At 46.8% G+C, this 72,089-nt stretch overlaps 1 protein-coding gene and 1 long non-coding RNA gene across 2 annotated transcripts; one reads left to right on the top strand and one right to left on the bottom strand.

Moving 5' to 3' along the window:
* Positions 1 to 9,238: 9,238 nt before the first annotated feature.
* LOC138663525 (oocyte zinc finger protein XlCOF22-like) lies at positions 9,239 to 53,789 on the bottom strand. The gene is made up of 7 exons (XM_069749765.1): positions 53,734 to 53,789; positions 48,992 to 49,141; positions 48,683 to 48,862; positions 48,479 to 48,602; positions 48,302 to 48,399; positions 26,867 to 26,957; positions 9,239 to 12,625 (listed from the first exon to the last, which is right to left on the bottom strand). The coding sequence occupies exons 1-7, from the start codon at positions 53,758 to 53,760 to the stop codon at positions 11,268 to 11,270; spliced, it is 2,028 nt and encodes a 675-aa protein (XP_069605866.1). The 5' UTR covers positions 53,761 to 53,789; the 3' UTR covers positions 9,239 to 11,267.
* A 3,204-nt stretch (positions 53,790 to 56,993) lies between these two features.
* LOC138663526 (uncharacterized) lies at positions 56,994 to 60,494 on the top strand. The gene is made up of 2 exons (XR_011318207.1): positions 56,994 to 57,071; positions 59,310 to 60,494. It is a non-coding gene; the product is annotated as an uncharacterized lncRNA (long non-coding RNA).
* The last annotated feature ends 11,595 nt before the right edge of the window (positions 60,495 to 72,089 follow it).

Below are 72,089 nucleotides of genomic sequence, written 5' to 3' on the forward strand. Positions count from 1 at the left end.
CACCCCATACCCAATTTGTAGGTCTAATGCAGCGTAGTTTCCAACAACTACTAAACGAGAGCATGATGATCGAAGCATTGGCGAGGAAACCTGGGGAACACCTTGGAGTGGAACACACCATCTCTCTACAGTGGAACACACCATCTCTCTACACCCCATACCCAATTTGTAGGCCTAATGCAGCGTAGTTTCCAACAACTACTAAACGAGAGCCGGAAGATCGAAGCTCAGGAAAGGCAACCTGGAGAACACCTTGGAGTGGAACACACCATCTCTCTACACCCCATACCCAATTTGTAGGCCCAATGCAGCGTAGTTTCCAACAACTACTAAACGAGAGCATGATGATCGAAGCATTGGAGAGGAAACCTGGGGAACACCTTGGAGTGGAACACACCATCTCTCTACACCCCATACCCAATTTGTAGGCCTAATGCAGCGTAGTTTCCAACAACTACTAAACGAGAGCATGATGATCGAAGCATTGGCGAGGAAACCTGGGGAACACCTTGGAGTGGAACACACCATCTCTCTACAGTGGAACACACCATCTCTCTACACATCATACCCAATTTGTAGGCCTAATGCAGCATAGTTTCCAACAACTACTAAACGAGAGCCGGAAGATCGAAGCTCAGGAAAGGCAACCTGGAGAACACCTTGGAGTGGAACACACCATCTCTCTACACCCCATACCCAATTTGTAGGCCTAATGCAGCGTAGTTTCCAACAACTACTAAACGAGAGCCGGAAGATCGAAGCTCAGGAAAGGCAACCTGGGGAACACCTTGGAGTGGAACACACCATCTCTCTACACCCCATACCCAATTTGTAGGCCCAATGCAGCGTAGTTTCCAACAACTACTAAACGAGAGCATGATGATCGAAGCATTGGCGAGGAAACCTGGGGAACACCTTGGAGTAGAACACACCATCTCTCTACACCCCATACCCAATTTGTAGGCCCAATGCAGCGTAGTTTCCAACAACTACTAAACGAGAGCATGATGATCGAAGCATTGGCGAGGAAACCTGGGGAACACCTTGGAGTGGAACACACCATCTCTCTACACCCCATACCCAATTTGTAGGTCTAATGCAGCGTAGTTTCCAACAACTACTAAACGAGAGCCGGAAGATCGAAGCTCAGGAAAGGCAACCTGGAGAACACCTTGGAGTGGATCACACCATCTCTCTACACCCCATACCCAATTTGTAGGCCTAATGCAGCGTAGTTTCCAACAACTACTAAACGAGAGCCGGAAGATCGAAGCTCAGGAAAGGCAACCTGGGGAACACCTTGGAGTGGAACACACCATCTCTCTACACCCCATACCCAATTTGTAGGCCCAATGCAGCGTAGTTTCCAACAACTACTAAACGAGAGCATGATGATCGAAGCATTGGCGAGGAAACCTGGGGAACACCTTGGAGTGGAACACACCATCTCTCTATACCCCATACCCAATTTGTAGGCCTAATGCAGCGTAGTTTCCAACAACTACTAAACGAGAGCATGATGATCGAAGCATTGGCGAGGAAACCTGGGGAACACCTTGGAGTGGAACACACCATCTCTCTACACCCCATACCCAATTTGTAGGCCTAATGCAGCGTAGTTTCCAACAACTACTAAACGAGAGCATGATGATCGAAGCATTGGCGAGGAAACCTGGGGAACACCTTGGAGTGGAACACACCATCTCTCTACAGTGGAACACACCATCTCTCTACACCCCATACCCAGTTTGTAGGCCCAATGCAGCGTAGTTTCCAACAACTACTAAACGAGAGCATGATGATCGAAGCATTGGCGAGGAAACCTGGGGAACACCTTGGAGTGGAACACACCATCTCTCTACACCCCATACCCAATTTGTAGGCCTAATGCAGCGTAGTTTCCAACAACTACTAAACGAGAGCATGATGATCGAAGCATTGGCGAGGAAACCTGGGGAACACCTTGGAGTGGAACACACCATCTCTCTACAGTGGAACACACCATCTCTCTACACCCCATACCCAATTTGTAGGCCCAATGCAGCGTAGTTTCCAACAACTACTAAACGAGAGCATGATGATCGAAGCATTGGCGAGGAAACCTGGGGAACACCTTGGAGTGGAACACACCATCTCTCTACACCCCATACCCAATTTGTAGGTCTAATGCAGCGTAGTTTCCAACAACTACTAAACGAGAGCCGGAAGATCGAAGCTCAGGAAAGGCAACCTGGAGAACACCTTGGAGTGGAACACACCATCTCTCTACACCCCATACCCAATTTGTAGGCCTAATGCAGCGTAGTTTCCAACAACTACTAAACGAGAGCCGGAAGATCGAAGCTCAGGAAAGGCAACCTGGGGAACACCTTGGAGTGTAACAAACCCTCTCTCTACACCACGGAAGGGCTGATTCTTAGGAAGGAAGGCTGTCGGAAAGAAGCAGGGCGCGTCCGAGGGTGATTATATTCTTATTAGGTATATACTCACCCTCGGACGCGCCCTGCTTCTTTATTTGTAATGAATGTTTATTTGCAATGTGGTTTTGACTTACTCTATTTTTTTGGTAAATAATGATTTTATTATTTTCATTGTTTTGCATCTTCTTGGCAATAATATAAAGAAGACGCGACAGGACAACACTCGGTGGATGCCATATCTGTGTTTAAAATTGAAAAAACCTTTCAGTTAACTACTTGCAGGAGAAAGTTATTGTAGCTGGTGGCCATTTTTAGTACTGTACCAGATTTTTGTTGTATGTGTGTTTTTAATGTTAAAATGTCTGCATTTGATATCTCTCCAGTATTTTCTTTTTTATAAGCAAAATACTTATTTTTATATTTTCTGATGTTGGTTCCAGGGGTACACGGGCAGCAGTGGTGTGGTCAGTGGAGGACTAGTGGAAGGAGTGACCGCAGACAGGCATCGAAGGCCTAAAATAATAACACATGGCTGTAGGCAATTTTAAATTGGTTCCAGGGGTACACGGGCAGCAGTGGTGTGGTCAGTGGAGGCCTAGTGGAAGGAGTGACCACAGACAGGCATCGAAGGCCTAAAATAATAACACATGGCTGTAGGCAATTTTAAATTGGTTCCAGGGGTACACGGGCAGCAGTGGTGTGGTCAGTGGAGGCCTAGTGGAAGGAGTGACCGCAGACAGGCATCGAAGGCCTAAAATAATAACACATGGCTGTAGGCAATTTTAAATTGGTTCCAGGGGTACACGGGCAGCAGTGGTGTGGTCAGTGGAGGCCTAGTGGAAGGAGTGACCGCAGACAGGCATCGAAGGCCTAAAATAATAACACATGGCTGTAGGCAATTTTAAATTGGTTCCAGGGGTACACGGGCAGCAGTGGTGTGGTCAGTGGAGGCCTAGTGGAAGGAGTGACCGCAGACAGGCATCGAAGGCCTAACATAACAAAAATGTCAATACAATGGTATTGTCAGTGGCAGGCATTGAAGGATGTCAGCGCATAGACTAAACATTGGTGGAGCTGTGAGATAATTTTACAACTGGTAGAGCACTGTTTGAGCTGGGGTGGGGGGAAACTGTCTTGTGGCCGGCGGTACAGGCCCAGGGCCCCTCATATTACAACGGTGTGTCTGATGTTGGGTGCGCACCACCACCGCCAGAGACACTTTATTGTACTAGGAGGGACCCAGTGGCAGTGCCGTCGACCAAAAGCGGGCTCACCCACCTCTTCAGACAAACTGCACTCTCACGGGTGCTGTCGCCAAGTGTCGATACCACGGCCCCGTGTGGGGAGTTTGGCCATTTAGTGAGGTGTAAACATGTCGTATGCTGGACAATCAGGTGCAGAAAATTACGAGATTGGAAAAGGCATTCAGAATAGTCCACAGGCAAGACCTTTTCATAGGAAAGCTAGGTGTCAGCCGGGCAAGGTGGGGCAAAAGATTTCGAAATCCAGTTGTGGTTCATTTTAATGAAGGTTAGATCATCTACATTTTGGGTAGCCAGACGAGTCCTTTTTTCTGTTAGTATTGAACCTGCAGCACTGAATACTCTTTCTGATAGGACACTAGCTGCCGGGCAAGCAAGCTCCTGCAATGCATATTCTGCCAATTCTGGCCAGGTGTCTAATTTTGATGCCCAGTAATCAAATGGGAATGACGGTTGAGGGAGAACATCGATAAGGGATGAAAAATAGTTTGTAACCATACTGGACAAATGTTGTCTCCTGTCACTTTGAATTGATGCTGCAGTACCTGTCCTGTCTGCGGTCATAGCAAAATCACTCCACAACCTGGTCAGAAAACCCCTCTGGCCAACGCCACTTCTGATTTCTGCCCCTCTAACTCCTCTGGTCTGCTGGCCCCTGCAGCTCGTGTGAGAACGATCACGGGCGCTGTGTGCAGGGAATGCCAGAAGCAAACGGTCAACAAGAGTTGATTGTTTGGTTGCTAATATTAGTTCCAAGTTCTCATGTGGCATTATATTTTGCAATTTGCCTTTATAGCGAGGATCAAGGAGGCAGGCCAACCAGTAATCGTCATCATTCATCATTTTAGTTATGCGTGTGTCCCTTTTGAGGATACGTAAGGCATAATCCGCCATGTGGGCCAAAGTTCCAGTTCTCAAATCTGCGGTTGTGCTTGGTTGAAGGGCAGTTTCAGGCAAATCCACGTCACTTGTGTCCCTCAAAAAACCAGAACCCGGCCTTGCTGCACCACCAATTTCCAGTGGCCCCGGAAAAGCTTCCTCATTAAAAATATAATCATCCCCATCATCCTCCTCGTCCTCCTCCTCCTCTTCGCCCGCTACCTCGTCCTGTACACTGCCCTGGCCAGACAATGGCTGACTGTCATCAAGGCTTTCCTCTTCCTCAGCTGCAGACGCCTGATCCTTTATGTGCGTCAAACTTTGCATCAGCAGACGCATTAGGGGGATGCTCATGCTTATTATGGCGTTGTCTGCACTAACCAGCCGTGTGCATTCCTCAAAACACTGAAGGACTTGACACATGTCTTGAATCTTCGACCACTGCACACCTGACAACTCCATGTCTGCCATCCTACTGCCTGCCCGTGTATGTGTATCCTCCCACAAAAACATAACAGCCCGCCTCTGTTCACACAGTCTCTGAAGCATGTGCAGTGTTGAGTTCCACCTTGTTGCAACGTCTATGATTAGGCGATGCTGGGGAAGGTTCAAAGAACGCTGATAGGTCTGCATACGGCTGGAGTGTACGGGCGAACGGCGGATATGTGAGCAAAGTCCACGCACTTTGAGGAGCAGGTCGGATAACCCCGGATAACTTTTCAGGAAGCACTGCACCACCAGGTTTAAGGTGTGAGCCAGGCAGGGAATGTGTTTCAGTTGGGAAAGGGAGATGGCAGCCATGAAATTCCTTCCGTTATCACTCACTACCTTGCCTGCCTCAAGATCTACAGTGCCCAGCCACGACTGCGTTTCTTTCTGCAAGAACTCGGACAGAACTTCCGCGGTGTGTCTGTTGTCGCCCAAACACTTCATAGCCAATACAGCCTGCTGACGTTTGCCAGTAGCTGCCCCATAATGGGAGACCTGGTGTGCAACAGTTGCAGCTGCGGATGGAGTGGTTGTGCGACTGCGGTCTGTGGACGAGCTCTCGCTTCTGCAGGAGGACGAAGAGGAGGAGGGGGTGCGAACGGCTACAGCCAATTGTTTCGTAGACCGTGGGCTAGGCAGAACTGTCCCAAACTTGCGGTCCCCTGTGGACCCTGCATCCACCACATTTACCCAGTGTGCCGTGATGGACACGTAACGTCCCTGGCCATGCCTACTGGTCCATGCATCTGTTGTCAGGTGCACCTTTGTGCTCACAGATTGCCTGAGTGCATGGACGATGCGCTCTTTAACATGCTGGTGGAGGGCTGGGATGACTTTTCTGGAAAAAAAGTGTCGACTGGGTAGCTCGTAGCGTGGTACAGCGTAGTCCATCAGGGCTTTGAAAGCTTCGCTTTCAACTAACCGGTAGGGCATCATCTCTAACGAGATTAGTCTAGCTATGTGTGCGTTCAAACCCTGTGTACGCGGATGCGAGGCTAAGTACTTCCTTTTTCTAACCATAGTCTCATGTAGGGTGAGCTGGACTGGAGAGCTGGAGATCGTGGAACTAGCGGGGGTGCCGGTGGACATGGCAGACTGAGAGACGGTGGGAAATGGTATTGTTGCCGCCGGTGCCCTAGATGCAGTGTTTCCTACTACGAAACTGGTGATTCCCTGACCCTGACTGCTTTGGCCTGGCAAAGAAACCTGCACAGATACTGCAGGTGGTGCGGAAAATGGTGGCCCTACACTGCCGGAACGGATGTTGCGTTGCTGACTAGCTTCATTGGCCGAGGGTGCTACAACCTTAAGGGACGTTTGGTAGTTAGTCCAGGCTTGCAAATGCATGGTGGTTAAATGTCTATGCATGCAACTTGTATTGAGACTTTTCAGATTCTGTCCTCTGCTTAAGGTAGTTGAACATTTTTGACAGATGACTTCGCGCTGATCAATTGGATGTTGTTTAAAAAAAATGCCAGACTGCACTCTTTCTAGCATCGGATACCTTTTCAGGCATTGCAGACTGAGCTTTAACCGGATGGCCACGCTGTCCTCCAACAGATTTTGGCTTTGCCACGCGTTTTGGGCAAGATACGGGCCCGGCAGATGGAACCTGTTGCGATGTTGATGCCTGCTGCGGCCCCTCCTCCTCCGCTTCAGAACTGCTGCCGCCTGCACCCTGTTCCCCCAATGGCTGCCAATCGGGGTCAAGAACTGGGTCATCTATTACCTCTTCTTGTAGCTCGTGTGCAACTTCGTCTGTGTCACCGTGTCGGTCGGTGGTATAGCGTTCGTGATGGGGCAACATAGTCTCATCAGGGTCTGATTCTTGATCAGCACCCTGCGAGGGCAATGTTGTGGTCTGAGTCAAAGGACCAGCATAGTAGTCTGGCCGTGGCTGTGCATCAGTGCACTCCATGTCAGATTCAACTTGTAATGGGCATGGACTGTTAACTGCTTCACTTTCTAAGCCAGGGACGGTATGTGTAAAGAGCTCCATGGAGTAACCCGTTGTGTCGCCTGCTGCATTCTTCTCTGTTGTTGTTTTTGCTGAAGAGGACAAGGAAGCGACTTGTCCCTGACCGTGAACATCCACTAACGACGCGCTGCTTTGACATTTACCAGTTTCACGAGAGGAGGCAAAAGAGCTAGAGGCTGAGTCAGCAAGATAAGCCAAAACTTGCTCTTGCTGCTCCGGCTTTAAGCGGTTTTCCTACTCCCAGAAAAGGGAGCGTTCGAGGCCTTGTGTAGCCAGACGACGAACCTGGCTCCACAGCTCCAGACTTAGGTGCAATATTTTTTTTCCCACGACCAGCTGATGCTCCACCACTACCATTACCCTCATTACCAGCTGACAATGAACGCCCCCGGCCACGACCTCTTCCACCATACTTCCTCATTGTTTTAAAAACGTAAACAAACTAACGGTATTTGTTGCTGTCACACAAATTACACGGTGAGCTATAACTTCAGTATGATTTAGCTACCCCTTTACAGGTGAGTGAGACCACAACGAAAATCAGGCACAATGTTACACACTCTGTTGTTGGTGGCAACAAATGAGAGAGATGCCACACACGCAGGACTGTCACTGAAGCACAAATGTAAATATTTATCTCCCACTGATTGATGTAGTGATTTTTTCAGGTAGATTTTGGAACCCAAATCAAGCTAAAAAAATAATAGGCTTTCTATGGCCCACAATTGGAGAGAGAGAGAGATGGCACACCCAGGAGTCAAGACTGGCACACAATCAGAAAGGGCAATATTAATCTCCCACTGATTTTTTTTTTTTTTTTTCAGGGAGACTTTAGGAAAAAAAAAATAATAGAATAAAATGATTTTTTCAGGAAGAATTTAGAAACCAAATAAAATAAAATGATTTTTTCAGGGAGAATTTAGAAAACAAATAAAACAAAAAATAGGCTTTCTAGGGCCCACTGAGTGAGAGAGGACGCACACAGGAGTCAGGAGTGGCACACAAGCCCAGAGGTCAATATTTATCTCCCACTGATTGATGTAGTGATTTTTTCAGGTAGATTTTGGAACCCAAATCAAGCTAAAAAAATAATAGGCTTTCTATGGCCCACAATTGGAGAGAGAGAGAGAGATGGCACACCCAGGAGTCAAGACTGGCACACAAGCAGAAAGGGCAATATTAATCTCCCACTGATTTTTTTTTTTTTCAGGGAGACTTTAGGAAAAAAAAAATAGAATAAAATGATTTTTTCAGGAAGAATTTAGGAACCAAATAAAATAAAATGATTTTTTCAGGGAGAATTTAGAAAACAAATAAAACAAAAAATAGGCTTTCTAGGGCCCACTGAGTGAGAGAGGACGCACACAGGAGTCAGGAGTGGCACACAAGCCCAGAGGCCAATATTAATCTCCCACTTTTTTTTTTTCCAGGGAAAATTTATAAACCCAATAAAAAAAATAATAAATAGGCTTTCTATGGCCCACTATCTGAGAGAGAGAGATGGCACGCTTAGGACTGGCACACAAGCCCAAAGGCCAATATTAATCTCCCACTGATTGATTTATTGATTTTTTTCAGGTAGAATTTAGAACCCAAATCAACCAAAAAAATAAATAGGCTTTCTATGGCCCACTATTTGTGAGAGAGATGGCACGCTCAGGACTGGCACACAAGCCCAGAGGCCAATATTAATCTCCCACTTTTTTTTTTTTTTTCCAGGGAAAATTTATAAACCCAATAAAAAAAATAATAAATAGGCTTTCTATGGCCCACTATCTGAGAGAGAGAGATGGCACGCTTAGGACTGGCACACAAGCCCAAAGGCCAATATTAATCTCCCACTGATTGATTTATTGATTTTTTCAGGTAGATTTTGGAACCCAAATCAAGCAAAAAAATAAATAGGCTTTCTATGGCCCACTGAGAGATGGCACACACAGGAGTAAGGAGTGGCACACAAGCCCTGAGGCCAATATTTTTCTCCCACTGATTGATGTAGTGATTTTTTCAGGTAGATTTTAGAACCCAAATCAAGCAAAAAAATAAATAGGCTTTCTATGGCCCACTGAGTGAGAGATGACACAGACAGGGTGGACAACAAAGTGTAGGCAGGCACCGCCGCTTGGGATCACCTAACGCATGCTACAGATACATAGAACAAACAACAAGAAAAAAGGATAGCATGCACAAAAAAGGGATCACCATGCCAATAATAACAAAATATCACAGTTTTATTGATACACCACACAAGAACACTACAAAAAAGAGATATAAAAACAATTAAAATTGCACTACACAGTACAAAACAAATAGAACAAAGACCTAAAATAAGGTCTAACCACAGTGTCCCCCAATATGTGTAAGCTGCCTAGTCCATGTATACAAAAGGTATATTAAAGGGGCAACAATACCCTAATACCAAAAGACCCCTATAGAACCCTACAGGGGATAACTTCGGACAAAGTAGAGAATCCTATACTACCTGAAAAAGTGAATCAGGTTTCCAGAAGCAGCGTTTTCTGGCAAAAAATGGCAGGATAAAATAACAGATGGCAATGGTAGGGGGTAGACACCGGGCACTAACGCCCAACGCGTGTCGCCAGTAAACTGGCTTCTTCAGGGGCAGTCACAGACAGGGATGGCACTCTAGCAGAAATGCCAATCTTAATCTCCCACAAAAAAAAAAAAAGGAACTGTCCTTCAATTACTATCTCCCTGCAGTAATCTCAGCCAGGTATGGCAGGCAGCAATAAGGAGTGGACTGATGCACAAATTAAATAAAAAGTGTGGACAAACAAACAAGATAGCTGTGCAGAAAGGAAGGAACAAGAGGATTTGTGCTTTGAAAAAAGCAGTTGGTTTGCACAGCGGCGTACACACAGCAATGCAGCTATCAGGGAGCCTTCTAGGGCAGCCCAATGAGCTACAGCGCTGAGGGAAAAAAAAAAAAAATGTAGCTTCCACTGTCCCTGCACACCGAAGGTGGTGTTGGGCAGTGGAAATCGCTACAGCACAAGCGGTTTGGTGGTTAATGGACCCTGCCTAACGCTATCCCTGCTTCTGACGAAGCGGCAGCAACCTCTCCCTAGTCTCAGATCAGCAGCAGTAACATGGCGGTCGGCGGGAACGCCCCTTTATAGCCCCTGTGACGCCGCGGACAGCAAGCCAATCACTGCAATGCCCTTCTCTAAGATGGTGGGGACCAGGACCTATGTCATCACGCTGCCCACACTCTGCGTTTACCTTCATTGGCTGAGAAATGGCGCTTTTCGCGTCATTGAAACGCGACTTTGGCGCGAAAGTCGCGTACCGCATGGCTGACCCCGCACAGGGGTCGGATCGGGTTTCATGAAACCCGACTTTGTCAAAAGTCGGCGACTTTTGAAAATGTTCGACCCGTTTCGCTCAACCCTAGTGTGGATAAAACAAATCTCGTGTAATGTTTATTCAAAAAGTGATTACAAAAATGAAGAAAAGTAAGTTCATAGCATCCAAAAATAAGTATTAGATTATAAAAGAAAAAACAAGCATTCAGTGGTTCTTGCATATGGTCTTGAAGTTGATGTGGTCCGGGTTGGAGTTTCTTAAAGTATGAGAGATCTCCTGAACAAGAGTTAGGTCGGCTTATATACTATTTTGACCCATAGACTTACATTGGTTTCTATTTTTCCTGTCTCATAACAACATAAGATGATCTGCCGCTATGTTCATAGCCTCTACCATATTAGAAGAACACTAGTAACTTGCGGACTATGCATATTAGTTATTTGTACATTACCTCATTTTGAAATGCTTAAGCATATAGCTTGTGACCTTTATGAACCATTTACTATCACCAAATAGCCACATATTGACAGTTCTGAAAAAAGCCCTATAGTTCTGACAAACAGAGAACAGACGTATCGGCCAAAATCCTCAGAATAACTCAGTCCCTCAATATACAGAGTATCTATTTGCTAGTTAGAACCTGCATATGTTAAGTAATCTATATTTTTTATTATTGAATTACTAATATTTTACAGTGTCTTCTCCTCCTTCTGGAGTGTGTCAATGACTGCCTTCTGGGTTTTCATTGGCTATAGGATATAGTCATCAACAGAAATAAACGCTTGAGATAGATCACTCTGTAATGACTAATATAAGAGTTTAATTTTTTGCATTGAAGAACTGAAATAAATTAACTTTTTGATAATATTCCAATTTAGTTAGAAGCACTTGTATGTGACTATGTAAAAACAATTAAGAACGTAAATAAAGCTTCTCCCCTGTGTGAATTCTTTGGTGGATAGAAAGAGATAGTTTCTTCACAAAACATTTCCCACATTCTGAACAGGAAAAAGGCTTCTCCCCTGTGTGGGTTTTCTGATGTCTAACAAGATTCGATTTCTGGTTAAAACATTTCCCACATTCTGAACAGGAAAAAGGCTTCTCCCCTGTGTGGGTTTTCAGATGGCTAACAAGATGCGATTTCTGGTTAAAACATTTCCCACATTCTGAACATGAAAAAGGCTTCTCCCCTGTGTGGGTTTTCTGGTGGCTAACAAGATTCGCTTTCTTGTTAAAACATTTCCCACATTCTGAACATGAAAAAGGCTTCTCCCCTGTGTGGGTTTTCTGGTGGATAGAAAGAGATGGTTTCTTCACAAAACATTTCCCACATTCTGAACAGGAAATAGGCTTCTCCCCTGTGTGGGTTTTCTGATGTCTAACAAGAATAGATTTCTGGTTAAAACATTTCCCACATTCTGAACAGGAAAAAGGCTTCTCCCCTGTGTGGGTTTTCTGGTGGCTAACAAGATTCGTTTTGTGGTTAAAACATTTCCCACATTCGGGACAGGAAAAAGGCTTCTCCCCTGTGTGGGTTTTCTGGTGGCTAACAAGATGCGATTTCTGGTTAAAACATTTCCCACATTCTGAACATGAAAAAGGCTTCTCCCCTGTGTGGGTTTTCTGGTGGCTAACAAGATTCGCTTTCTTGTTAAAACATTTCCCACATTCTGAACATGAAAAAGGCTTCTCCCCTGTGTGGGTTTTCTGGTGGATAACAAGATTCGATTTCCTGGTAAAACATTTCCCACATTCTGAACAGGAAAACGGCTTCTCCCCTGTGTGAGATCTATGATGTCTGACAAGAAGTGATTTAGCTAGAAAATATTTCCCACATTCTGAACAGGAAAAAGGCTTTTTCCCTGTGTGAATTCTCTGGTGACTGACAAAATCTGATTTCTGGTTAAAACATCTCCAACACTTGGAACAAGAAAATCTATTGTCTGCTTTGTGAAGTTTTTGTTGCTTGAGAAATGACTTTTCTAGGGGAAAACTATTTCCATATTCTGAAAATGAAAATGTCTTCATTGCTTTAGGAGTAGTTCGTTTTTTAATGCTTATTTTGTGACTTTGATTTTCCTTAGTAGTCGGTAATGAATCAGAAGACAGGATCTGTTCCTCAGGATCAGATGACGGATCTTTGCTGTGAAGGGATGATGGTATATTTGGAGTAATGGCATTCACTTCAATTGTATCCTGTGCGATCTCAAGATTATCTGATTTAAACATTGAAGATGTCAGCTGTCCTGCTGATTTCCTGCTATGGTCATCTGCCAAGAATAAAACCAATTATTATTTTATAATAAAACATCCTTGAATTCTATATTCTTGAACATTTCTACTTAAACGGTCTGTAAAAATGGCAAGTTATGCAAAATTATTGAATTATTCACAAAGACAATGACAGTTTACTAGACTGTGCTCAAAACCACATTAAGCATCCATGCTTTTGGCATTACTATAGTGAGAAGAAACCACTTATTTTACGGCATGTGTATCTCCTGAAGCACAATCTGGGCATTATGTGTTGGGTAATAACTTGGGATATTTGCAATTTTCACTTTCCAACATCTGGAAACTGCAGTGCAGTCAAAATAGTCACTATTTCTATAGATTAATTTATTGAGGGTTATAATTTACAAAATGGAGTCACTTTATAGGGATTTCATCAGATCTGGTTTTCTGCAATTTAGTCATGTTAGAGATTCTGCAAATGGTGTGCCCCATCTCCTCTGCGATCTGCTCCTGCAATGTCTGCTTCGGACACCAGACGCGGCTTACTAATTCTGCAGGCGATGCTAGTAACAGAGGTGGGGTTGGAACCAGAAGCTCTTAGCGGTGCAGGCTCTTCCCAGCCACTAAGATTAGGGTGCCTGGTATCTGTAGTACCATCCAGTCTGGCAGTATAGGTGTGTGTGTATTCAGCTGCAGTAATCTCTTCCCTGTTTTAGCCAATTGGAAAGCACCAAACATTTTTTAATCAGATAAATTTGTATTAACGATAACAAGAAAATATGCGGCACTCACCCCAAATTCTGCAGTGGAAAGCGTGAATTTTAATGGAAAACTTCAACAGATAGATATCCGTTACAACATAAGGTAAGCAGGAGGGTGCGGTGTTGGAGCTTGGACATATACTACTATACTATATACTGGTATAACATTAATCCTATCCAACCACGGCTGCCATAATTTATGGAAGAAATTCAGCTTGTCCCTCCTGGTGTAAATGCTTTTCTCAAGCTCAGTTATGTGGTTCGTTTGAGCAATGAATTCGCGTCTGGACGGAGGCTCCTCTCTAACCCAATATTTTGCAATCAGTTTACTTGCAGCAAACGATAATCTTGCAATTACAATTTTAGTCGTATTGTCAGTTAATATTTACCCTAATATACATATCAATGGATCCCTAGGGATAACGCACCCATACACCACTCCAATGCAGTTCAACACTACAATCCAATAGGACAATCTGGGACAATGCCAAAGCATAAGCAATATGTCCGTCTGAAATTGCCAACACCTTGGACAATCAGAGTTGGATTTCAAAAGCACCACACCTTACTACAGCTTGAAGCATATTGCCGGTATCTGCCAGATACAGCCTTGATCTCCTCTAGTTCAGTCCTCTGTGCTCAGCTCCTGGCTTGTGTATTTGTTTCCTGTTGTGACCCCGGCCCGTTTACGGACTACTCCTATGTCTCCTGAGTTAGTATTTTCTCTGGCCTCTTGGTTCTGGCACGGTTATCTGTCTATTCTTCTTCCCATCTTACTCCACAGAACAGCAGGTAACACTGGGCTTCAAGCCTAGGGGTCTCTGTGCAAGTCCAAATCTGTCATGAACCCCACAGAGATTCCTGACCACTGCCACCAATATGTCATGGATTCACACCCTGACCGTCACCCCTACGTCACGGATCGGGGTGACTTTAGGCCAACAGACAGCTATCACATGTGCAGGGGGCTTACCTTAGCTATCCCTCCACTGCTACAATGCGATGAAAAAAAAACACACACACAAGGCTATTGACCTCTTAGTTTACAGCAGGGGCTTATTTTAGGTATCCCACTGCTCTTCAATATACCACGAACTGCAGGGATTTATGTGTATCCCGCTTACAGTTCCACTTACACCTTGCAGCTCTCTGGCGCCCCCCCTTTCTGTCAGGTCAGATTAGGTACTGCATCTAGGGTGATTAGTCGCCAGAAAGGCTGCCTGCTATGTACTGGCTATTGGGCACGCTGCAGCGATGCGATAAACTACTCCCGCTCAGGCAGGAACAATAATTATCAATGCCGCAGTCGCTACATTGACACCCAAAGGCCTGCACACGGTATTGCTGCCACCAGCTTCGATTAAACGGGTCCGAAGCTAACCCAAAACAGTAGCGTAATTCCCTTCAGGAGACAGGGGTACGTTTTAGAACAGGAAGAACGAACTAGTATTAAATATACTCCGTAAAATTTAGGCAGTGTTTATAGAAAAATATTACAAGGATCTTACAAAAGGAGACAATTGCAAATATGTACAAGGTAATTATAAAAAAACAGGGAATAACATGAGAAATCAACACTTACATGTGTTCAGAGCATTGCAGGCAACCAGGCTAGTGGAGTTCCCATACGTCCCAGTGCATTAGGACATGCAGTCAGGGCTCTTCAGGTAAAAAACTGACTGCTGGAAGCCTGCCAGAAACTTATAACCTGCAGCCTGTGACATCACAGAAAGGGCTGAGTTAAGATCGCCCTCCTCTTTCTTCAGTCTTGGTAACTCTAACACAAGTTACTCTAATGGCTGTATCTCCGCTACAGAACATGTCATAATCATAACAAACCCAGCATTCATCTCGTATTAACGTGGGCATTCTAATGAGATCAAATATGTCCTATTTGTGATGCATAATTACAGAGAAATCCAAACTTTTTTACCTGATGGAGTTAGAAGCTCATGTTTACAGCGGTTGACAGATCCACCGAGGGAGATTCCAAATATGTATTTATTATTCTCCTATCTTAAATCGTTTGCCTAATATCTTACAATAACAGAACAAAGGACCCTCATGGATTCTAGAGCCTTCTAATCCAGTTCTAGCTGGCAAAGCTTTCCAATGCAGCTTTGCCGGTCGTAAATTCCTCTCTTCAATAAAACTCCCCCACATACATTGGCAAGGCAAGGTCTTGCCTGAGTGAAAGGGAAGGGGTTTTTTTTAGCCCACATCCTGGGATGACAAGAGAAACTAAACTTATATGATATTTCACACAATATTGTGACACCTCCCCCTTTTGGTGTGCGCTACGGAGGCAGAAGCCTACGGTATGCCTCCATGCGCACCTCAGTAGGTTCACCCTGGGGGGACAGTCCATCTGCATTTTCATGTTCCCTGCCCGTTTTGTGTTCAATGGTGAAGTCAAGTTGCTGAAGGGCAAGGCTCCAGCATAGCAACCTGCCATTGTTTCCTCACATGGCGTTTAGCCAGCGCAGAGGGTTGTGGTCGGTCACCACGGTGAAGGTGCGACTGTACAAGTAGGGCTGCAAGCGCTGCAGGGCCCAGACTATGGCCAGGCACTCCTTCTCGATGGTGGAGTTGGCCACTTCCCTCGGCAAAAGTTTCCGGCTCAGGTACAACACGGGGTGCTCTTGGTCCTACGAGTCAAACTGGCTGAGCACAGCACCGAGACCAAACTCGCTGGCGTCAGTCTGTACCAAGAACTGTCGACTGCTTTCAACACAGGGGCATTGCACAGTGCGGTTTTCAATGCCTGGAAGGCCCCCTCACAGCCATCTGTCCAGTTGACGATGTGGGGTAGCTTCTTCCTGGTGAGGTCCGTCAAAGGTTTTGCCAGGCTACTATAGTGCTGTACGAAGCGCCTATAGTACCCTGCAGTGACCAGGAAAGACATCACCTGTTTCTTGGTCCCAGGAGTGGGCCAGTTCACGATAGCGCCCACTTTCTCAGGCTCTGTCTTTAGGGTGCCTCCGCCTACCCGGTGACCCAGGTAGTGGACCTCCCTCATGCCCATCTGGCACTTTCCGGGCTTGATAGTCAGTTTTGCTTGGTGAATTCGCCTGAGCACCTCCTCGAGATGCTGCAGGTGTTCCTTCCAGGAGGGACTGAAAATGGCAATGTCATCCAAGTACGCCACTGCATACTTCTCCAGTCCCTGAAGCAGGAGGTTGACCATCCGCTGGAAAGTGGCAGGGGCATTCTTCATGCCGAAGGGCATGACCGTGGACTCGTACAGTCCAAAGGGTGTGATAAAGGCGGACTTCTCCTGCGCCTCGGTGCTCAGGGGAATATGCCAGTATCCTCGACTCAGATCCATTATTGTCAGGTATTTTGCACCAGCTAACTTCTCAAGCAGCTCCTCGATGCGCGGCATTGGGTGCGCATCAGAGGCTGTAATGGCGTTGAGCCCCCTGTAGTCCACGCAGAACCGGGTGGTCCGGTCCTTCTTTGGCACGAGAACTACAGGTGAGGCCCACGCGCTCTTTGACCGTCGAAGCACTCCCAGCTGTAACATCTCATCGATCTCCTGGCGCATAATCTGCTGCACCTGGTCAGAGATTCGATAGGGTGTTCGCCGTAGTGGGGTGTGATTCCCGGTGTCCACCTCGTGGACTGCTAACTCAGTCCTCCCAGGTCGGTTGGACAACACGACCTGGAAGGGTTCCAGTGTTGTATTGCAACTGCAACCGCTGTGGTTCAGTTAGCGAGGCGCTTACCTCCACGTCCTCAATGGACCCACGGGCCTTGGCTTGGGCCAGCATGTCCAGGAGGGTGTCTTCCTCCCCGTGTTTGGGTAAGCTGCAGACCGGTAGGACGAAAGGTTCACATTCGTGATGAGCCTTCATCATGTTGACGTGAAAGGCCTTTCGCCTACCCTGAGCATGGTCAAACGTGACCACGTAGGTGACCGGGTTGAGCTGTTGGTGTACGACGTACGGGCCCTCCCAGGCTGCCTGAAGCTTATCCATTGGTACGGGGACCAGCACCCACACCTTTTGACCCACGTGGTAGGTTCGCTCCCGGGCGTTCTGGTCGTACCAGTGCTTCTGATCAGCCTGAGCCTGTTGTCATGCACCAACTGCGTCAAAGTCTGCATCTTGTCACGGAAGTGCATGACATACTCCACTATGGACACTTCAGAAGGGTTCGGCTCCTCTTCCCAGGATTCTCTTACCAACCCAAGGGGTCCCCGGACTCGCCTGCCGTACAGGAGCTCGAAGGGGGAGAACCCCGTCGAGGCCTGCGGAATCTCTCGGTAAGCGAATAGCAGGTGTGGGAGGTACCGCTCCCAGTTGCGCCCTTGTGTCTCAACCAGCATTCGTAGCATCTGTTTGAGGGTACCATTGAAGCGTTCACATGAGCCATTGGTATGTGGGTGATACGCACTCGATACCAGGTGCTTCACCTGCATTCTCTTACAGAGAGCCTCCATTAGGCGAGACATGAATTGGGTCCCTTGATCAGTGAGCATCTCCCTGGGAAATCCTACACGTGCAAAGATAGCCAACAGGGCATCCGCCACCTTATCTGCCCTAGTTGACGACAGAGCTACTGCCTCTGGGTACCGGGTAGCGTAGTCTACCACAGTAAGGATGTATCGCTTTCCAGAGCTGCTGGGGACGGCCAGCAGGCCCTCAATGTCCACCGCGATCCTCTGGAAAGGCTCCTCTATCACTGGCAAAGGGATCAGGGGAGCCTTAAGAGCAGGCCCTGCCTTCCCCACTCTTTGACAGGTGACACAGGAGCGGCAGTAGTTTGACACATCTGTCCCCATCTTAGGCCAATAGAAGTGTTGAGACAGCCCGGCCTTTGTTTTGCTGATCCCCAAGTGTCCAGCTAGCGGGATCTCATGGGCAATCCGTTAAAACTCACCCCGGAATTGCTGTGGGAAGACCAGCTGTCTTTCCCTCAACCACTCCTCTTGCGATTTTCCGGGTACTGTCTCCCGGTACAACCTTCCTTGTTCCCAGAACACCTTCTCCTTATCAGTCTCGGAGGTGCGCGTCTCGGCGAGTTGTCTCAAACTCTCTAGGCTCGCATCTGTATGCAGAGCGGCCTGAAACTCCTGGCTAGGGGAAGCCAGAAGCGATGTCAGGGTCCCTTCCCCACGGGAACCCTCTTGGACCTGTTCTGGGTCCACCTCTGGTTCAGTCACACTGATGACTGAGGAGGGTCCGGAAGGCAGACAGTTCTCTGCGTTCCGGGCACTCTGAAGGCGGGTGACAGCAGCTACGTAGGCTGTCTCCCCGGGGATTTCTACAGACCCATCAGCCGACGCTGCTATGGGCTCTACCTCCTCATCCACCCCCATTATCTCAGGAGCATTGCTACTTATGGGCCAGTTACCTTCCTCGGTGGCACTGGTCACTTCCATGGCATCACCTTTCTCACGGTTCCTATGCTGCTCCCCATTTCCTGTAGCACCGACACTTGCCCCTGCTAGGGGTTCCTCAGCCGTCTCACTCCGCAGAGCGACATGGCTGAGCACTCCTGTACCTATGGACACATCAACTTTCACAGAAAAATCATTATCAGGTTCAGTCGGCGCAGGTACAACATTTTCACCATCAATCCTAGGGAAAAAATGGTTATCAGATGCATCATTACAAGGTAAAGCATGGTCAGGTAACACATGCGATTTCCCATCATCATCATCATCATGGTTAACGTTACCCTTATTAGCAGATCGGGGAGGGGTGTCAGGGACGTAGTATGCAACCATCCTCCCCAAATCAGTCCCCAACAAAACATCAGTGGGCAAATTATCAGACAGCCCAACTTCCTTCACCCCGCTCCCAGCACCCCAATCAATATAAACCCGGGCCATTGGTAAGGGACAGCTGATGTCCCCAATCCCAGTGACAGTTAGGGTTTTCCCCGGAATGATTTCTTCAGGGGCCGCCAGTTCGGGTCAGATGAGGGTTCGTTCAGCCTCGGTGTCCTTGAGGCCTGTAGCAATATGGCCTCCCACGGTGACGTGCTGTACGTTGTCACACCCCCTCCCAGCCACACCCCCCACCAATAGAACTGCTGCATTAGGCCCTGGGGCCTTGGATGAGGGGTTCTTCTGCTTGTCTGGACAGTAGGGACTGATATGACCAGGCCGCTTGCAGAGGTAACACTGGTTCGGTTCGGTGGTAGGTCTGATGCTGTTGGCTACGGGGACAGGACCTCTGGTGTGTTGGCTGGCAGGGGTACTGGCGTTGGATGCAGGCTTACCCCCTCTCCAGCTGGTGGTGACTGGCTTCCGCACTTCTGATCTACGGTTGGCCTCATAGGCATTGGCAATCTGCGCTGCTTTCGTCACGTCTTTGGGCTCTCTGTCCATCACGAACTGTCGCACCTCAGCTGGGCAAAGATGGAAGAACTGGTCTTTGATCATCAGGTCTCGCAGCTGTGCAAAGGTGGTCACTGACAGTTCTTGGGTCCACTGGTCAAAGTGGGTCCCCAGTCCATGCACCACATCACTGTAACTGTCGTGTGGGCCACGTTGGAGGGTCCGGAACATTCTACGGTACACCTCGGGTGTAAGCTGGTACTTGGCTATCAGAGCCTGCTTGATGGCCTCATAGTCACCATCTTGTTCTTGAGGGAGGGCAGCAAACACCTCCAGAGCTTTGCCTCTCAGCCCTGGTGTCAGGTATCGTGCCCATTCTTGTGTAGGCAGCTGGTACTGTCTGCAGGCTTTCTCAAAGGCCTGCAGAAAAGTGTCCAAGTCCCCATCCTTTTCCATAACAGGGAAGTGATCGGGCCGGGGCTTCGGTGTCTGAGCGCTGCTGGGCTCACGGCTGGACTGGGACAACCCCTGCATTTGCAGTCGGGCCATCTGCAGCTGGTACTCCCGCTCCGCTTGGGCCTTTCGCTCGGCTTTCTGGGCCTGGGCCTCTCCCTCGGCTCGCTGGGCCTGGGCCTCTCGCTCGGCTCGCTCCTGGTATTGCTGGATCAGCTGCCGACGTCCCTCATGGTCGTCAGTGGGGAATTCTTTCAAGGCCACCTGCAGGTGGGGGTCCAACTCACCCGGATTGCTAACAGAGCCAGCATTCAGTGGTTGGACCTCTGCTGCAGCACCATGTTCGCTTGTGCTGGCTTCTGCGGCCACTGGGCTCTGAGAGTGGTCTAGAGCAGCTTCCCATTGCACCAGAACTGCGACCAGTTGGCTTTTGTTTTTGCCTGCATAGTCAATGTGCTGTGACTTGCATAGGGCAATAAGGGTGTCTCTGGTCTGCTGCTCATAAAAGGTTTCTCCCAGCACAACCATGGTTGCCAAATAAAAGATAGGACAGAAAAACGAAGAGAAAGGGAAGGGATAATTACCAGTACACACAATTGTCTCAAGACTGAGTTCGTTTTCCAAACTTATTTGCGCAGAGTCCTCGCAAGAACTTTCTGCAAGTTTTTAGTGAGAGGAATGATTGCTCAAACCAAATCACTAATGCTCTAATATCCCACCGCCTTGCCACCAATTTGTCATGAACCCCACAGAGATTCCTGATCGCTGCCACCAATATGTCACGGATTCACACCGTGACCGTCACCCCTACGTCACGGATTGGGGTGGCTTATCTTAGCTATCCCTCCACTGCTACAATGCGATGAAAAAAAAACCCACACACAAGGCTATTGACCTCTTAGTTTACAGCAGGGGCTTATTTTAGGTATCCCACTGCTCTTCAATATACCACGAACTGCAGGGATTTATGTGTATCCCGCTTACAGTTCCACTTACACCTTGCAGCTCTCTGGCGCCCCCCTTTCTGTCAGGTCAGATTAGGTACTGCACCTAGGGTGATTAGTCGCCAGAAAGGCTGCCTGCTATGTACTGGCTATTGGGCACGCTGCAGCGACGCGATAACTACTCCCACTCAGGCAGGAACAATAATTATCAACGCCGCAGTCGCTACATTAACACAAAAAGGCCTGCACACGGTATTGCTGCCACCAGCTTCGATTAAACGGGTCCGAAGCTAACCCAAAACAGTAGCGTAATTCCCTTCAGGAGACAGGGGTACGTTTTAGAACAGGAAGAACGAACTAGTATTAAATATTATACTCCGTAAAGTTTAGGCAGTGTTTATAGAAAAATATTACAAGGATCTTACAAAAGGAGACAATTGCAAATATGTACAAGGTAATTATAAAAAAACAGGGAATAATATGAGAAATCAACACTTACATGTGTTCAGAGCATTGCAGGCAACCAGGCTAGTGGAGTTCCCATACGTCCCAGTGCATTAGGACTTGCAGTCAGGGCTCTTCAGGTAAAAAACTGACTGCTGGAAGCCTGCCAGAAACTTATAACCTGCAGCCTGTGACATCACAGAAAGGGCTGAGTTAAGATCGCCCTCCTCTTTCTTCAGTCTTGGTAACTCTAACACAAGTTACTCTAATGGCTGTATCTCCGCTACAGAACATGTCATAATCATAACAAACCCAGCATTCATCTCGTATTAACGTGGGCATTCTAATGAGATCAAATATGTCCTATTTGTGATGCATAATTACAGAGAAATCCAAACTTTTTTACCTGATGGAGTTAGAAGCTCATGTTTACAGCGTTTGACAGATCAACCGAGGGAGATTCCAAATATGTATTTATTATTCTCCTATCTTAAATCGTTTGCCTAATATCTTACAATAACAGAACAAAGGACCCTCATGGATTCTAGAGTCTTCTAATCCAGTTCTAGCTGGCAAAGCTTTCCAATGCAGCTATGCCGGTCGTAAATTCCTCTCTTCAATAAAACTCCCCCACATACATTGGCAAGGCAAGGTCTTGCCTGAGTGAAAGGGAAGGGGGGTTTTTTAGCCCACATCCTGGGCTGACTAGAGAAACTAAACTTATATGATATTTCATACAATATCGAGACAAAATCCATGTAGAGGGGTTAAAGAAGTTAAAGGGACACTGTCACCTGAATTTGGAGGGAACAATCTTCAGCCATGGAGGCGGGGTTTTTGATTCACCCTTTCCTTACCCGCTTGCTGCATGCATTGCCTTGTGCAGGCATGTACTACGGAGGACAGAGAATGAACTTCAATCCAATATTGCAGCCAGCATGCAGCCAGCGGGTAAGGAAAGGGTGAATCAAAAACCCAAAAACCCCGCCTCCATGGCTGAAGATTGTTCCCTCCAAATTCAGGTGACAGTGTCCCTTTAAAGGGTAATGGGCAAAACTGTGACTATAGACAATTACACATCTACTGAAATGATCAAGCTGAACAATCATCCTCAGGAAAAAAAAATGAGTAGTATAATGCTCCATACAGTTCATGATGGGCCCCATAAGATGCTCCATACAAAATACACCCCATAAAATGCTCCATACAGTTTATGATGGGCCCCATAAGATGCTCCATACAAAATACACCCCATATAATACTGCACAAATGCTGATTATGGCCCCATAAGATGCTCCATATAGACATTTGCCCCATATAATGCTCCACAAATGCTGATTATGGCCCCATAAGATGCTCCATAAAGTCATTTGCCCCATGTAATGCTCCATAAATGCTGATTATGGCCCCATAAGATGCTCCATAAAGTCATTTGCCCCATGTAATGCTCCATAAATGCTGACTATGGCCCCATAAGATGCTCCATAAAGTCATTTGCCCCATATGCTGTTACTGCGATAAAAAAATTAAAAAAATCACATACTCACCTCTCGTCGCTCAGGCCCCCGGCACTTACTATATTCACCTGCTCCGCGTTCCACCGCTGCCAGCCGCCGCTACGTTCCACTTCCACTGCACTGACTGCTCAGGCAGAGGGCGGCGCGCACTAATAGCGTCACCGCGCCCTCTGACCTGAGCATCAGTGCAGTGGACGGGGAACGTAGCGGCGGCTGGCGACGGTGGAACGGGGAGCAGGAGAATATCGCGCACTGCTTATACTCACCTGCTCCTGGCGCGGTACCTGCACGTCTGTTTCCCTGCGCCGGCAGCTTCTTCCTGTAGTGAGCGGTCACATGGTACTGCCACTCCACCTCCCCTACCGACCCCTGGGTATGACTCGAGTATAAGCTGAGAGGAGCAATTTCAGCCTAAAAAAATGGGCTGAAATTGTCGGCTTATACTCGAGTATATACGGTATTTAGGATTGAAAACAAAATGTAATTTATGACGTGGAGTGAATCCATGAAACCAGGGCTCGAGCCAACACATTTCCTGCAGGCGTGAATAAATGTACAGTGGGTACAGAAAGTATTCAGACCCCTTTAAATTTTTCACTCTTTGTTTCATTGCAGCTATCCCATTGCATTACACCCCATCTTGACTGAAAACAAAACAGAAATGTAGAAATTTTTGCAAATTTAATATAAAAGAAAAACTGAAATATCACATGGTCATAAGTATGCAGACCCTTTGCTCAGACACTCATATTTAAGTCACATGCTGTCCATTTCCTTGTGATCCTCCTTGAGATGATTCTATTCCTTCATTGGAGGCCAGCTGTGTTTAATTAACCCCTGAAGCCTTTTTCAGTTTAGCGTTTTCGTTTTTCACTCCCCTTCTCAGAGAGATAACTTTTTTATTTTTCCATCAATATGGCCATGTGAGGACTTGTTTTTGCGGGACGAGTTGTACTTTTGAATGCCACCATTGATTTTACCATGTTGTGTACTAGAAAACGGGAAAAAATTCCAAGTGCGGTGAAATTTTAAAAATAAAAGTGCAATCTCACACTTGTCATTTGTTTGGATTTTTTGCTACGTTCACTAAACTGACCTGCCATTATGATTCTCCAGGTCATTACGAGTTCATACACAACAAACATGTCTAGGTTCTTTTTTATGTGGTGAAAAAAACCAAACAAAAAGACTTTGCTAAAAAATAAAATTTGCGCCATTTTCTGATACCCGTAGTGTCTCATTTTTCGTGATCTCGGGTTGGGTGAGGGCTTATTTTTTTGCGCGCTGAGCTGACGTTTTTAATGACACCATGTTGGTGCAGATACGATCTTTTGATCGCCCATTGTTGCATTTTAATGCAATGTCGCGGCGACCAAAAAAAACACAATTCTGGCGTTTTGACTTTTTTTCTCGCTATGTCATTTAGCAATCAGATTAATCCTTTTTTTATAGATCAGGCGATTCTGAACGCAGCAGCGCCAAATATGTGTATGTTTGATTTTATTTTTATTGTTTTATTTTGAATGGGCGAAAGGGGCCGATTTGAATTTTTATATTTTTAAAACCTTTTTTTTGTTTTACTTTTGGCATGCTTCAATAGTCTCCATAGAAGACTATTGCTAAAAAACACATGAAGGACTCCCAGACTATGAGAAATAAGAGTCTGATGAGACAAAGATGGACCTTTTTAGTGATAATTCTAAGCGGTATGTGTGGAGAAAACCAGTCACTGCTCATCACCTGCCCAATACAATCCCAACAGTGAAGCATGGTGGTGGCAGCATCATGTTATGGGGGTGTATTTCAGCTGCAGGGACAGGACGACTGGATGTCATTGAAGGAAACATGAATGCGGCCAAGTACAGATATCCTGGATGAAAACCTCTTCCAGAGTGCTCTGGACCTCAGACTTGGTCGAAGATTCACCTTCCAACACAATGACAATGACCCTAAGCACACAGCTAAAATAACAAAGGAGCGGCTTCAGAACAACTCTGTGACCATTCTTGACCGGCCCAGCTAGAGCCCTGACCTAATCCAAATTGAGCATCTCTGGAAAGACCTGAAAATGGCGTCCACCAACGTTCACCATCCCACCTGACCATACTGGAGAGGATCTGCAAGGAAGAATGGCCGAGGATCCCCAAATCCAGGGGTGAAAAACTTGTTGCATCATTCCCAAGAAGACTCATGGCTGTACTAGCTCAAAAGGGGCTTCTCCTCAATACCGAGCAAAGGGGCTGAAGACTTATGACCATGTGATAGTTCAGTTTTTCTTTTTTAATAAATTTGCAAAAATTACTACATTCCTGTTTTTTTCAGTCAAGATGGGGTGCAGGGTGCACATTAATGAGAAAAAAATGAACTTTTTTGAATTTACCAAATGGCTGCAATGAAACAGAGTGAAAAATGTAAGGGGTCTGAATACTTTCTGTACCCACTGTACATTTATTCCCGCCTGCAGGAGATGTGTTGGCTCCAGCCCTGGTTTCATGGATTCACTCCACCTCATAAATTACATTGTTTTCAATCCTAAGGTATTCAGATTGTGCAGTAATCTCTCCTGAAATGGGGGCGCTAATACTTTCTCTACGCTACGTTCCGTGCCCACTGTATATTACAGCCATCAGCCACGCACAACTTAGAGATATATCATGGCGCAGATGTACTAATTATTATGTAGTTTATCACAATCCTGTCTGAAGTTAGTCGGTTTTATAAGAAATTGTAAAATCAGGATAAAAGGAAACTCTGCAGTTATTGTCCAGAAATTCACACTTGGTCTCACTGCACATTTAATGTTGTCGCTCATAAAAGTGAAGTTTGGCCAGAAAGATGGGACCTGGTCTTGTAGGGACCATATGATCACATTCAGCAGCACAGAAGGGAGATTCATCCGATATCCGGGATCTAAAAACGACCCAAGCGATCCATAATAGGATGACCAGCCACAGACATAATATTAGGAAAGGTGTAATCTGTCAGTCTGTTTAGACATTTTGTTTTAGAATATGAACGAGATCCCACCAGTTTAAGACTCAATATATCAGAACAAATATCAGAACATGTGTCTAATCGGTCCCAAAGACTTGTGAATAGAGAATCCTATTGGATTTTTACACTATCCACACTTAAACCGGAGGATTTTCCATGTACGTATATTGTTCGTTATATGGATTTTATTGTGCATCCAATATGCATTTTACATCTATTTGTATAGTTTTGTATACAAAGAAAGGATTCTATACAAAAAACTGCACCATAGGCGCGGATTAATTAATGAATTAAGGAACTGGATCAGTGACGCCGTTTTGGAGGATATAAAACATCCACAATGTATCATTTTTATATGCCTGAGGAAGGAGCTAGTTCACATCGGAAATGGGTAGAATGTTAAAATGAAAAGTTTTGGGTTTTTTTTTAACGTTCATTTGTTTTGATACCCAACTTTCTGGCTCAGCACTTGGCAGCGCTTTTCAAAGCCCTGATTTTTTCCTTCTTCCCACATCAGGGATTTTGGAAGCCAACAGCATCATTACCCTCCGTTTTCTCATCATAATATTTTTCTCACTTGTCAGCACATTCTACGTACGCTGTCATCTGGCTTTGTAGTTCACAGATCTGGGCAGGTAACGGTCAGTGTCTTCTAATCTCAGGGGGTAGGTGTATCCTCCAGGTTGTAAGTTCTATAGAAAAGGGCTTTCAATGCCCAAACTCAATTGGACAGTTTTGGGTGGAGGAGAATGTTGTGGTCTAGAGGTAAAATGGTGACCATGGTAATACGGCCGGACTACACCACCGATAAAGCAGCCACAGCCGGTGATGAGAAGAATCTGTGACTTCTCTGCATTTAATGGTCACTACTCACCTGGGTAGTCATATGTAGGAATCTCCTCTTTACACCACTCATCCCCCCTCACATATGTCTCTGTAGTATTAATATGGGTCAGATCTTCACCCTGAAACAAATATTATAAAAGTCACCGACAGATGGAGAAGTCCCATCTATGATCAGCTCTAATCCTTCCATCTCCACCGTTCTCATTACACAACTATAAAACATATAATACTGGTGGATAAAACAAGACTGAACACAAGACCTTCACCGGCGTCTACACAATGTGACAGGGTAACTGGTAAGGTGATAGAGGGGAGATATGTGTCACTGTGCTTAACGGCGTCAGTGATGTGAAACCAGAGCATTTTTCTCCAGCACACTACGTGCTGTGAGGGTTAAGTTGCATAAACAGGGCTGGTTTTATGTGGACCTTCACAGAGCGGGTGGGAGAAAGTCCACTTTATCTCCCCTGGCAGACCTGCCAGGACCTGCATGAGGACATGATCATGTGATCAATCACATGATGGGGAAGTTACAGGCTTGGGTTGACATAACCAAGCTCTACGGGCAGTCTGGGTTCAGCTAGCCTGGAGAGAGGAGTCCAGAGGCTTTGTGGCTCATCAAGTACAGACTGAACCTGTCCTGCTCCAGAGCGGGGTGCCACCAGCAACATATGGACTGTGCTGCTCCAGAGCGGGGTGCCACCCACAACATATGGACTGTGCTGCTCCAGAGCGGGGTGCCACCCACATCATATGGACTGTGCTGCTCCAGAGCGGGGTGCCACCCACATCATATGGACTGTCCTGCAGAATTTTGTTTTCTTTTATCGTTTTGTTTTAGCCAAGAAGGCTGAGTTTGTTTTCCCCACAAGTTGGTTTATGCTGCCTTACAATACATCAACGATGATTTAAATAGACGGTGTTCCCATTTTTCCTACCTCAGTGTGCCACCACGTGAGTGAACTACAACAACATCATAAAACCTCTTTCACACGTTCATGTCTCCGGTATGTGAGGTGACAGTTTTCACACGTACCGGAGACAGGTACACATGTACACCCATTCAAATCAATGGGTCTGTGCACGTCAGTGTGTTTCCATGGACCGTGTGTCCCGCACGTAGTCATGTCCGTTTTTTACCATCAGCACGGACGGCAAAACGTACTGCACACGTGCAGATGGAGAGCACACATTGATGTCCTCCGTGGGACACGCATCAGCACCGCGGAAGAAGAGCTACAGTAAGAGCCGTTTCCCGTCGGCAGGTGCTGAAGACGGCTCTCATTATTCTCCCCTGCTCTACCGGCGGTCAGCGCTGCTAATAATAGTGACAACAGGAGCGGATTATCAGGGTATTCATCACCCGCCGCCTGCAATATATCGAAATAAATGAAAACCCCGGTGTGGGTTCCCCCCTATTTTCTTGAACCAACCAGGAAAACCTCACAGCTGGGGGCTGCAACCCTCAGCTGTTAGCTTCAGCAAGGCTGGCTATCAAGAATAGAGAGGTACCCACGCTATTTTTTAAAATTATTTAAATATGTAATTTTAAAAATGGTGTGGGGTCCCCCCCATTTTTGACAACCAGCCTTGCTAAAGCTCACAGCTTGGGGCTGGTTTTCTCAGGCTAGTAAGGGGTCATGGATATTGACCCCCCAGCCTAAAAACAGCAGCCTGCAGCTGCCTAGAAAAGTTGCATCTATTAGATGTGTCAATTTTGGCGCTTTGCCCGACTCTTCCCACTTGCCCTGTAGCAGTGGCAAGTGGGGTTAATATTTGAGGGGTTGATTTCATCTTTGCATTGTCAGGTGACATCAAGTCCAAAGCATAGTAATTGAGAAGTGTCTAAGACATCTCTCCATTACTAATCCTATAGTTATATGGTAAATAAAGACACAGCCAGAATAAAGTCCTTTAATTAAAAAAATGACTGACTCCTTTAATATTCTTAATTAAACCATACTTACAACCTCGCCTAATTCCACTGAAGTCCTCGATCTCCTGTAATAAAAATAAAATAACAAAACAACAATATTCCATACCTGTCTGTAATTCTGTCCTATGCATGCGTAATCCGTGTCTGGGGGATAATTAGTTTTTAACCTGGACGGTACCAAGATGTGACCGTCCAGGCTGAGAACCACTGGTGAATGAGCTGATGAAAGCGCAGCATCATTTACCATCGGTGACATCATCGAGGCCGGGCTGAACGGCGGTGACCTCAGTGCCGTGGGAAAATGCTAGTGATGATGTCACCGCTTGTCACTGAGGCTGCGCTCGCAGCAGCTCATTCACCAGTGGTTTTCAGCCTGGACGGTCGCATCTTGGCACCCTTCAGGCTGAAAACTATTTAGCCCCCAGACATGGATTACAGCGTGGGACAGAACGAGGGACAGGTATGGTATACTGTTGTTTTTTTATTTCACTTTTATTATAGACCGAGGGCTTCGGTGGAATTAGACGATGCAGTAACTATGGTTTAATTGAGATTAATAAAGGAGGGGGACGTGTCCTAGCTGGCCATGTGAGCGGACGCATAGAAGAGCGCTCCCGCTGCTAAAGGGCTAATTATTCTGTGCAGACGCTGCTGACCGGACTTTTCTGCCACATACCTGCTGGCTGAGGGTCAGGGGAGCGGTGGACCCGGCTTTGGAGGCAATGACCAGGCGGCGGCAGAAGGATGCGGGTGCTGGCGATGCAGGAGCCAGCCAAGATGGCGCTGATGCCAGAGAAGACGCTGACAAGGAGAACGCCGCATGTCAGAGGCGTATGGAGGTGGCGGCGAAGCTTCAGCAGTATGCCAGAGTGGATGCTGCGGAGGAGGCAGAACAAGGAACCAGAGCTGGAGCGGGTATGGAGGAGGAGGATGCGGTCCTGGCTGCAAAGCATGAGGTACAGAAGGGGAAAGAGAAAAGCAGCATGGCGGGGGCAAAAGGGGGACCTGAAGATTTGATATAGGAAGAGGAGCCGACCCTCAGGGATGTTTTTGCGTTGGTCTCCTCATGCAAGCAGTCCCTAAATACTCTGACCCTTCAGATGCAGGAGGTAAAAGGGGAAACAGCACAGATAAATGCAGCCCTGCAAAAGATGGACAGACGCATGGGGGTGGTGGAGGAGAGGGTGAACACGGCAGAAGACCATTTAGTAAAACTGCAAAAAGTGGAGAAAAAGTTCGCCCAAGCAATGTCAGAGCTCGCTGCCAAAAATGAGGATCTGGAAAACAGATCCAGAAGGAATAAAACTGAGAGGAGAATCCCCACGGAGTTTATTGAAAGCTGGCTGCTGGAGAAAATTGGGGGCAAAGTGCTGACAAAAGTTTTTGCTGTTGAGAGAGCTCATAGGGCCCCGCCGCAGCCCCCTGCCCCAGGAGCGAATCCTCGTACCATGCTTGCCAAAATACTGAATTACAGGGACAGAGACATTATCCTCAGGAAGGCTAGAGAAATGGAGGATTTGACGGCTGGAGGTCAAAAGATTGCTATTTACCCGGATTATTCTGCTGGGGTTCAGAAACAGAGGATAAAGTTCACTGGGGTCAAGAGACAACTGAGGGAGCTGGGAGTGCAATACTCTATGCTGTTTCCTGCAAAGTTGAGAGAGGTGGCTTTTGATAAAACCCATTTTTTCCTGACTCCAGAGGACGCTACCCAGTGGATTGATACTAATGCTAAAAAACTTAAGGAAAAAGGCGATTGACATGTCGGGGAGATCTGGATGGGAGTTATTTCTCTGTCGCTGGAGAAGGGATCTGCGTTTAATAGCATAATTGCCAAAGGGATGAGCAACTGTTGAGGGCTGAGCTGGGCCATAGTGAGTGATTGGCCGGAGGGGGCAGTAACGGTTAATAAGTATAGGGGAGGAGGGTTATGCAGGGTACTGCAAGTTTGTTTTGTAGTTTCTCTACATGTTTATATAAGTTGGAATGTTCTGTTGTGTTTTTTTTTTTTTTTTTCAAACGTGTGGGAAATTCTGATCGTCACGGCAGAGGGAGGCGAGTGGAGAGGGCAAAGCAAGGGAGAGTGTTCGCAATGGGCGGTGGAGCCCCACTCTTGATGAGAGGTAGAATTTGTTGTATTGGGTGGGTTAGGGGGGCAAGTTGGGAGTTGGGAGGGATTAGACAGCTCATACTTGGGAATGAGGATACTATGAAGGATGATGGGGGGCCGCATTAAAATATTGAGTTGGAATGCGAGAGGCCTTGCGGATAAGTCTCGGCGGGCGGCGAGTCTGCAGTATGTTCGAGAACAGAGAGTCTCAATGATATGTCTGCTGGAGACGCACTTAGTGAGGGAGAAGGTGGATGTATTAAATAGGCGCTGGATCCAAAAGGCATACCATTCTACCTTCTCTACGTATTCTAGGGGTATGTCGGTGTTGGTACCTGTGGGAGTGCAGTATGAAGAGGTGATGGTACAGGTGGATGTGGATGGTCAGTATGTGGTGGTGCAATGTAAAATAAATGGAGTGTTGAGGTGTATAGCGGCAATGTATATTCCGCCCCCATACTCAAGTAAGAAAATTAGAGAGGTGTTGGAACGGGTGGAACGTTGGTTCCCGATACCATTTCTAATCATTGGTGATCTTAATAATATATGTGATGACTTTTGGGATAAAAATAAAAACTACCAGAATAGGACAGTGGGACACATTACTACGTTTGGGACTTATATTCGCGAAGTTGGTATGACTGACCTATGGAGAGTTAGACATGTTGGGGAAAGGGGGTATTCATGTTATTCACCGGCTCATAGTACTCTATCCAGAATTGAGCTGGCACTAGGCAATCGTCTGTTGGACACGATGGTGGGGGATGAGAGATATTTACCTAGGGCCCTCTCGGACCATAGTCCAAATGAGGTGGAGTTCCGACTGATGGGGACACAGGCTGCGAACAGGAGAGAGTGGAAAATTCACCCTAAGGGTACCGTCACACTATAACATTTCGATCGCTACGACGGTACGATTCGTGACGTTCCAGCGATATCGTTACGATATCGCTGTGTCTGACACGCAGCAGCGATCAGGGATCCTGCTGAGAATCGTACGTCGTAGCAGATCGTTTAGAACTTTCTTTCATCGCTGGATCTCCCGCTGTCATCGCTAGATCGGTGTGTGTGACACCGATCTAGCGATGCGATCCAGCGATGCGTTCGCTTGTAACCAGGGTAAACATCGGGTAACTAAGCGCAGGACCGCGCTTAGTTACCCGATGTTTACCCTGGTTACAAGCGTTAAACTAAAAAAAAACAAACAGCACATACTTACATTCTGGTGTCCGTCAGGTCCCTTGCCGTCTGCTTCCCGCACTGTGACTGCCGGCCGTAAAGTGAAAGCAGAGCACAGCGGCTGTGCTTTCACTTTCACTTTACGGCTGGCAGTCACAGTGCGGGAAGCAGAGACGGCAAGGGACGTGACGGACACCAGATGTAAGTATGTGCTGTTTTTTTTTTTTTAGTTTAACGCTTGTAACCAGGGTAAACATCGGGTAACTAAGCGCGGTCCTGCGCTTAGTTACCCGATGTTTACCCTGGTTACCCAGGGACCTCGGGATCGTTGGTCGCTGGAGAGCTGTCTGTGTGACAGCTCCCCAGCGACCACACTACGATTTACCTACGATCACGGCCAGGTCATATCGCTGGTCGTGATCGTAGGTAAATCGTATAGTGTGACGGTACCCTAACTGGCTGCACAGTATAGATTTAGATAAGATAAAACAGGAGTTGTAGGAATTTTTTGTGCTGAATGATGGGAGTGTAGATGCTTTACTGTATGGGAAGTCATGAAGGCGTACTTAGGAGGGCTGTTAAGAGATATTAATAGATGTCAGCGGAAGACGAGAGAGGCAGAGAAGGCAGCGATTGATGGGCTAAGGGCAGCGGAAGATGAGATGGTAATAATGGGTACTCCTGAAGCTGGGAACAGATTAAAGGCAGCGCAAAGTCACCTGGAGAAAATTTTGTTGGGAAAGGCTAAAAGGAAGCGGGAATTTCTGAAGCTGGCTTACTATCAGGAGGGTGAGACGGTCTGTCACATGCTGTCGCTGGTGGCTTCTGCCCAGAGGAGTACTTCGTTTGTCCATTCTCTAGTTTCCGGGAGTGGTACGAGGGTCTCCAAAAATTCAGAGATTTTGGAGGTCTTTGCGGACTTTTAAGCGGACCTATATTCCTCTCAGGTAGACGAGTCGGCGGGAGACACAGTGGCGTTCCTTGATGGTGTGGGGCTCACGATGTTGAGTGACGCAGATAGATAGGGCTTGGAGGCTCCCGTCACGGAGGAGGAACTGGGTCGGGCATTACAATCCATGGCTAATGGGAAGGCACCTGGAGTGGATGGGTTTCCCGCTGAGATCTATAAAAATATGGGGAGGTGCTAATTCCCAGATTAAAGGCGGTCCTAGATGAGGCTAAGAGTAGAGGGTATCTGCCAGCATCCATGAGAGAAGCCATAATAGCGGTGATTCCTAAGGAAAGGAAAGACTTGGGGAAACCTGAGTCGTACCGGCCAATCTCCTTGCTCACTATGGATGTCAAGCTTCTGGCCAAGGTGTTGGCGACGCGGTTGACGAGTGTCATCTCCAACCTGGTGCACCCAGACCAATCTGGCTTTATGCCTGATAGATCCACGGCGGTCAACCTAAGGAGGCTATTTATGAATCTGCAGCTTAGGTCTGATAACTGTGGCCAGAGAGTTTTTGCATCCTTAGATGCCCATAAGGCATTCGACAGTGTGGAATGGGGATATCTCTGGCAGGTGTTGCAGTGTATGGGGTTTGGCTCACAGTTTGTGTCCAGGATTCAGCTGCTGTACTCGCAGCCGGTGGCTAGAGTCAGGGTGAATGGGGAGTTATCGCGGACTATACAATTAGCTATAAAGATGAGACAGGGGTGTCCGCTCTCTCCTCTTTTGTTTGCTCTGGCCGTGGAGCCATTGACTGCTAAACTTCGACAGTCTGACGAGGTGTCTGGGTTTAAATATGGGGTAATTGAAGAGAAGGTGGCGCTGTACGCGGACGATATTCTACTGTTTCTGGCTTACCCGGCCACTTCCTTCGGGGGGCCATTGGGCTTATTGAAAGATTTGGCTCATTGTCAGGGCTGACGATAAATTGGAGTAAGTCGATTCTGTTTAGAGTTGATGACGTGGGGGAGGATGGGAGTGAGCTTCCCGAGGATGGGCGACTTAAGGTGGTAAGTCAATTTAAATACTTGGGATATGGGTATCTATGCCGGTTACGGATTACATACATAGGAATCCAACTCCGATCTTAGGCGTTCTTAAGGCAAAAGTGGATGCCTGGATTAAGTTGCATTTATCTGCGGTGGGCAGGGTGAATCTCATCAAAATGATTTTGATGCCGAAAATTCTATATGTTCTTCATAACACGCCAGTTTGGATACCGCGAGGGAAATTTAGGCAGATTAACTCCCTGTTCAGGAATTTTTTTTATGGGGGAGACATCATCAACGTATCAGACTGGAGAAGCTTCAGCGACTCAAGGAAAATGGGGGCTTGGCACTGCCAATCCTGAAGTATATTTTCTTGCAGCCCAATGTCAGCATTTAAAGGGCTGGGTGCGTGAGGGGTCGTCCAGTGCGGTACAGCAACTGATGGAAAAGGTGACAAAAAGAAGGCAGTGTCTGGGGGATGAATCCCTGGGGGCTTTGGGGAAATTGTATCCAACTATAATATTGATATGTAAGCTGTGGGGTAGACAAACATATACGTGGGATTACGGGGCTGACCAGATTCTCCCCGTTATGGCATAATAATAATTTACCGGAGTTTGTGGCACTGGGGGTGTTACCAGAATGGCAGGCCAAGGTGATTCACTACGTGTATCAGATAATTGAGAAGAGGGCGTTGAAATCCTTTTCCCAATTGCAGGTGGAGTTCGGTATTGGGCCTGCAGGGGAATATCAGTATTTGCGGATGAGACACGCATTTGGAGCTCAGAATAGGGACGGAGGCATCAGAATTCAAAGGGATATAGTGTTGGAGTATGTGTGTGGTGAAGGGACTACTGGGGGGGCGGTTATTTCCACTCTTTATAAAGACTTGCTGCATACTTACTGTAGTGAAACCTCCACCAGGGGGAGCTGGTGAGGGAAGAGAGGTTAAACACTAAGCGAAGTAACACAGTTCAGGCACAGGTGTCACAGGTAATGAGAGAAGTCAGACATGCCAAAATCATACACAGATATCAGAACTGTACACAGGGGCAGTCAGGAGAATAGTCAGGGACACGCAAGTAATCAGAGCCTACCGGGAACGTGGTAACCAAAGCGTGAGACTTAAGACAAAGTCGGGGTACAAGCCAAAGTCAGAACCAGGAGGGGAGCGTGGTATCAGAGACAGAAAACAAGAGCCGAAGTCCAGGGAACAGATCGAGTCATACACGGGTACGGGCAGTCAGAGACACAAGGATCACCAAAATCGGGGCGTGGCCTGAGAGTCCATGTGAGCGGACGTGCGGCTGTGAGCTCCCGCCGCTGTATATTGTAAAATCCTGCAGAGCCGCTGCTGTTTGGTCCCTGCGGGGGCTTACTGGCTGCGGGGAGACTTGGAGAGGCCGGCGGTGCTGTTCGGTAGCGCTGGAACCGACGAACATGACCAGGAGACGGCAGAAGGACGCGGGAGCCGGGGATGCAGGCGCAATCCAAGATGGCGCCGACTTGAGGGAAAAGGCAGACAAGGAGAACGCCGCATGCAGAAAGCGCATGGAGGTAGCGGCAAAGCTCCAGCAGTTTGCGAGAGCGGAGGCCGCAGAGGAGGGAGCCGGAGCTGATACCGAAGAGGAGGAGGAGGAGGAGAGCCCAGCAGGAGAACATGAGGTACAACAGGGGAGAAAGGAGAGTAAAATGGCGGTGGCAGAAGGGGGACCCGAGGAAATGGCGCCAGAAGCTGAGCCTACCCTAAGAGACGTTTTTGCGCTAGTCTCTTCATGTAAACAATCTCTGACCATACAGATACAGGAGGTTAAGGGGGACACAGCCCAGATAAACGCAGCCATGCAGAAGATTGACAAACGTGTGGGGGAGGTAGAGGAGAGAGTGAGCACTGCAGAAGATCATATAGTGCAGCTGCAAAAAGCAGAGAAAAAGTTCACTCAAGCAATAGCTGAATTGGCTGCGAAAAATGAGGACCTTGAGAACAGGTCCAGAAGAAATAATATTCGCATAGTGGGCATCCCTGAAAAAGCTGAAGGGAGGAATCCAACGGAATATATTGAAAAATGGCTGTTAGAGACATTTGGAGATATGGCGCTAACAAAAGTGTTCGCGGTAGAAAGAGCGCATAGGGTCCCGCCGAAACCACCTGTCCCTGGAGCGAATCCCCGTACCATGCTCGCCAAAATTCTAAACTATAGAGACAGAGACATTATACTGAGGAAGGCCAGAGACATGACGGATCTGACAGTTGAAGGCCAAAAGATTGCTATATACCCAGACTATTCTACTCTGGTGCAGAAACAACGGATGATGTTCACGGGTATCAAGAGACGGCTGAGGGAATTGGGTGTGCAGTATTCCATGATGTTCCCAGCAAGACTGAGGGTGGTGGCGTTTGATAAAATTCATTTTTTCCAGAAGCCGGAGGACGCTACCCAGTGGATCGATATTAATGCTAAAAAGCTTAAAGGAAAAGGAGACTGAAACTGTGGGAAGAGTCTGAAGTTGTTTACTTATCTGTCAGTTGGAAAAGAGTCATGTGATTGACAAACCAGGGGGTATGGGTGGTGAAGAAGGGAGCTGGATTGTATTAAGTTAAAGGGATGGTGTAATGGTTGCTGGGAAAGGGGGAGGAAGGGTATGCGGCATATTTTAAGTGTATGCAGGCTTCTTGTGTGTGCAAATAATTCTAAGTTAAAATGTTTTGAGAATGTTATTTTTCAAAATGTCTGAAATCCTGCTATGTACAGTGGTGGGAGGAGGGTTGGGAAGGTAATGCCAAACGGAGTGTTCGCTATGGGCGATGATGCCCCACTCTTGGAAAGAGGTGGAATGGTTAGATGTGAGGGGGGAAGGGTGGGAGGGGGAGTTGGGAGGGGGGGGGGGGGGGAGGGTAGTTAGACAGCCTGAGCTCAAAATTGATGATACTTATAGTGAAGATGAGCCAAGTGATGGGGACCCGTTTTAAGATTTTGTGCTGGAATGTGAGAGGCCTAGGGGAGAAATCTAGACGTGCTGCGTGTTTGCAATATGCAAGAGACCAAAGGGCCTCAATGATATGCTTGCTGGAGACGCATTTGGTAAGGGAAAAAGTGGATGTTTTGAATAGACGATGGATCCAGAGGGGATATCATTCTACCTTCTCCACGTATGCAAGAGGAGTCTCAATCTTGGTTCCAGCGGGAGTTCAGTATGAGGAGGTGAAGGTATATGTGGACGTGGAGGGACAGTATGTACTATTACGGTGTATAATGTATGGAGTGATGCTGTGTGTTGCCGCGATGTATATTCCGCCTCCCTACTCTAGCAGGAAGATTAGAGAAGTAATGGAGCGAGTGGAAAAATGGGGACCGACACCGTTAATAATTATCGGAGATCTAAATAACATCTGTGATGAATATTGGGATAAAAATAAAAATACTCAGAATAGGTCGGAGGGACACATAACAACATTTGGCACCTATATACAGGAGATAGGTTTGATTGATCTGTGGAGGGTTAGACATGTGGGGGAGAGAGGGTACTCATGTTATTCACCGGCACATGCCACACTCTCTAGAATCGATATGGCTCTGGGTAACAGGATCTTGGACACACTGGTTGGGGAGGTGAGATATCTGCCAAGGGCCTTGTCGGACCATAGTCCAATTGAAGTAGAGGTTAGATTGGAGGGGGCTCGCTCGCTAAGTGGGAGAGAATGGAAGATTCATCCTAATTGGTTACAGAGTATTGAGTTGGAAAGTATAGGACGGGAGGTGGCGGAATTCTTTCTCTTAAATGATGGAAGCGCCGACGCTCTTACAATTTGGGATGCAATGAAGGCGTACCTGAGGGGACTACTGTTTAGGGACATTAGTAGGTGTAAGCGGAGGACGAGAGAGGTAGAAAAAGCGGCAGTTGAGGAGTTGAAGGAAGCAGAGGATGGGATGGCCACACTGGGAACCCCTGAGGCAGAGAAAAGAATGAAAAACGCACAAAATCATTTGGAAAAAATTCTGCTAGGTAAAGCTGAGAGGAAACGAGATTTCCAAAGGGTATTGTTCTATCAGGAGGGAGAAACAGTGGGACATATGCTGTCGGTAGTGGCTGCTGCTCAGAGAGGTTCTTCATATATACACTCTTTGGATTCTGCTAGTGGAGGTAAAATAACGGAAACACCTGAAATTTTGAGAGCCTTTGCGGACTTCTATGCAGATTTGTATTCCTCTCGGGTTGGTGAATCGGTCGAGGATGCACTGACTTTCTTGGAAGGTCTGGATTTGCCGAGACTGAGTGAGGCAGATAGGGAGAGCCTTGAGGCCCCTATCACTGAGGAGGAATTGAGTCGGGCATTGATGTCTATGGCCAATGGGAAGGCGCCTGGGGTCGATGGGTTACCCGCTGAGATCTATAAAGGGTTGGCAGAAGTGTTGATTCCTAGATTAAAAATGGTATTGGAGGAAGCTAGGTCTTGTGGGCGCTTGCCAGCCTCTATGAGAGAGGCCATAATAGTGGTCATTCCAAAGGAGGATAAGGACTTGGGGAAACCGGAGTCGTACCGCCCAATTTCTTTACTAACAATTGATGTCAAGCTTCTGGCCAAGGTGTTGGCTCTCCGCCTCTCTAGTGTTATTGCGAGTCTGGTGCATTCGGACCAATCTGGCTTTATGCCGGATAGATCAACGGCGATCAATTTGCGGAGGTTATATGTAAATTTGCAGGTAGAGTCTGATAACTGTGGTCGAAGAGTGATTGTATCGCTAGATGCACACAAGGCGTTTGACAGCGTCGAATGGGGGTACCTCTGGCAGGTGCTGGAATGTATGGGGTTTGGCCCGCAGTTTGTGGCCTGGATACAGCTGTTATACTCATTACCATCCGCCAGAATTAGAGTAAATGGGGAGCTATCTCGTCCTATAGGGCTGGCTAGGGGTACTAGGCAGGGATGCCCGCTGTCACCCCTCCTGTTCGCGTTGGCTGTAGAACCTCTTGCTGCTAAGATTCGGCAGTCGGATGGGGTCCCTGGGTTTAGGTATGGCAAAGTAGAGGAAAAAATAGCGTTATATGCGGATGATGTTTTGCTGTTCCTGGAGGATCCAGACAATTCACTAAGAGGGGCCGTTGAAATTGTTGAGAGATTTGGTACTGTGTCGGGACTAACAATTAATTGGGATAAGACGGTTCTTTTTAGAGTGGATGACGTAGGAGAGAATGTGAGTGAGGATGTTGGGGATGAGAGGCTGAAGGTGGTTTCCCAATTTAAATATCTTGGAATATGGATTTCGGTGCCGGTGGCGGAGTTTCTGCAAAGAAATTTGACTCCTGTTATGGGGGTACTCAAGGCAAAGGTAGACGCCTGGAATAAGCTACATCTATCGGTCGTCGGTAGGGTAAACCTTATTAAAATGGTCCTTATGCCCAAAATTCTTTATGTTCTGCATAACGCACCAATTTGGATCCCTCGGGGGAAGTTCAGGCAGATTAATGCCCTCTTTAGAAGTTTGATATGGGGTAGACAATATCCACGTATTAGCTTGGAGACGCTTCAACGACCCAAGGAAGATGGTGGTTTGGCTTTGCCCAACCCGGAAATATACTTCCTTGCGGCCCAGAGCCAGCATTTGAAGGGCTGGGCGCGAGGGGCGTCATCCAGTGCAGTACAACAGCTATTGGAAGAGGTGACGGACCGACGACCGATGGCCAGGTGTTTGGAGGATGGCTCATTGGGCGCGCTGGGGAAAATATACCCAACCCTGTTCCTGATTCGTAAATTATGGAATAGACTAAGGCAGATTCGTGGGGTTACAGGGTTGACTAAATTCACACCGATATGGTCTAACCACAACTTAAAGGATTTTGAGGCCCTGGGAGGATTGATGGAATGGCAGAATAAGGGAATTTGCTTTGTTCACCAGATAATCCAGCAGCAGGAGCTGAAGTCCTTTTCCCAATTGCAGGAAGAATTTGGTTTGCGATCCACAGGGGAATATCAGTATGCGCAGATGAGACATGCCTTTAGAGCTCAGAATAAGAAGGCTGATATCAGGGTTCAAGATGATATAGTGTTGGAGTATGTGTGTGGTGAGGGTACTACAAGGGGAGTTATTTCCACTCTGTATAAGGACCTTATGCACACATTTCTGCTAGATTTCCCTATAAAGGCGAGAGCTAAGTGGGAGAGAGAAGTGGGGCCGATGGAAAATGAAACCTGGGAATCGGTGATGGAGTGGGTTCCGCGACTGTCCTTGAGTGAACCATATAGGCTCTCGCAGCTATACATTTTGCATAGGGTATATAAATCTCCGGAAGTGTTATACAAAGCGGGATTGCGTGCCAATTCTGGGTGTCCGAGGTGTGCGAGTGAGAAGGCAGGAATATATCACATGATGTGGACGTGTCCGAGACTGGCTGCCTTTTGGGTGGTGGTTTTGAGCCGGGTTGAAGCAGCATATAAGTGCAGAGTTGTTAGAGACCCGATAGTATGTGTGCTGGGATATGTGGAAGAAATTGGAGTTGACAATACTTGGAAGATTGCAATCGCTAGGCTACTCTACATGGCCAGGAAAGTAATAGCACGAAACTGGATAAACGCGGAACCACCTGTGAGAAGGGAATTTCTCCAATATGTTCAACATGGTCTAAAATTGGAAAAGGGGGTGTACAGTAAAAGGGGGAAAATAGAACTCTTTAATAAAATATGGTCTCCTTGGCTTGATTTGGATTGAGGAGTATAGGCGTCGTGTCTCCTAAGACCTGGAAGAGGATAAATTACATGAGGCAGATAATGCCTCGATGGGGTGGAGATTGAGACTGAGCTGTCTTATGGGGGAGGGGGGTAGTTGGGGTAATGTTGGGGTTTATTAAAGTAAGAAAATGTGTATCTGATATAATGCAATGTAAATGGCATTCTGTTGTTCTTTTTTTTTTTTTATATTGTTAATAAAAATCTATTTAAATCAAAAAAGGATCACCAAAATCAGGATACAGGTCAGGGGTTCAAGCTGAGAAACATGAACTATCACTAACAGCGGTAGGCAGGGTGTGAGGGCCTGAAATAGCCCAGCTAGCTCAAGAAGGAGGCTGAGATTAACCCCCGCATGACCAGTCTCAAAAGAGGAAAGATGAAAATAAACTCCGGACTGGACCATGACACTTACCTTTTGGGGTTTCCGATAACGGCGAGAGCTAAGTAGGAGAGGGATTTGGGCCCAATGGAGAATGAAACTTGGGAGTCGGTGCTGGAGTGGGTTCCACGGCTGTCGCTGAGCGAACCGTATAGGCTGTCACAGCTTTATGTAATACACAGAGTATATAGGAGGTGTTATATAAGGCAGGACTGCGTGCTGATTCTGAGTGCCCGAGGTGTGGGTCTGCAGATGCTGGTATATTTTATATCATATGGACGTGTCCGAGACTGGCTGCTTTTTGCTTGGTGGTTTTGAGTCGTGTGGAAGGAGCGTACAGATGCACGGTGCCAAGGGACCCAATGGTGTGCTTGCTGGGATACATGGATGAGATTGGAGTGGATAACAACCTAAAGACAGCTATTGCCAGATTGTTGTATATGGCCCGAAAGGTAATAGTGCGAAATTGGATTAAGGATGAACCGCCTCCAAGAAGAGAATTCCTCCAATATGTGAAGCAGGGCCTGATATTGGAAAAGGGGTTTTATAAGAAAAGAGGGAAAATAGAAACGTTTGATAAATTGTGGTCTTCGTGGCTTGCCATGGGATAGGTTCGCTATAGAGGACGGGTGAGTCACGGTCCTGAATTGGTGAAAACAAAACATGAGGCCTGCAGTCCTAAATGAGATGATAGTCATTCTATAGTTTTGATGGTCGAGCTATTAAAAGAGGTGGGCTGTCTTATAGGGAGGGGGCGGGATAAGTTGGGAAGGGGGGTTTTGTTTTGGGGGAAAACTTTGTATTGAAAACAAGAATGTAACATGTATATTGTAACATAGTAACATAGTAACATAGTTAGTAAGGCCGAAAAAAGACATTTGTCCATCCAGTTCAGCCTATATTCCATCATAATAAATACCCAGATCTACGTCCTTCTACAGAACCTAATAATTGTATGATACAATATTGTTCTGCTCCAGGAAGACATCCAGGCCTCTCTTGAACCCCTCGACTGAGTTCGCCATCACCACCTCCTCAGGCAAGCAATTCCAGATTCTCACTGCCCTAACAGTAAAGAATCCTCTTCTATGTTGGTGGAAAAACCTTCTCTCCTCCAGACGCAAAGAATGCCCCCTTGTGCCCGTCACCTTCCTTGGTATAAACAGATCCTCAGCGAGATATTTGTATTGTCCCCTTATATACTTATACATGGTTATTAGATCGCCCCTCAGTCGTCTTTTTTCTAGACTAAATAATCCTAATTTCGCTAATCTATCTGGGTATTGTAGTTCTCCCATCCCCTTTATTAATTTTGTTGCCCTCCTTTGTACTCTCTCTAGTTCCATTATATCCTTCCTGAGCACCGGTGCCCAAAACTGGACACAGTACTCCATGTGCGGTCTAACTAGGGATTTGTACAGAGGCAGTATAATGCTCTCATCATGTGTATCCAGACCTCTTTTAATGCACCCCATGATCCTGTTTGCCTTGGCAGCTGCTGCCTGGCACTGGCTGCTCCAGGTAAGTTTATCATTAACTAGGATCCCCAAGTCCTTCTCCCTGTCAGATTTACCCAGTGGTTTCCCGTTCAGTGTGTAATGGTGATATTGATTCCCTCTTCCCATGTGTATAACCTTACATTTATCATTGTTAAACCTCATCTGCCACCTTTCAGCCCAAGTTTCCAACTTATCCAGATCCATCTGTAGCAGAATACTATCTTCTCTTGTATTAACTGCTTTACATAGTTTTGTATCATCTGCAAATATCGATATTTTACTGTGTAAACCTTCTACCAGATCATTAATGAATATGTTGAAGAGAACAGGTCCCAATACTGACCCCTGCGGTACCCCACTGGTCACAGCGACCCAGTTAGAGACTATACCATTTATAACCACCCTCTGCTTTCTATCACTAAGCCAGTTACTAACCAGTTACTAACTGGTAATGTTGTTCTTAATAAAAATTTATTTGAGTAAAAAAAAAAAAAAAAAAAAAAAAAAAAGAGATTAATAAAGGAATCTGTGTCATTTTTTCAATTAAAGGATTTTATTCTTGCCGTGTCTTTATTTATATACTGTACCGTATAGGATTAGTAATGGATAGGTGTCTAATAGACACTTCTCCATTACTAAGCCATGGGCTTGATGTTACCTGACAATATAAAGGTGACATCAACCCCACAAATATTAACCCCAATTGCCACCGCTACAGGGCAAGTGGGAAGACTCGGGCAAAGCACCAGAATTGGCGCATCTAATAGATGCGCCTTTTCTGGGCAGCTGTGGCCTGCTGTTTTTAGGCTGGAAGGGGGCCAAAAGCAATGACCCCTTACCAGTATAAGAATACCAGCCCCCAGCTGTGAGCTTTAGCGAGGTAGGTTGCCAAAAATGCGGGGGACCCCATGACATTTTTTTACAATTATTTATTAAAGTATTTAAAAACAAACATAGCATGGAAACCCCAGTGTGAGGATATGGCCGCTTACTAAAGACTATAGGCCAAATGGACGTGGAGTGGAGTCCACAGCTCTAAGGGTGTGTGCACACGTCAGGATTTCTTGCAGAAATTTCCTGAAGAAAACCGGAAATTTTTGCAAGAAATCCGCATGCTTCTTTTCGCGTTTTTTCCCGCGTTTTTTTTTAAGCATTTTGCAAGCGTAATTAGCTTGCAGAATGCTAAAGTTTTCCAAGCGATCTGTAGCATCGCTTGGAAAACTGATTGACAGGTTGGTCACACTTGTCAAACATAGTGTTTGACAAGTGTGACCAACTTTTTACTATAGATGCTGCCTGTGCTGCATCAATAGTAAAAAGATATGTTAAAAATAATTAAAAAAAAATAAATAAAAAAGGTTATACTCACCCTCTGATGGCCCCCGATCTCCTCAGCGGTTGCTTTGTGTGTAGGACCTGCGATGACGTCACGGTCACATGACTGCGATGACGTCACGGTCACATGACCGTGACGTCATCGAAGGTCCTTCACACAGAGCATCTATAGGAACGGAAGCAGCCACATGCACCGCTGAGAGACGGGAAGACTCCGGGGGTGAGTATATCACGATTTTTTATTTTAATTCTTTTTTTTTAACAATTATATGGTGCACAGTCCGTGGAGGAGAGTCTCCTCTCCTCTACCCTGGGTACCAACCGCACATGATCTGCTTACTTCCCGCATGGTGGGCAGATCAATGCATTCCTAGGTGTGCGGAATCCCCGCGATTCTGCAAATTAATAAAGATGTTGCTTTTTTTCTGCGGAAAAAAATGCAACATTTGCACAAGATATACGGAATACACTGAAAATAATGGGAGGCATATGCAAGCGTTTTTTTTTGCGTTTTTTTCTCGTTTTTATCGCGAAGAAACGTGAAAAAAAACGCAAAAAATCCTGAACATGTGCACCCTAAATTCCTAAATAATGAAAAAAAAAAAAAAAACTATTATTCCCATAAATTCATTTCTTTATCTAAATAAAAAAGACAAACAATAAAAGTACACATATTTAGTATCGCCGCGTCCGTAACGACCCGACCTATAAAACGATATCACTAGTTAACCCCTTCAGTAAACACTGTAAGAAAAAAAAAAAAAACGAGGCAAAAAACAACGCTTTATTATCATACCGCCGAACAAAAAGTGGAATAACACGTGATCAAAAAGACAGATATAAATAACCATGGTACCGCTGAAAGCGTCATCTTGTCCCGCAAAAACGAGCCACCATACTGCATCATCAGCAAAAAAATAAAAAAAGTTAGTCCTCAGAATAAAGCGATGCAAAAATAATTAATTTTTCTATAAAATAGTTTTTATCGTATAAAAGCGCCAAAACATAAAAAAATGATATAATTGAGGTGACGCTGTAATCGTACTGACCCGAAGAATAAAACTGCTTTATCCATTTTACCAAATGTGGAACGGTATAAACGCCTCCCACAAAAGAAATTCATGAATAGCTGGTTTTTGGTCATTCTGCCTCACAAAAATCGGAATAAAATGCGATCAAAAAATGTCACGTGCCCGAAAATGTTACCAATAAAAACGTCAACTCGTCCCGCAAAAAACAAGACCTCACATGACACTGTGGACCAAAATATGGAAAAATTATAGCTCTCAAAATGTGGTAACGCAAAAAATATTTTTTGCAATAAAAAGCGTCTTTTAGTGTGTGACGGCTGCCAATCGTAAAAATCCGCTAAAAAACCCGCTATAAAAGTAAATCAAACCCCCCTTCATCACCCCCTTAGTTAGGGAAAAATTAAAAAAATGTATTTATTTCCATTCTCCCATTAGGGCTAGGGTTAGGGGTAGGGTTACGGGTAGGGCTAGGGTTGGGGCTAGGGTTAAGGCTACAGTTAGGGTTGGGGCTAAAGTTAGGGTTAGGGTTTGGATTACATTTACGGTTGGGAATAGGGTTGGGATTAGGGTTAGGGGTGTGTCTGGGTTAGAGGTGTGGTTAGGGTTACCATTGGGATTAGGGATACGGGTGTGTTTGGATTAGGGTTTGTTATAATTGGGGGGTTTCCATTGTTTAGGCACATTAGGGGCTCTTTAAACGCGACATGGCGTCCGATCTCAATTCCAGCCAATTCTGCGTTGAAAAAGTAAAACAGTGCTCCTTCCCTTCAGAGCCCTTCCATGCGCCCAAACAGGGGTTTACCCCAACATATGGGGTATCAGCGTACTCAGGACAAACTGGACAACAACTTTTGGGGTCCAATTTCTCCTGTTACCCTTGGGTAAATACAAAACTGGGGGCTAAAAAATAATTTTTGTGGGAAAAAAAAGGATTTTTTATTTTCACGGCTCTGCGATATAAACTGTAGTGAAACACTTGGGGGCTCAAAGTTCTCAGAACACATCTAGATAAGTTCCTTGGGGGGTCTAGTTTCCAATATGGGGTCACTTGTGGGGGGTTTCTACTGTTTAGGTACATATGGGGCTCTGCAAACGCAATGTGACGCCTGCAGACCAATCCATCTAAGTCTGCATTCCAAATGATGCTCCTTCCCTTCCGAGCTCTGCCATGCGCTCAAACGGTGGTTCCCCCCCACATATCGGGTATCAGCGTACTCTGGACAAATTGGACAACAATATTTAGGGTCCAATTGCTCCTGTTTCCCTTGGAAAATAACAAAACTGGGGGCTAAAAAGTAATTTTTGTGGAAAAAAAAATATTTTTTATTTGCACGGCTCTGCGTTATAAACTGTAGTGAAACACTTGGGGGTTCAAAGCTCTCACATATCTAGATGAGTTCCTTAGGGGGTCTACTTTCCAAAATGGTGTCAATTGTGGGGGTTTTAAATGTTTAGGCACATCAGTGGCTCTCTAAACACAACATGGTGTCCCATCTCAATTCCTGTCAATTTTGCATTGAAAAGTCAAACGGCGATCCTTCCCTTCCGAGCTCTCCCATGTGCCCAAACAGTGGTTTACTCCCACATATGGGGTATCAGCGTACTCAGGACAAATTGTACAACAACTTTTGGGGTCTAATTTCTTCTCTTACCCTTGGGAAAATAAAAGATTGGGGGCGAAAAGATAATTTTTGTGAAAAAACCGATTTTTTATTTTTACGGTTCTGCATTATAAACTTCTGTGAAGCACTTGGTGGGTCAAAGTGCTCACCACACCTCTAGATAAGTTCCTTAGGGGGTCTACTTTCCAAAATGGTGTCACTTGTGGGGGGTTTCAATGTTTAGGCACATCAGTGGCTCTCCAAACGCAACATGGCGCCCCATCTCAATTCCAGTCAATTTTGCATTGAAAAGTCAAATGGCGCTCCTTCGCTTCCGAGCTCTGTCATGCGCCCAGTGGTTTACCCCCACATGTCAGGTATCGGCGTACTCAGGACAAATTGTACAACAACGTTTGGGGTCCATTTTCTCCTGTTACCCTTGGTAAAATAAAACAAATTGGAGCTGAAGTAAATTTTTTGTGAAAAAAAGTTAAATGTTCATTTTTATTTAAACATTCCAAAAATTCCTGTGAAACACCTGCAGGGTTAATAAAATTCTTGAATGTGGTTTTGAGCACCTTGAGGGGTGCAGTTTTTAGAATGGTGTCACACTTGGGTCTTTTCTATCATATAGACCCCTCAAAATGACTTCAAATGAGATGTGGTCCCTAAAAAAAAAAAATGGTGTTGTAAAAATGAGAAATTGCTGGTCAACTTTTAACCCTTATAACTCCCTAACAAAAAAAGTTTTTGGTTCCAAAATTGTGCTGATGTAAAGTAGACATGTGGGAAATGTTACTTATTAAGTATTTTGTGTGACATATCTCTGATTTAATTGCATAAAAATTCAAATTGCGAAATTTTCAAAATTTTTGCCAAATTTCCGTTTTTTTCACAAATAAACGCAGGTAATATCAAAGAAATTTTACCACTATCATGAAGTACAATATGTCCCGAGAAAACAATGTCAGAATCACTGGGATCTGTTGAAGCGTTCCAGAGTTATAACCTCATAAAGGGACAGTGGTCAGAATTGTAAAAATTGGCCTGGTCCATAACGTGCAAACCACCCTTGGGGGTAAAGGGGTTAAACAACCATGGATGTATGGAATAAAAAAATTAGTTGCACCGTTAACCTAGCTAGATGATTTTTAGAACCCACAACCTCAGATCTTCACACCATCTATTCTTGGTAACCAGCCTTGCTGAAGCTGACAGCTGAGGGTTGCAGCCCCCAGGTGTGAGTTTTGCCTGATTCATTCAAGAAAATAGGGGGGGAACCTACACCGGGTTTTTCATTAATTTATTTAATTATATCGCAAGTGGCGGCTGAGGAATACCCCGATCATCCGCTCCTGCTGTCACTGTTATTAGCGGCAGCAAGTGACAGATGATGGGAGTAGAAATCTCAAAAGCCCCCACCTGCTGTCATCGTTCAGACTTAATTATAACTCATCATTCTCTTCTGCTCCTGACGATCGCCGGCAGAGCAGGGGAGAACGATGAGAGCCGTCTTCAGCACCCGACACCTGGGAACAGCGCTTACAATAGCGCTTCTTCCCCGGCGGCAGTCTGTGTGGTACTGAGGCGGTACACGGTTGCCACACGTGTGCCGCAAGTATTACAGACACAGATATCTCCGGTATTGGTTTTTCCGGGATCGGAAATAAACGGAAGTGTGAAATTGGCCTAAGGGAGATCTCATGACACCTTCTCTCCATCTACCTGATCCTGAGGAACATTGGGATCTTCTTGGTTACAGTCCTGTGGAAGAAGAAGAGGACGGGGACATCTCTCTGGTGTTGTCCTCTTACTGGATAGATCTGGAGGAAACACATACAGTGAGTGAATTCATTCTTTACATACAGATCATTATAAGCCGTGTGTATTTAGTCCTATTACCTGGAGATGTGAGGGGCTGGGGAACCTCCATTATGACGTCCTTGTACAGATCTCTGTGTCCTTCTAAATACTCCCACTCCTCCATGGAGAAATAGACAGCGACATCCTGACACCTTATAGGAACCTGACACACAATGATACCGTCATCCCCCGATCCCTTCATAGTGTTACTGTATAATGTCCCAGCATTCCCAGCAGTGTCACCTCTCCAGTCAGCAGCTCAATCATCTTGTAGATGAGTTCTAGGATCTTCTGGTCATCGATGTCCTCATGGATCAGGGGGTGAGGTGGAGGCCCCGTGATTGGGCTCAGGGGTCTTCCCCATCCCTCAGACACAGGGTCCTGACAGCGATCACTAGAGGTCTTCTTCACCACTGTGTAATCCTGGTAATGGAGAGACGCATTAATAAATCTCACTACAGACATTTCCAGAGTCCTCACCTCTCCAGTTCTGTCCATCTGTTATTCCCATAGATAAGAATGATGTAATGTGACGTCATCAGAATCTCTCACCTCTCCAGTAAGCCGGAAGAGAATCTCTAGGGTGAGGTGTAATATCCTCTCCGCCATCTTGTCTCTGTCCATATCCATCTGTGTTGGGTAAATCAGGAAAGTTTTCTTTTGTAGGAGATCTTCACTGAGAGAATCAGATATTGTAGAGACCTGAATGAGAAGATGAGCCGATGTAACATCATAAGAATCCTGTGTAATAATACAATTACTGGAGATAATAAGGGAAACATATGAGGAGATTTATTATTTTACAGTATTCAGTTTTCTTCTTTACATCTACTAATAAAACCTATATATTTAGGCCACAGACAACAAGCAGTTTCTCCCTCGGAGTCGGCAGCTGAATACGTTTCTCATAGACTCATCTTCCATAACGCTAATTCTCGTCTCATTTACCGACCCTGGAATCGGCATCAGCAATACTGCAGGAGATATTCATTACACGTGACAGGAGAAATAACTACTTCATGGTGAGGACGACATCTTCATCTTCTACTACGACTCTAGAAACATATTTGGCCAGAGTCGGTCACTGACTCCATCACCACCGGCTGTCTATATGAAGGTTTCCCATTTTCCCCGCACTGTAATCTTCTATCACATTAGATATCAGGTCTGATTCACACACAGAAGTTTGTTTATAGCCTAGGAAGGGGGTAATACCGATGGAGCTTTCCAGGCTAGTAATATCAGCTGATAACTGTATACTTAGCCTTTAGTGGCTATTAAAATGGGGGACCCCCCAAAATAGTGATGTAGGGTCCCCCTATAATTAATAACCAGCAAAGGTTATGCAGACAGTTGCGGGTTGATATTAATAGCCTAGGAAGGGGCCATGGATACGGTGGCCCCAGGATTAAAAAAAAAAATCAGCTCTCAGCCACCCAGAAAAGGCACATCTCTAAGATGCTCCAATTCTGGCACGTAGCATCTCTCTTCCCACTTGACCTTTAGTGGATATCGCTGAAATTGTGATGATGGGAAGGAGAGGGTGACCAATACCACACCCCACTGAGCCCTGTCAATTCATAGCCATCATAGCAACCGAGTGGGCTACCGTTTTGGATGATGCACTCCTGCCTATCCAACTATCGTATGGTAAATATCTCATAGATCCTGGGTTCATTAGTATTTGCACCAAGAATGAGACTGAGTATTTATTAATTGTCGGTGGTCGGAGGTAGTCAGTGAAGTGGATGGTACCATATTGTGCATGTAGGGGGCAGTACTGTGGGAACATTAAAAAGTGGGGGGATGGCAGTACTGTGGGGACATTATAGTGTGTCTGAGGGGGATGCCAGTCCTGTGGAAACATTTTCCGGTGTCTGTGGGAAGCCACTATTGTAGGAGCAAAATACTGTGTGTGCTGGGATGATGGTACTGTGGGAACTTTATACTGTGTGGGGGGTATAGCGGTACAGTGAGAACTTTATACTGTGTGTGGTGGGGGTATGGCCTTACTATGAGAAGATTATACTGTATGTGGTGGGATGGAGGTACTGTAAGAACACTACATTGTGTGTGGGGTTATGGCGGTACTATGAGAGGATTATACTGTGTGTGGGGGATGGAGGTACTGTAGGAACATTACATTGTGTGTGGGGGTATGGCGGTACTATGAGAAGATTATACTGTGTGTGGTGGGATGGCGGTACTGTACGAACATTATACTGTGTGTGGGGGGTATGGTGGTACTGTGAGAACTGTTGTGAATTCTGCTTTTGGGCTCCCTCCGGTGGTTGTAGGTGGTAATGCAGTTGTCCCTGGCCTGCAGTCCTGGACAGGTGTATCTGCTGATTGCAATTCTGACTGGGGTATTTAGGTTTGCAGGACTCATTAGTCCTTGCCAGTTGTCAATGTTTCTAGGGAAGTGTTGGATCTCTGGCTTCTCCTGCTTAGCTGCCAATTCAGCAAAGATAAGTGTCCGTTTCTTTTTCTTTGGCACACAAGCTGTGTGCTTGTTTTTTGATTGTATTCCTGCTCTGTGTGTAGGAGTCTCTGGAGTTGCAGATATACGTTCCACGTCTTTAGTTAGATGGAGGAATTTTTGTATAATCTGCTGTGGATATTTTTGGAAGGGTTTTAATACTGACCGCACAGGACTCTGTTCTATCCTTTCCAATTTTAGCTAGAGTGGCCTCTTGTGCTAAATCCTGTTTTCTGCCTGTGTTTGTCTTTCCTCTCCTACTCACAGCCAATATTTGTGGGGGGCTGCCTATCCTTTGGGGTTCTGCTCTGAGGCAAGGTAGTATTCCTATTTCCATCTATAGGGGTATCTAGTCCTCCAGCTGTGACGAGGTGTCTAGGGTTTGTTTGGTACACCCCACGGCTACTTCTAGTTGCAGTGTTAAGATCAGGATTTGCGGTCAGTATAGTTACCACCTACTCCAGTGAAAGTTTTCATGCTGCTCCAAGGTCACCGGATCATAACAGAGAACATTATACTGTGTGTGGTGGGATGGAAGTACTGTAGGAACATTATACTGTGTGTGGGTGGTATGGTGGTACTGTGAGAACATTATACTGTGTGTGGTGGGATGGAGGTACTGTAGGAACATTATACTGTGTGTGGGGGTATGGTGGTACTGTGAGAAAATTATACTGTGTGGTGGGATGGAGGTACTATGAGAAGATTATACTGTATGTGGGTGGGATGGAGGTACTGTAGGAACATTATACTGTGTGTGGTAGGATGGTGGTACTATGAGAAGATTATACTGTGTGGGGGTATGGCGGTACTATGAGAACATTATACTGTGTGTGGGGGTATGATGGTACTGTAGGAACATTATACTGTGTGTGGTGGGATGGAGGTACTGTAGGAACATTATACTGTGTGGGGGGGATGGAGGTACTATGGGAATATTATACTGTGTTTGGTGAGATGGAGGTACTATGAAAACATTATACTGTGTGTGGGTGGGATGGAGGTACTGTAGGAACATTATTCTGTGTGTGGGGGTATGGCGGTACTATGAGAAGATTATACTGTGTGTGGGGGTATGGAGGTACTGTAAGAACATTATACTGTGTGTGGGGGTATGGCGGTACTATGAGAAGATTATACTGTGTGTGGGGGTATGGCGATACTATAAGAACATTATACTGTGTGTGGTGGGATGGAGGTACAGTAGGAACATTATACTGTGTGTGGTAGGATGGTGGTACTATGAGAAGATTATACTGTGTGGGGGTATGGCGGTACTATGAGAAGATTATACTGTGTGTGGGGGTATGGCGGTACTATGAGAACATTATACTGTGTGTGGGGGTATGGTGGTACTGTAGGAACATTATACTGTGTGTGGTGGGATTGAGGTACTGTAGGAACATCATACTGTGTGGGGGAGGATGGAGGTACTATGGGAATATTATACTGTGTGTGGGTGGGATGGAGGTACTGTAGGAACATTATACTGTATGTGTGGGTATGGAGGTACTGTAGGAACATTATACTGTGTGTGGGGGTATGGCGGTACTATGAGAACATTATACTGTGTGTGGTGGGATGGAGGTACTGTAGGAACATTATAGTGTCTGGCGGTATGGCGGTACAATGAGAACATTATACTGTGTGTGGGTGGGATGGAGGTACTGTAGGAACATTATACTGTATGTGGGGGTATGGCAGTACTGTAGGAATATTATACTGTGTGTGGGGGTATGGCGGTACTATGAGAACATTATACTGTGTGTGGTGGGATGGAGGTACTGTAGGAATATTATACTGTGTGTGAGGGTATGGCGGTACTATGAGAACATTATACTGTGTGTGGTGGGATGGAGGTACTGTAGGAATATTATACTGTGTGTGGGGGTATGGCGGTACTATGAGAACATTATACTGTGTGTGGTGGGATGGAGGTACTGTAGGAATATTATACACAGTATAATATTCCTACAGTACCTCCATCCCACCACACACAGTATAATGTTCTCATAGTACCGCCATACCCCCACACACAGTATAATATTCCTACAGTACTGCCATACCCCGACATACAGTATAATGTTCCTACAGTACCTCCATCCCACCCACACACAGTATAATGGTGGTACTATGAGAACATTATACTGTGTGGGGGTATGGCGGTACTATGAGAACATTATACTGTTTGGGGGTATGGCGGTAGTGTGAAAATACCTTTTTGACGAGAGATGCCAGTACTGTGGAAACATTATACTGTGTGAGCGCCATCATATATATTACATAAGGGGTGTAAAAAGGAGAGTCATAAAAAAGACTCCTCAGGGCTGTGCTGCATTTGTACAAATACTGCTATCTGCCGTCCAGACGGGACCATGTGACATCAATGGGAAGAGGGAGGGTTTCCGGAGGGAAGAGTCTAGATGGTGCACCTGGTCAGGAGACCTTGATGACGCAGTTACTGATATTATAAAGGCCAGAGCCCCAAAGGCAGAACAGATTTGGCGCCAACAAAGGAAAGGGGTGCGGGGAAGAATCTGAGGTACCAGCTCATGGTAAAGTGCCCCAGGCAGCTGGGTGTGGGGAAGAACCCTACTTACAGGGCATAATGGGGGCACTACACTGTGTGGGGCCAAGAAAGGGGCCCTGTACTAGGAGAACAATCCGCTCCCTCACTTCCTGTCCTCCATAGTTGGGTTGTATGTATCTATTACAGGAAACAGAACAACAACGTTATGATTCTTATAAAGTGGCAACAACAACCCCAAAAGAGTCTCAGAGCAGAAGCGCTCAGTAATGGGGAATCTCCACCTACCTCCACCCGCAGAGCCGCACTCCACATATATGGCTGCTCTGTGTGCACAGGACCTGTGATGAGGTCACAGGAGGGAGGAGTCAGGGGTCACGTGATCAGGGGCCTCAGGGAATGAGATCCTCAGTGAAGACGCTACATGGAAAACAAATAAATACTCACCTCTCTTCCTCCTTGCTCCACCAGTGCTCCAACCTCCCTCCGCTCATCTTCTGACAGCGGGTGCCGGGTGGTGAGTATATACGATATATATATTTTGATATGAATATCGGTCACAGCTTACCATAATTTATATATCATTATTAGTGATGAGAGCATATACTCAAGATTTCTCGAGCACGCTCGGGGGTCCTCAGAGTATTTTTTAGTGCTCGGAGTTTTAGTTTTCTTTGTCGCAGCTGGATGATTGACATCTGTTAGCCAGCATAAGTACATCTGGGGGTTGCCTGGTTCCTATGGAATCTCCACATGTACTAATGCTGGCTATAAGATGTAAATCATTCAGCTGTGGCACTAAAAAATACTCGGAGGACCCCCGAGCGTGCTCGAGAAATCTCGAGTAATGAGTATATTCGCTCATCACTAGTGTTGAGCATTCCGATACCGCAAGTATCGGGTATCGGCCGATATTTGCGGTATCGGAATTCCGATACCGAGTTCCGATATTTTTGTGATATCGGGAATCGGTATCGGGAGTAAGAATTATGTGTAAAATAAAGAATAAAAATAAAAAATATTGAAATACTCACCCTCGGACACGCCCTGGTTGTCACCGCTGCAACCGCCATGCTTTCCTTGGTAGAATGAGCGCGTTAATGACCTTCGATGACGTCGCGGCTTGTGATTGGTCACGTGAGCGGTCACATGACGCTACCGCGACCAATCACAAGCCGCTACGTCATCGAAGGTCATTAACGCGCTCATTCTACCAAGGAAAGCATGGTGGTTGCAGCGGTGACAACCAGGGCGCGTCCGAGGGTAACTATTTCAATATTTTTTATTTTTATTCTTTATTTTACACATGAATATGGATCCCAGGGCCTGAAGGAGAGTTTCCTCTCCTTCAGACCCTGGGATCCATTACAGGATACCTTCCGATATTTGTGTCCCATTGACTTGTATTGGTATCGGATATCGGCGTACGTATAACAATATTATTATTATGGACATTAAATTATTTTGCCAAAGAAAGATCTTATTATCAATATATCTTTACTTTGAGGGTTCCAGTCAATGCCTCACCCTCAAAAGGGTGACAAGTGTGGGATTGCACTTTTTTTGCAATTTCACAGGACTTGGAATTTTTTTTCCTGTTTTCTAGTACAAGACATGGTAACACCAATAATGTCGTTCAAAAGTACAACTCGTCCCGCAAAAAATAAGCCTTCACATGGCCATATTGACGGAAAAATAAAAAGTTATGGCTCTGGGAAGGAGGAGAGTGAAAAACGAAAACGCAAAAACGAAAAAGGGCTGCGGCGGGAAGGGGTTAACAACTGAATTCTGTAGTGAGCACATTGCCTCTTGCTGACATTGCACATGTGCTATTCCTGTATATGTAGCTCACCATATAGAGAGAGCACGTGCTCTATGGGACATATATAATCACGGCTCGGGGAGAGCGGGCACTGTGGGGGACATCTATATATATCCACGGCTCGGGGTGAGCGGGCACTGTGGGGGACATCTATATATATCCACGGCTCGGGGGGAGCGGGCACTGTGGGGGACATCTATATATATCCACAGCTCGGGGGGAGCGGGCACTGCAGCCGCCTCCTGCTGTCACAGTCACTCTACAGACAGACGGAATGGACAGCTGGTCGCTGGGCTTATGGAGACTTCTACCATCCTCCATCACAGGAACAGACGCCATTTACCATTCAGAATCTCAGGAAAGTTTGGGAACAAACGTTGATATGAACAAGTGGACAATCTGTTCGGAACTAATTCACCTATTTTATATTTTGCTGCAATGTGGGGTTCCTGTGGACAATCCAATAAACCACTACTTTTCTAATGAAGATATGATGACATTTTTCTTTAAGGCTACGTGCACACGTCAGGAATGTTTTTCTAGCGGTTTTTGCAGATTTTACATTTTTTTCCGGATTTTCCCCAATTGAATAATATAGAGGGAAAAACACGAACAATCCACACAGCGTCCCCCCTGTGCGCGCGCACACACACACACCGTCCCCCACGCGCGCGCACATACACACAGCGTCCCGCGCGCGCACACACACACACAGCGTCCCGCACGCGCACACACACACAGCGTCCCCCGCACGCACACACACAGCGTCCCTTCCCGCACACACAGCGTCCCACACGCACACACAGCGTCCCACCCGCACACACACAGCATCCCCCCCCCGCACACACAGCGTCCCCCCCGCACACACAGCGTCCCCCCCGCACACACACAGCGTCCCCCCCGCACACACACAGCGTCCCCCCGTACACACACACACACACAGCGTCCCCCCGTACACACACACACAGCGTCCCCCCGCACACACACACAGCGTCCCCCCGCACACACACACGCACACACAGCGTCCCCCCGCACACACACGCATGCGCGCACACACAGCGTCCCACCCGCACACACACAGCGTCCCCCCAGCACACACACAGCGTCCCCCCAGCACACGCACAGCGTCCCCCCGCACACACACAGCGTCCGCACGCACACACACAGCGTCCCCCCCGCCCGCGCGCACACACACACACAGCGTCCCCCCCCCCGCACACACACAGCGTCCCCCCGCGCGCGCGCACACACACACACAGCGTCCCCCTGCGCACACCCGGCGTCCCCCGCACGGTCACTCACCGCCTCAGCTGCCGCTGATGGGTAGTTCGTGAGTGAGTAGTTCAAAATGAACTAATCTTCAGAGTGAACTAGTTCATCTAGTTCACCATCCTGACAGAGATTAGTTCATTATGAACTAAACAGCAAGTGGGAGGAGACAGAGAGTGATCCCTCATACAGCTCCTCACACTGAAGATCCCTGCTCTCACACTTGCTCTTTATAGCTCCTGATGCTGGAAAAGAAGTTAGTAAAACACTATACCACACATCAAATAGGAAATACAAATATAATAGTAATAATACAAACTGAAATTGTACAGTAGACAGACACAGCTCATGTGTGTATGAGAGAGAGTGTTTCTGTGCTGTGGTTCATGGGTAAATGCTAGAGTGTATGGGCTCCTTCCAGGTGTGATGTCATTTCCGGGGGGCGTGTCCTATTGGGAGGGGGCGTGTTTTCAGTCACATCATGAAGGCGGCAAAGCAGCATGATTATAGCTTGTGGACGCCATGGCACATGGAGGTTAGTGGTTTCAGGGTGAAAAAATGCTACTTGCTGCTCGCTATTGGGGGGAGGCTCTGTGGTGGGCGACCTGCTTGTCTGTGTGGGGGGCACCGCTGCTGCTGTGGGGGACCCCTGTGGTGGGCTTTGTGGGGGGGGCACCGCTGCTGCTGTGGGGGACCCCCGTGGTGGGCTTTGTGGGGGGGGGCACCGCTGCTGCTGTGGGGGACCCCCGTGGTGGGCTTTGTGGGGGGGGCACCGCTGCTGCTGTGGGGGACCCCCGTGGTGGGCTTTGTGGGGGGGCACCGCTGCTGCTGTGGGGGACCCCCGTGGTGGGCTTTGTGGGGGGGGCACCACTGCTGCTGTGGGGGACCCCCGTGGTGGGCTTTGTGGGGGGGGGCACCGCTGCTGCTGTGGGGGACCCCCGTGGTGGGCTTTGTGGGGGGGGCACCGCTGCTGCCGGCTGTTGTGGGGGACCCCCGTGGTGGTGGGGGGCACCGCTGCTGCTGTGGGGGACCCCTGTGGTAGGCTTTGTGGGGGGGCACCGCTGCTGCTGTGGGGGACCACCGTGGGGGACCCCCGTTGTGGACTTTGTGGGGGGGCACTGCTGCTGCTGTGGGGGACCCCCGTGGTGGTGGGGGCACCGCTGCTGCTGTGGGGGACCCCTGTGGTGGGGGGGCACCGTGGTGGGCTTTGTAGGGGGGGGCACCGCTGCTGCTGTGGGGGACCCCCGTGGTGGGCTCTTGGGGGGGCACCGCTGCTGCTGGCTGTTGTGGGGGACCCCCGTCGTGGGCTTTTTGGGGGGGCACCGCTGCTGCTGGCTGTTGTGGGGGACCCCTGTGGTGGGATGTTGTGGGGGGACCCCTGTGGTGAGATTTGGGGGGGCACCTACTGCTGCTGGCTGTTGTGGGGGGCACCTGCTGCTGCTGGCTATTGTGGTGGGACCCCTGTGGTGGGATTTTGGGGGACACCTGCTGCTGCTGACTATTGTGGGGGACCCCTGTGGTTGGATTTTGGGGGGCACCTGCTGGCTGTTGGGGGGGACCCCTGTGGTGGGGTTTGGAGGTGACCTGCTTACGGGGTGGACCCCTTTTAGTGGGGGACCCCTGTTGTGGGATTTGAGGGCTATCTGCTTGTGGGATGTGGGGGGAGACCTGCTGCAGGCTATTGGGGGACCCCTGTGGTGGGACGTGGGGAGGCGACCTCCCTGTGGTGGGACGTGGGGAGGCGACCTGCCTGTGGTGGGACGTGGGGAGGCGACCTGCCTGTGGTGGGACGTGGGGAGGCGACCTGCCTGTGGTGGGACGTGGGGAGGCGACCTGCCTGTGGTGGGACGTGGGGAGGCGACCTGCCTGTGGTGGGACGTGGGGAGGCGACCTGCCTGTGGTGGGACGTGGGGAGGCGACCTGCCTGTGGTGGGACGTGGGGAGGCGACCTGCCTGTGGTGGGACGTGGGGAGGCGACCTGCCTGTGGTGGGACGTGGGGAGGCGACCTGCCTGTGGTGGGACGTGGGGAGGCGACCTGCCGCTTACGGAGGGATCCCCTTTATTGGGGGGCGACCTGCTTATGGGTTGGGTTTGGGGGGCTGATGAGGGCTTAGGCTGGGTGGAGTGAACGTCCGATGGGGGGTTTGTGCTGGGTGGGGTGTCCGCGTCTGATGGGGGTGTGTGCTGGATGGGGGGTCCACATCCTGTGGGGGTTTGGCCGTCCGGTGGGGGTTTATTATTGGGTGGGCGTGGTGTGCGATGGGAGTAATGCTTGGAGGAGGGGTGGACGTCCGATGGGGGTTTATGCTGGGGGGTTAAGCTGGGGTGGCATCCGATTGGGGGGGGTGTCTGATTGGATTTATGGTTGGGGGCAGGGGGCGTCATATGGGGATTTACGCTTGTGGGAGGGAATGTCTGGTGGGCTTTGGGTTTATCCTGTGGGGTCCGCTGGTTAATGTGAGGTGGAGGTTTCTGACTGGAGGAGCGAGGTTATGCTGTGTGGCCTTCTGGTTGATGTGGGGGAGCTAATGCTTCATTGGGGTACACAAAAAAAAAATGGGTGTATGCTGCTTATGCTATGCAAAAAAAAAATTTAGGTATTTCCTGTAGAGGAGGGTACACCACCAACTAGCACGAACCTAATCTGTTTTAACTTAATGTCAGTAGGAGGAAGACATGGGTCTGGACCGCCCAGCCCAGTTTAGGCCTTAGGTTTTGGGAGGTTTTCTTTATTAACGATTTTTCTTTTTCATTTTTTTTTTTTCTTCCCAGATATGGCTTTTGAGGGCGACAGTCGAATTGTCACTCTAATCTCCCACCTAGAATTGTCACTACCATATCATCTGTGGTCTACGAGGCAAGGCCCTAACACATCAAGAGTGTTTGGGGTTCCCCGGAGGACCGTTCATGCCACGAATCGCCCTACCCTCTCGCCTCTCTGCGTCCAGGTTATTCCATGCCCGTCTTCATCATCGCTCTGCGAAAAAGGATTTGTGATCTTAAGGACTGGTATATCCTACGAGGCAGTAAGGGGGCTACTTTAAAAAAAAAAAAAAAAAAAAACACAGGACAAATATGTCCTAGTTTTCCCCTGAGCAATGTGGACGTCTCCTGAGGAAACCTTCCGATTCATGCAGCCTCCACGTTTTCCAGAGGCTCCAGTGACCTTGCTCTTAAAATATCCAGGCTTTGGTCTAGGCCTTCTCTGGTGGCCGGTCCACACCGCCAGCGCCCTGAACAATCATGCACGCCAACTTTCTAGTGCGTCCTACTCTGCGCCTATCAGTTTAAGAGTACTTCGCTTCTGCAACAGAGGACTAAAGTCTGCCTCCCAAGAGATCTGTTCAAATTTGGTTGTTTTGGAAATGTTCTGTCCAAAAAAAAAAAGACGGGACAACTTCCTGACCCGCCAGGAAAAGACGAGACCTTCCTTTAGGCCAGCTCCCTCCTGGCATCCATGAACCCACCAGTACTGGTCTGCTAGGCCTGGATCTAGCAGACTCTCTTCGACATGATGGGGCATTCCCACCTTGGATGTTTCTCAGGATCGGCTGCCGTGTCCATCACAATTCAAGGCCGGTATTATGATCTCAGGTCCGGGACACCGAAATCTCAGACACCGGAGGCAGGCCTGAGGGGGGGGGGAGCTTCAGAGCCGCATACCCTACCGACAGTCCTGCCCGCATGCACCAACAGCATATTACATTTTTACAATACTTTAGAAATGCATAAAATGAAACAAGCAAAGGCATAAAATGAAACAAGGAAAGGCATAAAGTTTTTCTATGCAAAAAAAGGCAGTTTTATAAAATTAGAAATATTTCTATATCTATTGTTAAAATGATATTTATCCAGTATTTCTATAAGTAAAAGTCTGAGATTTCTGTGAGAAATGGTAATTGTTTACCTCTTAAACCAGTTCTGAATGTAAATAAAACATTGCTCTGATTAAGTCTCCACATTGTATTTGTCTTTCATTTCATGCGTAGGGCAGGACAAGCCCATGATGTATCTGTGTAAAGCTAGGTTCACATTGCGTTAATGGGTTAACGCTAACGGACTGCGTTGCACGGCGAAAATGTCGAAATTAACGCCATGCAACGGGTCCGTTAGCGCACCCATGGACAGCAATGTTACTTTTAGCTGAAGCGCATCACTAGCGCATGCCATTTTCGGCACGCGCTAGCGATGTGCCGTTCTTTTGAGGCCCGTTCCTCGCTACCGCAGATCGGGGATCTGCGCTAGCGGGGAGGGTGAACGCCGACCCTCTAGAAACATTGCGTTAGCGCAATCCGCTAGCACTAAGCGCTTAACGGATTGCACTAACGCAATGTGAACCTAGCGTAAGACGTAAGGTGCTATAATAACAGCCTTGGGCTGGTTTAACACCAGCATTCGGCAGGGCTGCGGATGGCAGCCTTCTTCCTCCGTTAAGCCCCGCCCAATGCCGCACCTCTTCCTTCAGTTCCGCCTACGTCTGCATGCGTCCTGCATACCCTATCTTTAACATTGGGTACGCAGGCCAAGCGGATGCCTCTGCATGCGTTGTTTTAATGCTGCGCCGACCGCAACAAAATGCAACATGTTGCGTTCGACGCAGTTCAGTGCATCGTCAAAACGACACGTGCCTGTGTACCCAATGTTAAAGATAGGGGATGCATGCAGACGTAGGCGGAGCTGAAAGAGGTGTAGCAGTGGGTGGGGCTTAACGGAGGAAGAAGGCTGCCGAACGCTGGTGTGAAACCAGTCTTAGACAGGTAAACCACTTTTGAAACAATGTTCACTTGTACAAGCATTTAACCCCTCAGTGACGGGGCCAATTTTTTAAAATCTGACCAGTGTCACTTTATGTAGTAATAACTCTGGAATGCTTCAACATATTCCATTGATTTTGAGGTTGTTTTTTTTCCTGACATATTAGACTTTATGATAATGGTAAACTTGGGCTAATGATAAACTTGGGTTAATGTTTTGCTTTATTTTGTAAAAATATCAGAAATTTTAAAAAATTGAAATTTTCAAATTTTGAATGATTTTCCCTTTAAGGCCGGAGTCACACTAGAGAGGAATACGGACGAGTGCTATGCGAGAAAAAAAAATTGCATAGCACTCGGACCAATGTTAATCTGTTGGGCAGCTCCCATCACTTTTTTTTTTTTCACGGCCGTATTATATGTGCGAGTGAAATTGCACTATGCTGCGATTTGCACCGTATATCAGCCGAGAATCCCCAATGAAAGTCTGTTTATGCAAGAAAAACTCATACCACACGGGCCATCAGTTTGACTTGCGAGAAATACGCAATGGTGTCCTTTTAAAGGCTTGCAATTCAGGTGCAGTGTACAGTAAAATCACACTGACAGCTTACAATATTTACAAATAGTTAATTTGTCGGCTTCTGTCAAATCATTGCAGGATAGGAGACATGGTTTACATACAGTAAACCATTGCAGAACGGTTAGATTTATATAGGTCAGTGACTAATACGGTTAGTAGTATGTGTGTGTGTAAAATTTGGGACCTGTATGTATTTAATAAAAATGTTTTCACTGAAAAAACTGGCGTGGGCTCCCACACAATTTTCTGTGCCACAGAGGGAAAGTCAGTGACTGAGGACAGATATTATAGCCTAGAGAGGGACCATGGTTATTGCCATCCCAGAAAAGGTGCATCTGTAAGATGCGCCAATTCTGGCACTCAGCCTCTGTTCTCACTGCCCTGTAGCGGTGGCATATGGGGTAATAAGGGGTTAATGTCACCTTTTGTATTGTAAGGTGACAGTAGGCCAGCTTACTTATGGAGAGGTGTCTGATAGATGCCTCTCCATTACTTACCTGTGGGCTTGATGTTACTTGACAATAAAATGGTGACATCAACCCCACAAATCTGAGCCCCACTGCTACAGGGCAAGTGGGAAGAGCGAGGCTAAGTACCAGAATTGGCAGATCTATAAGATGCGCCATTTCTGGGATGGCTGAGAGCTGATGGTTTTTAGCCTCTGGGGCTGCCAATATCCATGGCCTCTTCACAGACTATTAATATCAGCCTACAGCTTTTATAGGGGGACCCCATGTCAATATTTTGTGTCCCACTGTAAAATAGCCAGTAAAGGCTAAGCAAACAGCTGTGAGCTGATATTAATAGCCTGGGAACCTTTATGGTTATTGGCTCCTTTCCAGAATATTAACATCAGCTGTCAGCTTTCCCTCTGCTGGTTATGAAAATTATGCCGTGCTAGATATAGACACTGACATTCACAGCAGCGCGTCCGCCCCGATGCTCTTTTCTGACTCCTTTCTCAGGCCCCCAAAAAAGTGTTAACTAAGTACCCTTTATTTTCTTGCACTGTAGCCGTTCACTTACTACAGGGTATTCAAACATTGTTTCTGCGCCCCCCCCACATAAAGTACGACCACTATCTATATGCCTTTATATACAGCATTCTAGAATGCTGTGTATATATAGTAGGCCCACTGCCTGTATACCCTTATATACAGCATTTTATAAAGCACAACCACTATCTGTATGCCCTTAAGACTTGCCTAGCCCCATACAGTGGGCTTTGCTAGTCTTAATCCGGGGCCTTCTCCTCTTCTATCACCATCCTTCTTTCTTTGAGTCGATGACGCGTCCTATGTCATCCACACGGTGTCTTCCATCGTGCTCCTGTGCATCGCACTTCTTTCTGCCCGTTGCAGTACTTTGCTTTGTGCTCGGCAGAGAAGTGTTCCTGCACAGAAGCGTGATGAGGGAGGTTGTGTGGATGATGTAGAACACATTATCCACGGGAAGGACTGTGCCGGATGAAGACCAGCGCCAAACATAACACCGGACCGCCCCGTAGGTGAGTATAAGAAGTTATTTACATTATGCACGTTGGCTTAGGGACATACCGTATATACTCGAGTAGAAGCTGACCACCCCCCCCCCCCCTAATTTTGCCACAAAAAACTGGGAAAACTTAATGACTCGAGTATAAGCCTTAGGGTGGAAAATGCAGCAGCTACTGGTAAATGTCAAAAATAAAAATAGATACCAATAAAAGTAAAATTAATTGAGACATCAGTAGGTTAAGTGTTTTTGAATATCCATATTGAATGAGGAGCCCCATATAATGCTCCATAAAGTTTATGATGGCCCCATAAGATGCTCCATATTAAAATATGCCCCATATAATGCTGCACAAATGTTAATAATGGCCCCATAAGATGCTTCATAGAAACTTTTGCCCCATACAATGCTGCATAAAGGTTGATGGCCCCATAAGATGCTCCATAGATTTTACTCCATAGATTATGCCCCATGAGATGCTCCACACATTATGCCCCATGAGATGCTCCACACATTATGCCCCATTTGCTGTTGCTGCGAATAAAATAAAAAAAAAACACATACTCGCCTCTCTTCGCTCAGGCCCCCGGCACTTTCCACTGCTGCGCGCTGCTCTGTCTTCCATCCTCTGCACTGACTGTTCAGGCAGAGGGCAGCGCGCACACTAACTACGTCATCGTGCCCTCTGACCTAAACAGTCACAGCCAGAGGACAGAGCGGCCCGCAGCGGTGGAAAGGGGAGAGGTGAATATCGCGCAATGCTCACCTCCCCCGTCATACTCACCTGCCCCCGACGCGGTCCCTGGCAGCTTCTCACTGTCAGATGGTCTCCGGGAGTCGGCAGCGTCTTCCTATGTTCAGCTGTCACGGACAGCTCATTAAAGTAATGAATATGCATCCATATTCATTAATGAGCGGTTCCACGTGACCGTTGAACAAAGGAAGAGCTGCCCGGAGACCATCGGACATGCAGGGACCGCGCCAGGAGCAGGTGAGTATGTGACAGCCGCCGCTCCCCCTCCCCCGCCGACAATGACTTGAGTATAAGCCGAGAGGGTCACTTTCAGCCCAAAAAAGTGGGCTGAAAATCTCGGCTTATGCTCGAGTATATACGGTATGTACGGTACAGCACTGTAGAAGGGTGTGTATAAGGGCATATAGGTTCTGGTGGTACAATATATGGGGAAAACCTGGTGACAGGTTCCCTTTAAGAAACCTATGGAACTAGGTAAAAAATAGCATTTTTTGGATGGTGAAAAACTTGTAATTTAAATATTGATGAAGGCTGAGCTGCAGGTGGTCTGTGTCTCTTCATAAGTTTAAGGCCGGGGTCACACTAGCGTAGAATACGGACGAGCGCTATGTGAGAAAACATCGCATGGCACTCGGACCAGTGTTAATCTATGGGGCAGATCACATCTGTGATTATTTTTTCATGCCGAATCGGCATACGAGAACAATCGCAGCATATATACCTGACAGGGGCCCATACATTCTGATATCATCAGTAATATATACCTGACAGGGGCCCATACATTCTGATATCATCACTAATATATACCTGACAGGGGCCCATACATTCTGATATCATCACTAATATACAGTGGGGCAAAAAAGTATTTAGTCAGTCAGCAATAGTGCAAGTTCCACCACTTAAAAAGATGAGAGGCGTCTGTAATTTACATCATAGGTAGACCTCAACTATGGGAGACAAACTGAGAAAAAAAAATCCAGAAAATCACATTGTCTGTTTTTTTAACAATTTATTTGCATATTATGGTGGAAAATAAGTATTTGGTCAGAAACAAACAATCAAGATTTCTGGCTCTCACAGACCTGTAACTTCTTCTTTAAGAGTCTCCTCTTTCCTCCACTCATTACCTGTAGTAATGGCACCTGTTTAAACTTGTTATCAGTATAAAAAGACACCTGTGCACACCCTCAAACAGTCTGACTCCAAACTCCACTATGGTGAAGACCAAAGAGCTGTCAAAGGACACCAGAAACAAAATTGTAGCCCTGCACCAGGCTGGGAAGACTGAATCTGCAATAGTCAACCAGCTTGGAGTGAAGAAATCAACAGTGGGAGCAATAATTAGAAAATGGAAGACATACAAGACCACTGATAATCTCCCTCGATCTGGGGCTCCACGCAAAATCCCACCCCGTGGGGTCAGAATGATCACAAGAACGGTGAGCAAAAATCCCAGAACCACGCGAGGGGACCTAGTGAATGAACTGCAGAGAGTTGGGACCAATGTAACAAGGCCTACCATAAGTAACACACTATGCCACCATGGACTCAGATCCTGCAGTGCCAGACGTGTCCCACTGCTTAAGCCAGTACATGTCCGGGACCGTCTGAAGTTTGCTAGAGAGCATTTGGATGATCCAGAGGAGTTTTGGGAGAATGTCGTATGGTCTGATGAAACCAAACTGGAACTGTTTGGTAGAAACACAACTTGTCGTGTTTGGAGGAAAAAGAATACTGAGTTGCATCCATCAAACACCATACCTACTGTAAAGCATGGTGGTGGAAACATCATGCTTTGGTGCTGTTTCTCTGCAAAGGGGCCAGGACGACTGATCCGGGTACATGAAAGAATGGATGGGGCCATGTATCGTGAGATTTTGAGTGCAAACCTCCTTCCATCAGCAAGGGCATTGAAGATGAAACGTGGCTGGGTCTTTCAACATGACAATGATCCAAAGCACACCGCCAGGGCAACGAAGGAGTGGCTTCGTAAGAAGCATTTCAAGGTCCTGGAGTGGCCTAGCCAGTCTCCAGATCCCAACCCTATAGAAAACCTTTGGAGGGAGTTGAAAGTCCGTGTTGCCAAGCGAAAAGCCAAAAACATCACTGCTCTAGAGGAGATCTGCATGGAGAAATGGGCCAACATACCAACAACAGTGTGTGGCAACCTTGTGAAGACTTACAGAAAACGTGTGACCTCTGTCATTGCCAACAAAGGATATATTACAAAGTATTGAGATGAAATTTTGTTTCTGACCAAATACTTATTTTCCACCATAATATGCAAATAAAATGTTAAAAAAACAGACAATGTGATTTTCTGGATTTTTTTTTCTCAGTTTGTCTCCCATAGTTGAGGTCTACCTATGATGTAAATTACAGACGCCTCTCATCTTTTTAAGTGGTGGAACTTGCACTATTGCTGACTGACTAAATACTTTTTTGCCCCACTGTATACCTGACAGGGGCCCATACATTCTGATATCATCACTAATATATACCTGACAGGGGCCCATACATTCTGATATCATCACTAATATATACCTGACAGGGGCCCGTACATTCTGATATCATCAGTAATATATACCTGACAGGGGCCCATACATTCTGATACCATCAATAATATATATACCTGATAGGGGCCCATACATTCTGATATCAATAATATATACCTGACAGGAGCCCATACATTCTGATACCATCATTAATATATACCTGACAGGAGCCCATACATTCTGATACCATCACTAATATATACCTGACAGGGGCCCATACATTCTGATATCATCACTAATATATACCTGACAGGAGCCCATACATTCTGATATCAATAATATATACCTGATAGGGGCCCATACATTCTGATATCATCAATAACATATACCTGACAGGGGCCCGTACATTCTGATATCAATAATAATATATACCTGACAGGGGCCCATACATTCTGATACCATCAATAATATATATACCTGACAGGAGCCCATACATTCTGATATCAATAATATATACCTGACAGGAGCCCATACATTCTGATACCATCACTAATATATACCTGACAGGAGCCCATACATTCTGACATCAATAATATATACCTGACAGGAGCCCATACATTCTGATACCATCATTAATATATACCTGACGGGCCCATACATTCTGATACCATCACTAATATATACCTGACAGGGGCCCATATATTCTGACATCAATAATATACACGTGACAGGAGCCTGTACAGTCTATATCTACAATAATATATACCTGACAGGAGTCCGTACAGTCTGTATCTACAATAATATATACCTGACAGGAGTCCGTACAGTCTGTATCTACAATAATATATACCTGACAGGAGCCCGTACAGTCTGTATATACACTAATATATACCTGACAGGAGCCCGTACAGTCTGTATCTACAATAATATATACCTGACAGGAGCCCGTACAGTCTATATCTACAATAATATATACCTGACAGGAGCCCATACAGTCTGTATCTACAATAATATACACCTGACAGGAGCCCGTACAGTCTGTATCTACCATACTATATACCTGACAGGAGCCCATACAGTCTGTATCTACAATAATATATACCTGACAGGAGCCCGTACAGTCTGTATCTACCATACTATATACCTGACAGGAGCCTGTACAGTCTGTATCTACAATAATATATACCTGACAGGAGCCCGTACAGTCCATATCTACAATAATATATACCTGACAGGAGCCTGTACAGTCTGTATCTACAATAATATATACCTGACAGGAGCCCGTACAGTCCATATCTACAATAATATATACCTGACAGGAGCCCGTACAGTCCATATCTACAATAATATATACCTGACAGGAGCCCATACAGTCTATATCTACAATAATATACACCTGACAGGAGCCCGTACAGTCTGTATCTACAATAATATACACCTGACAGGAGTCTGTACAGTCTGTATCTACCATACTATATACCTGACAGGAGCCCGTACAGTCTAGTGTCTTCACCAGTGAGCTGACTACACTGTATGGGCTGCAGTCAGGACCTGGCAGGAGCCCATATATTCTGCTGGTTTTAATAATTTATACCTTGAAGGAGCACATACAGTCTAGTGTCATGTATTTACTGCAGTCAGGGCCAGGCAGCCGCCCATAAAGTCTGCTATCTTCAATAATATATACCTGACTGCAGCCCATACACTCTAGCATCTTCAGTAGTGAGCCTGCTACACTGTATGGGCTGCAGTCAGGACCTGGAAGGAGCCCATACACTCTAGCATCTTCACAGTGAGCCGGCTACAATGTATGGGCTGAAGTCAGGTGACCTGGAAAGAGCCCATACACTCTAGCGTCTTCAGTACTGAGGCGGCTAGAGTGTATGGGCTGCAGTCAGGACCTGGAAGGAGCCCATACACTCTAGGCTCAACCGTGGTTCATGCCCCTCACCAGTCTTTGTGATAAGATCCGCCTCCTGGAGAGGATCAGCCTCAATACAGAACATCTAGTTCAGTAGTTCATATAGTTCATTTAGTTCACAGGTCACAGGACATGATGCATTCCCTATCAGCTCCTCCCAGGATAGGGTGGAGAATGGGCTGTCTAATAGGAAGATTTTCTTTGCCCCATAGCAACCAATCACAGGTCAGCTTTGTGATACTGCAGTAGTGCAGTGCTCTGCCAAGTGAAATCTGAGCTGTGATTGGTTGCTATGGGCAGCAAAAGATCCATTTACTGTGCGGCAGCTTGGTAAATCTGTAGTTCTGTGTAGTCTCACCACATCTCTTCCTTTTGCCACCTATTGCCGTGGTGTGAAATGAATACTGTCTGACTGCTCAGTGCTCAATACCAGAGACTGCAAGTGACCGTAATGTGTGCAGATAATACACTGACGAGAAAGAGAAGCCAGGTATGGAATTATTTCACACTTAGGCTACGTTCACATTTGCGTTGTGCGCCGCTGCATTTTGCGACGCATGCGTCCTTTTTTGCCGAAATTTGGACGCAAGAAAAATGCAACTTGTTGCGTTTTCTACGCCCGACGCTTGCGGCAAAAAAACCACATGCGTCGCACAACGCATGTCCATGCGTCCCCCATGTTAAATATAGGGGCGCATGACGCATGTGTCGCCGCTGCGTCGCCCGACGCAAACACGCAAAACACTAATGTGAACGTAGCCTTAGTGGAGATCAGAAGAAAGCAAAATGTTCCTACTGCTCCAATGTGATAAGTGTAGCTTGCGGGTCTGTGGGTAATCTGTCACGCCATTTAAATAATATTAATAATAATAAATATTTCACAAAGAAAAAAAGAAATTACTAACTTGAATAAATAACTTTTGAATTTTTTTTTCTCCAGACTGAGTACCCCTTTAACAAGAGTTTGTTATGTAATGATCAGATGTATTAACTATTTCTGATCATTTTAACAAAACTATAACTCATCCTAGGAGCCACAGCGTCTGTGTAACGAACTAGAACTGATCCATCTCTTCTCAGCAGAATCCAGAGAAATACTGAACTAAATGAACTAATCTTTTGAACTAATCTTTTCAGTGAACTAGTTCATGGTGAACTAATCACCAAAATGAACTAGATTTCCCATCACTACGCTCAGTGACAGGAGGGTAGAGGCTAAATCCGAGTCGGCTAAAGGACCTCTGCTCTGCTGACGTCATGCCCATGTGATCGGAAGGGGCGGCGCTTCTTCCTCCATAGAGCAGACAGGAGGTAGCTGTGGATGTCAGGGCGGATTTGAAGTGTTTTGGGGTCGATCTCCATAGTCACAGATCAGGTAAGGGGGGGTCTGCCTGGAGAGAAGGGGGTGATACTTGCATGGGGCTGCATGTGCATGCTGGAAGGGGGGGTCTGCCTGGAGAGAAGGGGGTGATGTTGCATGGGGCTGCATGTGCATGCTGGAGGGGGGGTCTGCCTGTGGAGAAAGTGGTGATGTTGCTTGCATGGGGCTGCATGTGCATGCTGGGGAGAAAGAGTGATGCTTGCATGGGGCTGCATGTGCATGGGGCTTCATGTGAAAGCTGGAGGGGGGTCTGCCTGGGGAGAAGGGGTGGTGATGCTTGCACGGGGCTGCATGTGCATGCTGGAAGGGGGGGTCTGCCGGGGGAGATGTTGCTTGCATGGGACTTTGTGTTGGTGGTCTGCCTGGGGAAGCTGGTGATGCTTGCATGGCACTGCGTGCTGGTGGTCTGCCTGGAGAAGGGGGAGACGTTGCTAGCGTGGGACTGCGTGCTGGGGGCGCTACCTAGGGAAGTCTGCCTGGGGAAGGGGGTGATGCTTGCGTGAGACTGCGTGCTGGGGGTCTGCCTGGCCAAAGGGGTGATGCTTGCATGGGACTGCATGCTGGAGGGGCCTGCCTGGGGAAGGGGGTGACATTGCTTGCCTGGGACTGCGTGCTGGAGGGGCCTGCCTGGGGAAGGGTGACTGCATGCTGGGGGTCTCTGTGGGAAGGGGGTCATGTTGCATGCGTGGGGGATCTGTGTGCAGGGGGGTCTACCTGCAGAGTGGGGCTGGGCTGATGTTATTCGCATGGGTCTGCATGGTGTGGGGGGGCTGTTGTCACGTGCTGTGCAGGTCAGTGTGTGATGTCACTTGCGGTGGGGGGGTGTAGGGAAGTATAGTGCTACGTGTGTGGGGGCGAACAGGGGAGGGGATGAATGATGATGGAGATCTGAGGGATTGATATTACTTAGCATGAGAATCTCTGCCTGATGGTGAGTCCGTCCTGTTGTGTTTTTTTTGTTTGTTTTTTTACATAAAACTTTCTCATTAATATTATTGGGCACACATGACGTCAGGTTGATGACTGACCTATGGGAAAAAGAAGTGTAAGCACTACCCTGTGAACGTGCCCGGGTAGGATCCCACACCATATATCATTATAAAATAAACCCGGCACTCAACTTATGGTGAATCTCTTGGGATTTATTAACAAGAGAGAAGATAAATGTTTCGGCCAATATTGGCCTTCCTCAGTAACGTACTGCCAATAGGAGCGGTGAAAGGTGAGGCAGTGAAATTCTGCCAGTGCTGTGAGTTCAGGAAGTAGATAGAAGCAGGCTCACAGGGTCCGACCAAAACAGGGTCTGGAATAGCGTGGGTGGCCTGAGAGGAGCTGTGGAACAGATTAGTCCATGCGACGCGGTGTCCACCGCTTGTCTGACACCGCGTCGCATGGACTAATCTGTTCCACAGCTGGTCGGACCCTGTGAGCCTGCTTCTATCTACTTCCTGAACTCACAGCACTGGCAGAATTTCACTGCCTCGCCTTTCACCGCTCCTATTGGCAGTACGTTACTAAGGAAGGCCAATATTGGCTGAAACGTTTATCTTCTCTTGTTAATAAATCCCAAGAGATTCACCATAAGTTGAGTGCTGGGTTTATTTTATATTGATATATGGCGTGGGATCCTCCCAAGAGATTCACCATAAGTTGAGTGCCGGGTTTATTTTATAATGATGACTGACCTATGACCTCTGGGAGCGAAACTGCGTGATAATAATGTCTCCAGATCCCGGGCTTTATTCTCCCCTAGCACGCTGTTCTGGTCAGTATTAGCCCGGTGGCCACTGGTGTTGGCCATTACTTGTATCCAGTTTTCTGCATGATTTTTTCTCTTTTATTCTCGGTATTGTGGCTTTTCTCCATCCTGTGCCCCCCGGAGCAGTGACCTCCCTGTAGATGTCATTTCATCACTGGACTTCTCTTCACCAAGTGGAATGCTTGTGCCCCCACAATCCATGTGAGGACCCAAAGGGATGACAATGTGGGCGTCTGATAATGTCAGATAGATGAGTATATTTCCTACAAAAAAAAACAAAAAAGCAAAACGTCCCCCTGTCTCGCCGGCCCCGTCGGGTTCCCCCCGTCTCCCCGGCCCCGTCGGGTCTCCCCGGCGGGTCCCCCTGTCTCCCCTGCGGGTCCCCCTGTCTCCCCGGCCCCGGCGGGTCCC

Source organism: Ranitomeya imitator, chromosome 2 (genome assembly GCF_032444005.1).
Source record: "Ranitomeya imitator isolate aRanImi1 chromosome 2, aRanImi1.pri, whole genome shotgun sequence".
NCBI lineage: Eukaryota > Metazoa > Chordata > Amphibia > Anura > Dendrobatidae > Ranitomeya > Ranitomeya imitator.

Excerpts from the sequence above, each read along its gene's own strand:
- LOC138663525 (XM_069749765.1), bottom strand. The coding sequence starts at position 53,760 with ATGTGGAGTGCGGCTCTGCGGGTGGAG. Across the intron at positions 48,863-48,991 it reads TCTTCCGGCTTACTGGAGAG|GATTACACAGTGGTGAAGAA; the intron begins GTGAGAGATTCT and ends CTCCATTACCAG. Across the intron at positions 48,603-48,682 it reads TTGAGCTGCTGACTGGAGAG|GTTCCTATAAGGTGTCAGGA; the intron begins GTGACACTGCTG and ends ATTGTGTGTCAG.